The sequence below is a fragment of the Pholis gunnellus genome, assembly GCF_910591455.1.
Source record: "Pholis gunnellus genome assembly, chromosome: 22".
Classification (NCBI taxonomy): Eukaryota; Metazoa; Chordata; class Actinopteri; order Perciformes; family Pholidae; genus Pholis; species Pholis gunnellus.
Window position 1 is genome coordinate 1,714,798 of NC_136549.1, and position 70,337 is coordinate 1,785,134.

The following is a 70,337-nucleotide window of genomic DNA, read 5'->3' on the forward strand; positions in this document are numbered from 1 at the left end:
TACACCCTAAACAGAGGCACAGTGTCCAGTGGGCCAAACTCTCTCCTTTTCTCCTCCAGAGTCAGGAGGGAAACTCTACCGAACTCTCACCGGGAAAAGGTCCAGACAGGAACAGTTAAACCGTGGACACGGCAGGCAACCGGCGCCAGAAGACCTCCAACAAGCAGGACAGCGCGACTGTGTGGAAAACCGAGGACCTACACAGGATTGTATGAAGGCAAATCACTGTCAAAATCCGAGAGCGCAAATGAGATCCATGCGCGCGCGTATTTTACTTTGACGAGCACTTTTATATCACTCCGCGAGCAAAATTCACTGAAAAAGTCGCTCGAGAAGCTTAAACCTGTTCGCTCGCGAAACTTTATTCTGCTCACTCTCGAGTCTTTTTTCTGCTCGCTCGCGAGTTTTTTTTCTTTTTGACAGTAAGTGGGCGGACCCAGTCTCCATTGTATCTCTACATCTAATTGGTTACAATGCTCGTCTTTGGATAAACCGGATATCACTGACACAGACGCCAGGTCAGTTAGAGGTGGTTATCAATCCACCACTAAACACTACTCCACTACATTTGCTTTGAATTCACTCCATCATTCTATTACAGACAATGTGTGTTTGATAGTCAAACTGTGACAAACAGCTCAAGACACTCGTTGGTCTTAATTGATTAAAACATGATGCGATCATATTTAATCATACTGTTGTGTTTACAGAAGAGATATAATGTAGTTGTATATAATATGAGCAACAATCTGGACCTGCTCAAAGATCTGGAGCCAAGATTAGGGACCACTGTTTGTATATTAACTGTTAAATCACTGACAAGTAGTTAGTGGATGAAAAAGTATTCAGATCCTCACTGCAGTAAACGTACTAATACCATACTGATGAAACAATAATCCACTACGAGTAAAATACCTGCATTCAAAACCTTAGTCAAGTATGTTATTATCAGCAAAATGTACTTTATGTGCAGAAAGTAAAAGTACCCGTGCAGTAAAATGTACATTATTTGCCCCTGACCTGTAGTGCAATCTGAAAATCTCCCCCTGACGTCTGTGTCAGAGTGATATCCGGTTTATCCAAAGACGAGCATTGTAACCAATTAGATGTAGAGATACAATGGAGACTGGGTCCGCCCACTTATTGTCAAAAAGAAAAACTACTCGCGAGCGAGAAGAAAAAAGACTCGAGAGCGAGCAGAATAAAGTTTCGCGAGCGAACAGGTTTAAGCTTCTCCAGCGACTTTTGCTCGCGCGAGAGTGACTTTTGCTCGCGGAGTGATATAAAAGCGCTAGTCAAAGTAAAATACGCGCGCGCATGGATCTCATTTGCGCTCTCGGATTTTGACAGTGATTTGCCTTCATAGGATTGCCAGGACGTCGGCAGGTGTACTCTGTACAAATAAAGTGATTGATTTTCATTACTGTATGGCTTCATATTAACTTCCACTGTTACTGTACAGCTGTTAGGATTGTGGCCAATCTTCTATTTGCAATTAATATGCATTCAATCCAGTTCAATTATTTAAATTAAAATGACAATCTACTCTGGCTAAAGTAGCTGATCAAGAGTAAAATAATAGCTGTGATTTAACTGTACGTGGGACTGTTGGGACTGGAAGTCCACTGGCTGTGGTCATTACAGTGAACAGTGTGATGAGAGGGCACGTGAGCCCTTGTTGCTGTAGTTTATCTCCTTGGAGCAGAGGCTGCATTTAGCATACCCTGCCTTATCAATGTGTTTAAAATACTGTGACAGCGGGAAGCTGTATCCATGTCTGTTTCGACCTCCACCTTTATCCAGACCCAGCTCCACCTTTATCCAGGCCCAGCTCCACTTACATCTCAGCCCTGCGTCAAGCTGCGCTACACAAACAGCGTCCTCTTCCTGAAGCTCTTTGACCTCATCATCTCATCAGTATCTGGGCCTCATGTTTCGTGGTCATACAAGTTATGACCACGAAATCATCCTCATTCTACTTTGAGTTAAAGAAACAACCTGCAACCAGATCCGCCGGTGTTCTGGTTTAACGTTAACTAGTAACCGCGTGAACTGAACCGGAACACGGGGGGCTGCATGTTTCATCACGTTACGTAAATAAAATACATAAATAAATAAAAAACTCTACGGATCTACACGATTCACGTGGATGATATATTTTGATTCAAAACGGCGAATTTTGCCGAAAAGCGACACATTTGCAGGTATGAATAAAGTTCTTGAAATAAAGAAATTCTGCATTTCCCCCTGCGCCCCACCTGCAATACCACTGCGCCCCACTACAGGGGCGCGCCCCACAGTTTGAGAAATACTGGACTATACAGTGATTTTCAACAAAACTACCTGTCAAACCTCTGACCTTTATACCAAAACCATGAGTCCAATCAACAACATGAGGGTAGAGATAAGACTGCCGAACGCTCTGATGTGGTTTTTCATGTTTGTGGTGTTGAAAATGTGAGCTCCATAGCGTTATACAAAACTGGTACCGTCTGCTTTCTTTGAGTAATCAGTGGTCAGATTTAACATGGAGTCTAACGGAGCAGTTGGTTAGAGTTCATGTAGCTCTGCGGCTCTTTGAGCCAAATATGTAAATCCGTTGGATTCCATTGACACTTATTTATAACTGTACATACAATGAAATAGTGAGGGTCAATGGTATTTATCACACCACAGAGGGGATAGTACAAAGTAAAGTAAAAGAATTTATAGTATTTTCATTCTTTATTCTTAATGGATTCTCTCAGCCACCAGGAGGCAACCACATGAATTACATATTATTACCTTATAAACTAGATTAGTCAAGCATATTAGGAAACAGTTGCCTGTGTACTCCAGAAGACACAGAGCAACATTGTCATTCATTTGGAGTCATGTTTTCTGGCAATTGCGTTAATGTCCAATATACACTCTGATTTAGCTCAGTCTTGGTCTCCACCATGTCCTCAGGGAAATGTCTAACTCTTAAACTATTAGATATTCCACCATGTCCACTGTAGTAGTTGATTTTCTTTGAATAGACTGGTCACAGATGAGGTTGGAGTCGAAGATCAATTTTTTCAGAATTCTTTATTGGACATAAATCATGGGAAGAAAAGCAGTTTGCTGGACTAACGAATTTCTTCAACTCTTCTGAAAAAAACGTAAAACCTTTATACCCTCCTGTCAAATAGAAGTGTGGAAGGGGGGGGGGGGCGGGTGGAACATACAGGGGTGTAAGTTTTATGCCCATATATGTATGTTAGCCAGTTTAAACTTAGGTCCAAACCTGGAGGTCAACTATTTATTCTTTCAGGGAGAAATGCTGAGGCAAAGGCATGCCAGACATAAGTCCATACATGGAGATGGTCAGAACACAAACATGTAGGGCATAGGTCCCTATTTAGATACACCTGTTCAACCAACGTGTGTCCAGTTACACAGGGTTCATTTGTGAATACCCGTGTGTAATTTTACAACAAAGAAGAAATATATACCCACTAAATTGCTCTAATATTACATACAATGTTATCAATCCTAACATGTTTATACAGGAGATATACAGTAAAATATCTCCACACCACCGAACACGTTCTCCCTCCCAACTCAAATACCGCCACTTGGTCGGTGGCCGTACGCTTCACTACTTCAACTACGAAACTCCTCTAGCGTCAGTTTTGGGCGCATTAGCGTGTTTTCAAAATAGACCTTCCGTGTTCGCAGAAAACGTGTACCAGGAGACTACTTTGCCTACTTGGCCAGTGCAGAACTATAATTCTGATCATATTTGCTTCCTTTGATCTTCTTATCTTAACTAATGGAAAACGCTGATATTGAGTTGTGCATTAACAGGGTTCCCACAGTCGACCAATTTGTATTCAATGAGTAAGACATGCACTTTAAAGTAAATAAGGCGCAGAGTGCATTTAAAAAAACATTAAAATATATATATTTTTTTTTAAATGACCACGCAAGGATCTCCACCGACCCCCCTACAAAGGTCAGAGCTAAGCCCAGAATGTCTCAATACTAAACACCCCCAAGTCCCGTCACATGGTAGCACATGCATTTAGGGTGACATTACACAACGTTGCTTTCTTCTCAACTCGTTGAATTGTGTTAAATTGGTTAGCATGTTTGGTTCAGTTGCTGAAGTTGATGCGTTTGCTTGCTTGCTTACATCTGCAGGTATGTTTGCATTATTCCATGATCAATTTGTCATAACTTCTCAGCATAAAGAGAGGATTTCATAGATAAGTTATAGCCATAGACTGCATGTTTTTATCAGACTTCCACAGTAAGAAATCCCTGTCTGTCATACCAGCTAGATCATCACTAAAAATGTCCTGGAATAATGATCTCCAGAAAAAGAATGGGAGCCCTGATAAGCCATGTGCAAAATGTTGCTTAATAACAATAGGAGTCTGAGGACTAAAGTGACATCATCCCCAGAGCTGACATATTTTATGAACGTGATCCGTCGTCTCTTTCCTCCTCCCAACTGGGTCACCTTTGTTCAGGTGAAAGTGATGAGTCACTGCCTGTTCTCAGTAGTCCTATGATGATGTTATCTAACTCACCTTTACTGCTGTTCTTCTGGGCCACTTGCAGTAGCTCAGATGAGACATGTTGCCGTGAGAGAAACATTGAAAAGTACATCCTCTCTCAGGCCGGAGCATGGATCTGTTGTCTAATTGCGGTGGTGGTGGCATTTTTGCCTCCCTGTCAACATCTCCGAGATTAGCTCTGATGGGTCAGCAGGAGTGCACCGATAAATATAGATTTCCATTTACTTCTGCTTGTGTGATCGTGAGAGGGAGGGAAGTCTTTGAACAGCGTCCTCTGATTTCCTGATTTGTGACAGAGCCGTTCATCCATGAAACAGCCCGATGATGGTGGACGGATCCCAAAGAGCAGATGCTCAGAAGCGGTGTCTGTCAAAATAATGCTTATCGTAACAACAACAACAACACATTACCATTCTGTTTGTTGACAATCTCTCTGAATGCTGCCATCATGCAGCACCTCCCTCCCCTGTCCAAAGAAACAAGTCTTTCAACCCTGGTCCTGTTTGATCCAATGGAAATAAGAAACAGCGTGTTGTATCCAGGCAACAAGTTTGTTGCCAGGTGACAGATACAGAGGTCCTGAGACCAGAGACTGGGTGCAACAATTCCACATGAACAAGACAAGACAGAGCATCAGTCACCTCCTGCAACTCACACATTTTCTTTACCATTACAGCAAACGTTACGCGTAAACACGTAAAACTTGATTGCAGGAAACTGTTCGCAAACCTTTATCAGCACGCCTAATTGCTGCATAGAATCATGGTGTACACACTGGCGACTTATCAGAGAAGACATAACTGCCAGCATATATTTAAAAAAAACACAAAAAAAACAGCCATAAGAGGTGGGATTATTAAACGTGTTTCTGCCAGAACGCCGGGCCTTTCATGTGGCAGCCATGAGCAGAGATAATGATTTCCAAGGCGCTCCGGCTGACAGATCCACCACCACCATTAAAGGCTTTCATTCTACCCCGGAGCTGTGTGAGGAGACTGTGTACTTTTACTTTGATTTAGATGCAGCTGCTTTAGTGTGTGTGTGTGTGGGGGTGGGGGGGGGGGGGGGGGGGGGGTTGTTTACAGAGGTCTGTTTAGCTCAAGTAAAAACTTAATTTGTAGAGCAAATATTGGGTGTTAGACCGTATACTAGTTTACTATTCCTGGTGTGCATGGAACATGAAAACTGCACTTATCCATATTTTTTTACAAAGGATCACATAACTCCACACATAATTGTGTGTAATGGGAAAGATACCCAGTAGTGACAAAACGCCAGAAAGCTCGTTCTTTGAGATTTCACTCGGCTTTCATTGACCCTGTTTTCAGCAAAAAGCAAGTTCTGACAAGCCCATTGTATGCTGTCTGCCCAGCACCAAAGAAAAGAAAGACAATGTTAGCAACTAGCTGGCGAAGAAAGTCTAATGTTTAGAAGCCTAAGTCCCAGTTCATTTTCTCAGGAGTTGGTTGAGACCAAACAAGAGAGTGAATGTTGGACAATATTTCATCAGGTCTCCAGAAACACGAGTCCAAATACGTAACTGTTTGCTAACACGTCAGCCGCAACAACTGTATAGGGTGTTATGTCACATGTTGTGTTTACATGTTTCTCTGTGCCCAAAAAAATGTATTGATACAGTTTTAACGGTACTTTAAACGACAGAGCATTAATTTAGCCGCAACCAACTATCATCTATGTAAAGATATAGTGGATTAACGTCTCGCCGAGCAGAGAATGAAGTCACTCTTCTCTGTGTGTTGTTATCCGAGCTTCTCCTGGCTTTGTTGACATAGACGAACGTAGTTCTTCGTTGATATGTGCTTTTAGTGCATGTGAGCGTGCCCCACTGGTGCTGGCGGTTACAGCTGATAACAGCGTCGGCGGAAGCATAGTTCTGTCGTATAAACATTGTTAGCTCTGCAAGCACTGTTAGCGCTGTTTGCACTGTTAGCTGCGAGCCACCAGCTCAGCCGTCGCCATGCTGAGACGTTGAGGCACTAGAAAAGCTGCCATTCTCGTATATTTTTATCTTTTTTCCTAGAACGTTTGATGGTAAGAGCCGTGTTGCTAAGCTAACATAACTTAATGTAGTCTTTTTATCTATGCACAGTGAAATTCCACAATTTCTCATGAACTAACTAAAATAACTTGGTTTTAATTATCCTTATAATTAGTAATAAAATGACAGTTCATGCCAGGAAAGTGTTTTGTTGTTTTCAGACCTCTCTAAATGGAACACGGACACGTTTCAGAATACCATCAAGGACAAACACGTTCATCCATATTTGACTCCTTGTTTTATCAAAGAACACCACAGCCACGTACACACACACCATAATCAGACATTTGCTGCCACACATTTGTCAAGTCTGGTAAATGCAAGAATAAATACATTCCAAAAGATGGAGACAAGAAGCAACACTGCAAATCTGCCATGTTCTGTCTCCCCCTAGAAAAGCCCGTTTCTTAAACCAGAACCACTGGTGGAAGTTTAACACATCTGATAAGTGACTGGAATTGCACAAAATACTCTATGAGCAATTGGTAAATTTGATCAATGCAAGTGTTTGAGTAGTGGACGGGGATATACCTACAGTATATGGACACATGACAAACCTCATCACCACCTGCTGGCCTTCTCTTTAGCCATAAGTTTTGCTGCCTCCGGCCCAACAGTCATTGGTTTGAATTGTATTCATGGTGCTCACAGTAACAGAATTAAAAGACTTTATGAAATATCTTCAACTGCACTTTATTTATAGTCACAGTTTCTCTTGATAATCTACCAAACCCAGTAAACAGTGTTTGGTTTGTCCGTTCTGGGCTACCGTAGAAACAAAGCGGTGCAACATGGTGGACTCTGTGAAGACCCGCTCCCTGATATGAGGGGCTCATTCTAAACTCATTAGAACACCATTCTTAATTTAAGGTGAATATCCTCAAAATGAAAACATAGTTATCAATAAAGTATTCCATTTCTGATAAAAGATCCCCCTACATTCTACCCAATGGAACTTTAAGTGATGTTTTTGTAAGTTTACTTTCTTATGTGGCTTAATTTCTGAATTGATTTTGATATCACAGTACATGCATCACACGCTTCTTCTGGTATACAGTGCATTTACTAACAGATTAAACTACTTCTTGTATTGTATCCTTTCGTTTACTTGTATGGGATCAATACTTTATCTAAACATCAGGCATTTGGTCCACGTGATAGTGTGTGTCTGCCATCTAGTGGACAAACCTCCTCAGCACAACCATCCTGAACTGCTGAAACACTGAGCCTTCAGGGACTGATTCTGTATCACAATGCTTCTGGAATTATTCTACAGTGAGCGGCATTGAAAAAACCCAGTGATCAATCATTGGAATTTGAGGTAATTGTAATGGAGTCACCTTTATTTATGTTGCACACACATTATTTTAATACAATTTTTGATTAGTAACAACTTGATTGAATGGCAAACAACATTTGTATCTCAAATCACTGTTTACATGTGCTGAAATCTACAAATCCACGCTGTACCAAACAAAACCAATATTACTTTTAACATAAGCTGTCCTTTTATTGCTGTGGAGAAAAAAAAGAAAAAAGGACACTCCGGTGAGATTCTGTACTCGGTAGAGAATATACTTATGCAGTGTGGTGTTGTACTTTTAATCCTAAATGTCCTTGTTCAAACCTCCCAGAGTTCAGACAGCAGGCATCCCTCAAAAGACCTCCAGGTCTGCAGAGTTGTAGACCACCGCTGCCATCTCCTCAGTGCCCACAGCAGCTTCCTCCTGACCCTCCTCTTCCTCTTCAGCAGCGTCCTCTAATGACTCCAAGGCCTCATTAGTGTCACTGGCAAAAGTCTCCCTGGAGACATCATCGTGCTCCTGCAGGTTCAGTGTGCCGATGGCCTGCTTCATCTTCTTGGTCACCATGTGCCGCCTCCTCTTCTGGGCGGCCTTCTTGCTCTTGTACTCTTTCTGGTACTCCTCCGAAAATATCTTCCTGACCTGGGACTTGCTGATGCTGGGTGTGTTCTTCAGCAGATTGAGATACACTCCACCAGGCGTCCTTCGCCTGCTGCCGTCCATGGTGTATACACCGCCGCTTTCCTCCAGTGTGGCCGTCTCTCCGAGCAGCTCTATGGCTTTTTTCTTTCCGATGATTTTGACAATGCGCTCTATCAGGTCTTTCTTTGGCTCTTGCAGCCTGTGTGCTATCTCGTCCGTCACCTTATCTTCGGGGTCGTCCTCTGTGATCTCATACCAGCCCTTGATGTCCATCTCCGCCCTGGGGCCCAGTCTCTCTTTAGCTGGCCTCTTCCTCTTGGCATCAGCTCCTGCCCTCTCCTCCGAGTCCCGGTCCTTCATGTACTCCTCCAGCTGAGCGTCCAGCATGCTCACTTCTCCATCATTATTCGCCTGTCTCTCCTGCTCCCTCTCCTTCTCCATTATCTTACGGGCCAGAACAAAGTTATACGTCTCCACGTTTCTGCTGGACATGCTCACTTCACCTTCCATGCCAAATATGCCCAGCTCTGCAGCGACGGCATCCTGGCACTGCTCCTGGACCACAGAGCCCCAAATGTTGTTCACCTTGCGGCCTCCAGGCGCGCCGGGGACGGGCATGCGGGTCGGCTCCGACCGAGTGGTGCAGGCAGGCCGCTGGGGGACATTGGATACTTTGTGCCGCTTCCGGCGCCAAACAGTCGCCTCCTCGTCCGACGAGTCTGGGTCACTGTCGCTGGACTCCACCGTCCTACCAGTGCTGCGGTAGGCAGCGGCAGAATGCTGGGCAGCGGCTCTGTCGTGGAAGGACTGGCCGCTGAAAGCTGGAGGAACCTGGGGTCGAGCTTGCGCTGCAGCGGCGGTTCCCATCTCAGTTTCCGAGCTGGACTCGGAAATCTCCCCATCTTCCAGATCACCTTCCATTAGATCTCCGCCACCAGCCATTTCTTTTCTGGAAGCAACACCAAAGATAATTGCTTTGACTGCTGGTTTAATGCATCAGCTAAAGTTTAGGCTACGAATTAGCAACAATAGCTAACACAACCATTAGTTGGAGGCTAGCGATGCTACGGAACTTAATATTAAACCCGACAAATAATCAAACTGCTCTCGGTTAAAACAGAAATGCATTCACATATGTGACACGTTAGGTGGTAACGTTAACTGACTCTGTGCTTTGCATGAAATTGTACTTCAGCCTCGCTTGGCTCTTCCACTCACTGTGAACAGCTATGATGAGGTTGACAATCTTGAGACCGGCTGGAGAGAATTCGCGCTGGGCTAAAGCTACACTTCCGCCTTCCTACTGTCCGACCCTTTCAAAATAAACCTGACCACCGAGTCACTTTCTTCAAACAACACCAACAAAGTCAAGTACATTTTGTGAATATAGAAGTAAAAATAGAGAATAGAAGTCAAAGAGCATCTATTTATTGGTAGAATGTAAATGTGCCCTCTTAGATCTTTGTCATGCACCGTAATTACATGTTGTTACTCCGCAATTCAAATTGTTATTATAACTTTTGTAGGATTACTTTTATCTATGGTATTTTGAATAGCCTTCTGGCTTTTATTTTCTTTATAAAACTATATCGCTATCTCCGGCAGATCTTGCGTATGATTGCGTCATTGAAGACGGCGCTTGCGCAGTGTGACAAATAAACAATATGGCGGCGTCCTTACAGCGCCTCACGTCTGCTGGGAAATATCTACTTCAAAGACATTTACTGAAGACAAATTATTTAAGCAGGGTAAGAAGTATGTGTTAACGGGCTTGTTTGTGCTACAGCACTTTCTCGACAGTTATCACTGCACAGTTAAACGGAGGAAACCCCCTCGGCATGGCCGGTCAGGCTCAGTGTTTGCTAACAAGTTAGCTAACAGCTGCTACATCCTGGGCTATTGCGGGATGAATTCTTAAAAGTAATATCCGAAGTTTGACCAGTGTAGCACAGTAAAACTACGACATAGGTTTTGAATAGGTTAGTTGAATTCATGCTCGCGGTATTTGGCCCGTGATAGCTGACGTCACTGTCCTACATTTGCAATATCATCATGACTGTTAATTTCCGTGTGTCCTGCAGCTCACAGCTGGACCGCACCGACTATTGGCTACTCAGGCCGCTCAGCATGTGGCTCTCAATGTTCCTGAAACCAAAGTGACCACTTTAGATAACGGACTCCGAGTGTCTTCTGAGGACGCTGGGCTTACCACCTGCACGGTAAGACACAAGTTACCTTGATAAACACACACACCGAGGATTGCTGTTTACGTGCTACCTTTATGTATTTATAATAATAATATCGAAAAATGCATAAATCATATTAAATGCTTTTATTTACCCTCTCATGCCCAAACAATAATAACAAAATTCAAGACACAATTATTTGTTTTTGTTTTTAGAGGAACAAATCAAAAGACTAAACCTGGTCTTGCTTCCATACTGTAATGTAAAGGACAACATTGTTTGCACCTTTTAGCTGGTGATTCCTCTTACATTTGTAATTAGTCACCAATGATGAGTTGCAAATTTTGGCAATATTGTTACTCAACCAGAAATATAAAAGAGCTCAGTGGTTTTTTTTCAAAATATTGTAGCTAAGCATCTCAAGGCCACAAGTCGGCTAATTTTAAGGGTTTATCCCAAAGCTAATAAAGAGTTGAGCTCCGTCATTACAGAAGACGGCCTCATCTCAGTCTGAAGTTGTGGTACAGCAGCCGAAGAGAGTGTGTAGATATTAATCTGTGGATATTCATGACTGACTCTGTCCAGGTGGGCCTCTGGATAGACGCCGGCAGTCGCTACGAGAATGAGAGAAATAATGGCACCGCACACTTCCTGGAACATATGGCATTTAAGGTGAGATGGTAACAGTGCAGCGCAGCGTTTAACTGGACCTACTGGTTTGTCTTCTATTGTTTCTTATTTGCAACAATTATAAAGAAGAAATGAAAAAAAAGACACAGTGGAATTGTTTAAGTTGACATAACGCAAACATAATTGCATAAATGTAATGGTCATGATAAATGATATGTCTTGTTTTCCACTCCCTCTGCTTGTGTGTGACAGGGCACCAGGAAGCGCTCCCAGCTGGATCTGGAGTTGGAGATTGAGAACATGGGGGCTCACCTGAACGCCTACACGTCCCGAGAGCAAACTGTGTATTACGCCAAAGCTTTCTCTAAAGATCTTCCACGAGGTACAGAGCAGTGAGATTAAGGCCCCACTGACATGTAGCGATGACCATAAGGATAGGTCACGTCCTGAAGAAATCACTAAATAACTTCAACTATGTCATCAAAGTCGATTCAGTTATTTATTGATGGAGTTGGTTATTTTTTATAACTTAAAGCTACTTCAAGGAACTATAAACTAGTTATGAAACAATCTCTGATGCCTCTATTTGACCTACAGAAGCATACGAGACCACCGGCTATTTTGATAGTGATTGTTAGATCTGATTCCCCGCAAACAATTTCTGGCGTACAAGGTCACCAGAAATGACTTCAGACCAGGACTGAGCGAGGCGGCCTGTCAGGCCATGCTGCAGTAATATGGGAGGTTTTCTAAAGGGAGTCTGGCAGCTGCAGATCTTTACGACACAAGGGTGCTCATGGAAACACTACCGCTGTTGTCCACCAGAATCGACACAAAATGAAAGTTCCATGTATTTAAAGGTTCTTAAAAAGTCTAACAATTAAAATTGATTGCATTCTGCCAATATAGCAAAACACGAAATTACAGTGCGCCGAGCACAGACCGATTTATTGGAGTAATGGAAAAAACGACAGCTCCATTTGTCCAAATAAAAAGCTCCTGTTTTCTTTTCTCCCAAGCTGTGGAGATCCTGGCAGACATCATCCAGAACAGCACACTGGGTGAAGCAGAGATCGAGAGGGAGCGAGGGGTGATCCTCAGAGAGATGCAGGAAGTAGAGACCAATCTGCAGGAAGTGGTGTTTGACTACCTGCACGCTACTGCGTACCAGTCCACAGCTCTGGGCAGGACCATCCTGGGCCCCAGCGAGAACATCAAGTAAGAGCAAACGTTCATTTCAAATGCCTTGCTCTCCAGAACACGTGATCTCTCAATGTAACATGGTTTTTCCTGCTGTATTTGATTGCAGAACGATCAACAGAGGTGACCTGGTGGAGTACATCACTACTCACTACAAAGGCCCCAGAATCGTGCTGGCTGCTGCTGGAGGTCAGAGCTGTTTCTCTCCTCACGTGTTTGGTTATAAGTTCACATTTTAGTTCAATATAAAACCACAAATCCCCATTGTTTCTGGGATATTATTAACAGAATCTGTCACTTTATGTATTTCACACTACTGGGGAGTATTAGGCTCATGTTGAATCAGAACCGTTTATTTTACCAGAGTATGTTGCACAACATTAAACAGACAACAGTGCAAAAAGTAGAAAACATCAAACAAAGTGCACAGACAGTGTGTGTAATGTAGTCATTGAGTCTTGTTCTTTGGGGTGTTTTCTTTATTTGTGATATTACTGCTGATTGTTCATAACTCACACCCGACTGAAGTCATGTATTCATACCAGGGTAAAATACACCTCGAGGTCGTTGTGATCTTAAAGACCTTGTGATGTGTTTTTCATCAGGGGTTTCACACAATGAGCTCAATGATTTGGCCAAGTATCATTTTGGAAAACTTCCTGGCAGATATAAAGGTGAAGCCCCGGCACTTCCTCCATGCAACTTCACAGGAAGTGAGGTAAGGTTGAAGTCTTCATTTGTTTTTTGAGTTTTCTCTTTTTCTTAAAAATGTATTTCATTTTGTCATTGTTTTATTATTACATTTTATTGGGGGGTATTTTCTGCCTTTATTAGATAGAGATAGTAGAGAGATGACAGGGCCAAGGAGGTCATGCAAAAAGGTCCCAAACAGAGCTTGAACCAGGGGTGTTGAGGTTCATGGTCAGTGCCTTAACCCCCATCTTTGAGTATCTTGAAAGTGCTTTATTATTAACACTTAATATTTCCCATATAAATAAAAACCAAGAACACTGACAACTGTTTATTTCTAAGAAATGTTAGAATCGAACCGTGTTACTGACGGCGTTTGTGAGTGAATGTGTTCTGTCTCTTCAGATCCGTGTGCGTGACGACAAGATGCCTCTGGCTCATATCGCCATTGCAGTGGAGGCGGTTGGATGGTCACACCCCGACACCATCCCCCTCATGGTGGCCAATACACTGATAGGAAACTGGGACCGCTCGTTTGGTGGCGGTGTGGTGAGTACTGATGAAACCTCAGTGAAGATGACCCAACTCCAATTTACTTTAGTTTGTATTAATTACACCAAGCTGCACAAGACTTCAATACAGCTTGCTAAATGTCGTCGTGATAAACGAGATTTAGTGACGTGTGCAAATGTTTTAGGGTTTGATCCTTTTGTGGTTAGAATTGTCAGCCATAAAACAGGCACAGCCTGATTCACCAGAACCAACTTCTCTCCACTGTTCCAACAATTTGGTTGAAAGAACATGAAGTTCTTCATCATTGCCTTCGTTGTAGGAGTTTGAAATCGCTGCCGTCGTGTGACTGTAGCCGTACTCTGATTGTGGCAAAGATGTGTTGATCACCAGAATGTGAATGTTTTTTTCTTAAGGCGATAAAATGATTTAGCAATTTCTAAAAGCAAAATGGTTAACACATGATCACAATTAAAAATGTTATCATTTTGACCCATATCCTTTCTGGCCCAATCTCCAGACTTTGAGGTGTGCGCCCATAAAGTCCGTGAGGGTTTAGTTCCGCTGTCAAACAGTCGTGTTTGAGGCTCTCTGGCAGACCTTTTGAGCCCTTTATGAACACTGTAGGTAAACATTAGATGCAGACTTTGCCCAAGGGAATTACCCACAATTCAATGTGACGCATAGACATAAACAAAGACGGCTCACGTGTGTTCAGCCTGTCATATTACATTTACTCAGAAACATGAAATGACCTCATCTTGTGAGGAAAGAGCCTGGAAGACTTTCAAATCAGGGAGTATTTTTTGCTGTTGTCAGGGTAACGTGATATGTTGCAACAAAGTGCTGTCCCATCATATTTATAGTCTGTCACACTCACCCGTATGGTTGGGCTTCCCACCTTGTAACCAGGCCTGTCTGCTTGTGTCCTTTGTGAACCCAGAATCTGTCCAGTAAACTGGCTCAGATGGCCTGTCAGGGGAATCTGTGCCACAGCTTCCAGTCCTTCAACACCTGCTACACAGACACAGGCCTGTGGGGGCTCTACATGGTGTGTGAGCCCGGCACCATCGATGACATGATGCATTACACTCAGATGGAATGGTGAGTACACACACAGATGTAATGGTACCTTTTTAAACAATGAACACTTAGTTTGTTTACTCGCAGGTCTAAATATAAAACGGGATGAATCTTGTTGCTCCGTTAGGATGTCTCTTTGCACGAGTGTGACGGAGAGCGAGGTGGCACGGGCCAAAAACCTGCTCAAGACAAACATGCTCCTGCATCTGGATGGTAAACAAACATCCACTTGGACTCAATGATGAACCGGTTTGATTATGGTGGTCAAAGGTCACTGTGCCAACACACCATTTTGTCCATAACTCAAGAATGAATATCCTAATTATGACAATGCCACACAAATATGATAGAAATGACATGGATGCAACTGCAAGGTGGTAATTCTAGTTTGAGATCTGTCATATGCCATAAACGCATTTATTGACTCCAGGATCCACTCCGATCTGTGAGGACATCGGCAGACAGATACTGTGCTACAGTCGTAGGATCCCTCTGCATGAGCTGGAGGCCAGAATTGATGTGAGTGGATACACTTGGAACATACAGAGGCTCTAATTTAAGGGCTTTCAAGGAGACTACCTGTAATGTTTCCAAATGGTATTAGGCTTCTCAAATCAGGCTGTAATTATGTCAGATTAAGAGGCTGAGGGATATTGATGGGACGAAAATAGACTAATTTATGATAAATCACTTTGTTTCTTCACTGTTGATGTTATGGCCTACGACATATGTTGATACATGGGAAATTGTGAAAGAAAAGCACAATCTAGCGCTGTTTTTTTCTTCCTGCCTCAGGCTATTGATGCTACGACCATTAAGGACGTGTGTACCAAATACATCTACAACAAGGCTCCTGCCATCGCAGCAGTTGGTATGTCTGTTGCCATTTGTCCTAATTGGATTTTCTGTAATATTGCAGCACTCACTTTGAATGAGAACAGTTACATAAATGTAATAAACTGTAAATTCCTCAACTTTTCTTCTCAGGTCCAATTGAACAGCTGCCAGACTACAACCAGATCCGCAGCGGAATGTTCTGGATGAGAACATGAACAAACCAGCACTGACGATAAATGACTCAAACTGTACAGAAATAAACAAATTGAATTATCAATCATAGTATTTTTCCTCCTTTAATTTTTATTATAAAATAAAGAACACAATAATGTTAAAATAACACGAATACTATTCTTTGTGGTTCTTGTCATTTTTTACTCTTTCCTGCAACTCCCTGTGCCGCTTTCTTGGCTTTAACCATCTCCACCAGTTCCTGTCAGGGAAACAGGGAAAGGTGTTACATTTAGCCTAAAGGAACAAAATATCAGCAACATCCCAATAACATCCCTCCGGTTTAGAGTTGGCTGGAAACTTACCTTGTACCTCTTCATACAGTCTTTCTTACTCCGTCCTGGGACTGCAGCAGCAATCTTCTCCCACCTCTCCGGTGTGCTGACTGGGTACGTTTTCAGGGCTTGTTCCAGAAGCTTCTGTTGCTCAGTGGTCCAGGAGGCAGCGTTCCCATCACTACCAGAGCCTGAGACACACACAGCGGGTTAATGCGGCACATTGTTACAGTAGACCTGTGAGTCTATATCAGAGCTCCACTTACCATCAAATCTCTCTGAGGGAACAGCATTGTCTATGGTGGGTGCAACACAAGAATGTTCCTTCTTGAACTTCTCGAAGGCTTTTCGGTTTATCTCATCTTTCTGCCCTGGATCTGTGGAGGTGACATGAACAGAACTATTGTAACCCAAAAATACAACACGTTTTAAGATCCATTAAAAATCCACAATTTCATATTGATTTGTGAATGGCCATGAATGCGGCCTGCATTCCATACATCCCCATCTACAGGTGCATTAGCATTAATAACTCGACTGAATGGTAGAACCCTGAAGCTAGTTTACTGTGTTCTTCATATCTGAGCTCACCGAGCCGCTGTAGATTCTTGGCTTTGTTGATGACATCTTTGGCTGTCCTCTTCATGCCACTGGTGGAGTGGAGGTTCATATAGTTGGCAATAACTTCCCATCTGAAAGGAAATAAATCAATTTGAATTAGCAAGGACATCCATTGCACCAAACATTTGTAAATTCTCCTTAACACAATTTATTTGAACTGGTTTTGAAATGGACACAATTTGATACAGACGCCACTATATGACAGACTCAACGATAACATTGACTATATCCTCGTGTCAGATCAGGTACATTATATTTAGTGGTTTTATGGCTGATGAGACAGAATCAGCAAAGAGAAGAAGAAGCTTAGTCGGTCATTAAACAGATGGTTTTGACCTCTTCCTAATCCTGCAATACGTCTATTTTATTTATGATAAGTATTTACATCACTATGAAAGTCATAAAAAGGCCATATTATAGTATGTTGTAAAAACAATAAATGCAATTGTTTAAGTCATGTAAGTTATAGTATGGTAGTCAGTAGGGCTGCACAAATAATCTAATTTTAATCGCGATCACAGCTGCCACAATTAAATGAGCGTGATCGTCTGCGATATTGACGTTTAAAATGCTCTGCTACATATCAAATCAAGCGCTTCCTCAAACAGTCAGCCAACCACCAGGGGGCGAACGAGATGGGAGGTGTAATATGCGCGCACCCTGCAGGGGCAGCCTCAAGTAGAAGTAGAAGAGCAGAGAGACAGGAGTTTGAAGGACGAGTACTTGTGCTTAATTTATTTACACGCTGGCATGTCACGTCTGACACTACATGGTCGCGCGTTTACAATTCCCCTGCTCTCTGTATCGCGCACGGCGGTGTTCCGGCCCGATCCGCGCGCACGATGCAACAGTCGCTCTCCTGGAGTAGCCCCCCCCCCCCCAAACCTGTAAACACTGAAAAGAATTAATGAATAATCGTGACAAATAATCGTGATCTCAATATTGATCAAAATAATCGTGATTATGATTTTGGCCATAATCGTGAAGCCCTAGTAGTCAGCACAGTGCCATAAAAACGTTTTAAGTATAGTTTGCCACAAAGAAAAGAGTAAATTGTTAAAGAAAACACCAATACATGTGTGTTTGTATAGCAACATAGCCTACAGAGGCTAACGGAGGGAGTGAGAGGATAATGGTTCAGGTTGGTGTCTTGTTGCTGATTTGGATGACGTGAGAGCAGATTCACACCACTACTGTGTCTACCTGGCATTGGTCCCAGCAGGGAACAGGTTGACCGCTTTGATGAGCAGCTGAAGGTCCTCCTCGTTCCAGCCCTTCCCCCCCGCTCCTCCTGCCCCACTGGCCTGCTCAGCACCGCGAGCCGCCTGCCTCATCTGGACCTCGGCCTCCTTCTCCCTCTGCAGCTGGGCGTTCACCTCCTGCACCTGAGGGGAGGAGTGTCAACATGTTTGCATACATCAGCTGACACTTATCTCCTGGTGGTCTTCGCTGCGTATCTTATCAAATAAAAGATCTTTAAAAACAGAAGTGCATTTTTACCTGCTTATCCACGGCTACCTTGCTGTCCTCTCTTGAGCCTGAGGCCAGGATGTCATTCAGGGACTGCAGGCTGGAAACAAGTGCCATAAAATACGGTTACACGTCTCCTACATCACATCCATTAATGGAATATAGTATATTAAGAAGAAGATTTGACAAATCAAAAATGTTTTTAATTAAAAACATTGTACAGCAAAAACTGTCCAATGAAACAGAAACTAAATCATACAGATACAACAAATACCTGCAAAAAGAAAATTACTATTTTATATCAAGTAAAATACAATACATACAATACAGAGCTACACAGGCAGAAGAAATATATATATAGTACATTTCCAAGAAAAAAAGATTGCAAACGGTATCCTTTAATATAAATCAGTAATAACTTTTCAAATGACAGGCCTTTACTTTGTCTTTACTGAAAGGTTAGACGATTTCACTGACTGTCGAGATGAATTTAGAACAGACAGATTAATATCTTTGGAGCTTTACAGATTGATCACAATCCATTACATGACTTATTGGAAAGCTACGCTTCTTTTCGGACAGGTAATATATATTTACGTTGTTAGTTTATATTGTTGGAGAATTTGTAAATTAAGTGTTCAAAATAATCAAAAATAAATATATGTAATAAATGTCAGTGGCCTTCATGACTCATTGGTACCGTGTCGTGCTGTATTCACCTCAACATATGTGAATGAAACGGGATTCTACGGGTCCCAATGAGTCTCCCTTTACAGAAATCCAACTTGATAATCACGTGAAGTTTTCTGGCTATTCTAAAACAGTGTTTGAATATTTCTGCATACCTAAGCAGTCTTTGAATTGGGTATGACTGGATTCTGTTAGTCCACAGCCATGTCACTGTATACAATCAGCTGTTGATGCTGGTGTATCAGAAATGTGTCAAAACAAGTTTGCAAGCATTAAACTTCATCCGAGTGGTGATCTTGTAGTTGACTGTACCTTGTCAGCTCCAGACGATCGCAGAGCTTCTCCACTTCCTCCATCATTTTCACATTCTCAGCCTCATTGTCAGCAAAGTAGTTCCAGTTCTGTGGAGGGAGAAAAACAACTTTAACTTCAGCACTAAGACTAATGCAGGTCTCAACTGTCAGACAGCACTCTTCCTATTAGAATCCACCTTGCAGGTGGTCCTGAGTTTCTGCCTCTCCTTCTTGATAGCCTTCTTCTGGATCTCCTTCTCTTTCTTGGCCTGCTGAGCCACCTGCTTGGCCTCCTCTTCCTCCTTCTCCTTTGCAAAACGAGCAGCATCCAGCTCTGCCTGCCGGGCCTGTAAAACACACAGGAAACTGACTGATGAGCTTCTGCAAAAAGGGACAAAATCATTTCAAAAGCAAACCTGAACAGAAGAGTGATGTCTACTGGTGAGAAGCTGATGGTGGTTAAGCAGTCTGTCTAGGACATTACCTGATTCTCCCTGCACACATTCTAATATTAATGACCACTTTGTTCCATTTAGGTGTCACAGTAATTCTATTGGAACATTTTTACTTCCAATTCACAGCAGACCTAATCTCTAAATCATAAGAGGGAATTTGTTCATAAATGAACATTCCTGATCATTTCCTCATCCCCTGATAACATCTTCAATAGGTGAACCAGCCCTTTGAAGAGATTTATGTTTGATAAAAACATACATGTTAAATACTTCATATATGAAACAAAATAAATGCATTAAAGTGGAGTCAACACCCTCATCGGTAAAACAAGCAGAATGTACTCTAACTTTTCATATTAGATTCAGTTCTAAGCATCCTGCAATCATCAGAACAAGAGCAACATTCAGGCTCCCCCGTGTGGCTGAAAGATGTACTGCAGATAGTTTAGATAAAAGACTATGGAAGAAATTAAACTAATTAATTAGACGATCATAGTCAAATCTGTCATAGAGCACCAAACTGGATCGATCCACCGCTGAAAATAGTGCACTCTGACCAGCTGTTTTAGAAAATGACTACTTTTCTTTTTTAATGAGTATATATTACTGAGCTGATTTATGTCTTCAGTAGGACCGATGGAGTTGGGATTGAGGTTAATGATGGGGAAATCAAAGTGTTGAGAAGCGGACTAACACATTTATTTACCTCCTACAGACGGTGTTTAGGATGACTGAATGAGACTTACTCGCTCCTTCTCCTCCTGCTCCCTCTTCTTGGCTTCCACTTTCGCCTTCTTCTCAGACTCCTTCCTGGCCTTTTCTTCTTCTTTGAATTTCTTTATTCTAGGGTCACCATTGTAGGCGGTATCTGCAGTGAGGCAATACAACTCATCAGTCTCAGTGATATTTTTTGATGCCGGTTATTTTACAGAACATTGAATAGCCCGATATAGCGTTAGGATATTTTGAATGCGTTTCATTCATCTTGCAGTGTGCTGGCCGAGGGAACTGTACCAACTAGTGTTCGCATTCTGTTCATCTCCTCCTTCTTCCTCTGAGCTCTGGAGGCTCGATTCTGCTTTTCGATCCATCTCCTCTCATCTCGACTGAATGACAAAGTGAAAACATGTCAGCCAGAGACTAAAGCTATGAACACAGTGCAGCAGATGGAAGAAACACACTAACCATTCAGCCTTTTCCTTCTCCTCTTCGTCCAGGTATGAGAACTCCCTCCATGAATCAAAGTTGTACCTTTAACAAAAAATAACCAACAAGTTAAAAAACTTTTCTGACACCAGCCAATCACTAAGATCCCTCTAATCAAATCAACTATTCTTGCTTTTTACCAAAAAGAGTAAAAATTGTCGACGTCTTCGAAGGAGGACTCCATAGTTCCGAGTTTGGGCACGTGCTTTTTGGAAGACCACCTGGCATTCCTCTCAAACACGGGAGAAAACACCTCCCAAAAGTTATCTTTGCCTTCGTTCTTTGATGGCACGGCGTTGTCAAAGGTGGGGTCGACACTGTCGAAGGCTCTCCTCTTCACAGGGTCCGACAGGGTTTCTACAGCTGAGGTTCACACAACGACAGAAAGCTGGACAGTGAGTTCAGGGCCCTCCAGTAATAACATTAGCGCTGATAACGAGAGGCTGTGCTTTACCTTTAGTTATGCAGGTGAAGTAGTCGTTGTCTCCCTCTACGATCTGCTCTCCTGCAGCTTTTCTCTTGTCAGGATGGTGCTTCAACACGATCCCTTTGTCTGTTGGGAAACAGCAGCGAACCAGACCAGGATTAGTCATTTCCACCATCCTGAGAAATAAACCACACAAGCAGGAGGAAAGAAATGTACTCACGGGCAGCTTTGATCTGCTTCTGTGTGGCTTTGTACCTCAAGTGTGGGAGCCCGAGGACAGAGTAGTGATCTTGATTCTGACAAACAAGTCAAGAGAGGAAATAGTTCAAATGACAAGCAGTCTATAAAGGAACTCTAAAGCATATGAAAGGTTTCTCACATACTATCAGAAAGAGTGTCCAGCTCAGGAATACAAATATTGATCAAATATCACAGAAAGTGCTTCATGAGCGCAGGGCTGCAGCTAGCAACTATGGTCATCATCCGTTACTTGGATTGTTTGGTCTTTAGAATGTCATGTATTTCTCGGAGCACACTGATGCCTTCAGTCCAAAAGCCAAAGATATTCAGTTTACTCTCATAAAGACTAAAAGAATCCTCACATTTAAAAAGCTGGAATCACAGAATTACTGCCATTTATAATTTTTTTTAAATTACAATTTTGAGGTCAGAATGATGAAATTTTATCATCTATGGCTGAAATATAAACTACCTCAAACACGTTTCTATATGCAACAGAGCAAAGGGACTACAATTCAGGTTGCTGCATCGCCTCAACTCAGAAATGAGATGGACCCAAAGAGGCTGGCTCTGTGTTTTAACTTTAGGAAGGAAGGAAGGAAGGAAGGAAGGAAGGAAGGAGTAAACCATCTCAGGCTGACTCCGTAATACAAAGAGTAGTCACAGTTTCATTCAGATGTCAAGGATTCCATCTTATAACTCAAATGGATCAGAACTTTATCTTTGATTCAACAGATGTACGACCACGAGTAGCTCTTCTTTTCACCCACCACTTGGCCGCATCATATCTCGGCTAAAGTCATGAACACCGTTGTTACGGATTAATTAAACCGACTTACTTTTTGCTAGTGCCGAAACAAACAGTTAAAGAATCCTTTGGTCAAATTAACAACCATTTTGATAAATGAATAATTTCCCATTTTGATGCTTTAAAATGACATTTACTCACAGATGTGAGGGTTTATTCCTCTTTGCGGTTTTATATTATTGTTGATTGCATATGTTTGGGTTTGCTATTGTGCAGACAGAATAAGCAGTTTGAAGATGCCACTTTGTGACCTGTGATGGACAACTTTCACTATTTTCTGATTTTACACAGCATTTGTTGAAGCTCCCCAATCAAACAATAGAGGGATTAGCAGTCACACATTTCTCTTTGCTCCATTTTATTCAAGAGGACAGGAAGATTAAGTCAGAGAAAAGCTGACGTAAACCTGTGATTACCAGAGAATAAATAATTAACATTAAGACATTTCCCCAACAAATTAAAACTGCAGGCTGACATTGAAAATCGGATGTTTGATGAGTGTCTCCTACGGTGATACATCAGCTCTAAAAAGAAAGCTGAGACTTCCATTCCTGTGACGTAATATTCTTATTTCGACCGATACCTTCCAGTCTTTGGGGTCAAGTGTTCGGAGCATCGGGTACTCCTGCAGCTGGAACTCCTCATCATCTGACTCCTCGGAGGACTCCTGTTCCTCCACCAGCTCCTGGAAGGAGGCAGATGCATTCCTGCTCCTCCTCTTCAGGTAGGCCTCGAACCATCGGCCCACAGGTTCCACCTGGATCTGCACAGAGGCTGAGAGGGGGGACAGAGAGGTGAGAAGCCCCACTGGATATTAGATTTTATTTTTGGCCAATACCAATATTTGACGTTTTTTGTTATATAAACTCATAAAGATCCCTTACATTTTTATTTTAAAGATTTGAAATTGAAATATGTAAAATGAGTAGGACATTTTACAGTTGAAAAATAAGACTTAACACTCTTTGGTACACAAACTAGTAGCTAAACTATTCTTAAATTACCTCAAACAACTCCTACGCATTTCCCTACTACAATATAATACTTTAGTGGCCATCATATATGCTGATAATACATCCCTGATAAACCATCAGTCACCCAAAATATAAAGAAATTAAGGGGAAACCACCGTTGACCCAAATGAGCTTATTTTATTTATATTCTTTTACAAGGAATATGTTTGTATTTCCGGTTTCCTGCTAAACAGCCTCTGCTGAGCACAAACTGTTTTACTGTGGTTTGGGGTGGACGCTTAATCCATCCCTTTAAAAAAAAAAAGAAACTACATCTATTTTAGTCATTATTAACAATGGTCACCTGTCACACTATCTGAAGGTACAACAGGTGTTCAGACATTATACAACAGTCCGGTAATTAATGGCTGGCATGCGGACACATACAAGCCCAGTGAAATATCAACCAAGTGAAAGTGTATTAAATATCAAGAGCTGCCAGCTAGCAAGTGTTCAGCTAATTAAAGAGCTCTTAAAAAAAAATCACTGCAGCAAGTGCAACCATGAGTGGGCAGCAGCTCGGTAACATTATGAAACACAGGAAAAACACAGTTGGAATAAACCGAGAACATACATTATTAACAATAAAGGGACTCTTCCGAGCTCTGAATGGACCTAGCTGATAATATTAGCTTAGTCCTTACTGTATGCTTTCTAGCTGCGTGCTAACGAGTATAGCAATAGTCTTCGTATATAACATTGGTAGCTTAGCTAGCTACTTCCCCCTGGCCTCTTTTAGTGCTTACCGGTAGTGGTTGTAAAGACAACCGTTTCATCATCGTCCACCGCTTTTAACAACATCTTAGAAAAATGGACTACAAGAACATTCACGTGCGAAAATTATCAAGCGAAAGGTTTCTGAAAGTGCTTAAGTTTGTGGCCCGCTCATTAACACACCACATGGGCCTCTCTCTCCAAGTGCCGCAAACGCGCTGCGTTGTTACACCGTTAACGACTCCGTGTTGTGACTGTGCCTCTTGGCTTTTGCAGTTCCGCATACGCGTTTTACGAAACAGCGCGTCTTCTATGGAAACACACTCATTGCGATATTTATTTGCAGCAATGAGTTAATAGTTACAATATAGAATTCTAATTGTATGACTATTGCTTATTACACACAAAAATATTTTTTGTAATTTGTGGTACATCCTCAAAAGAATTCCGACATGTATTTCCGGTGACTAGCGGAAAACCAAAGCTGCTGTGTAATTGTACAGTTTAGCTGCCGAAGCAGCTCGGTGTTTTTGTGATAAACAGTTTATCTCCAGATTTAAAATGCCGGACTATTTGGGAGACGACCAAAGGAAGACTAAGGAAAAGGAGAAGGACGATGGACCGATCAGATGTATATCTAAACATTATAGGAAATCAATGTTCTTTACTGAAAAGAAACGTCGACATTAGCTAGCTACTTAGCTAACGTTAGCGCTGTTTGTTAGCTCTACTTTTTTACCAATGGCCATGATAACCGTTGTGGTGTGGCAAATGTAACACTTGAGATATTTGCAGTTAAAGCAGTTAACGTTACTATACAATGTGTTAAATATTAAAACGTTATGGAGGTTAATAAACTGCGTTCGACAACAGTGCTAGGGGTCCAATGACAATGTTAGAATGCAAACTCATTCATGTTGTTTCCTTCTTCACAGCTTTGGATGAAGGGGACATTGCCCTGTTGAAAACCTATGTAAGTACGGCCTGAGCCGCCAGTAACCTGTGGAATCTGTCACATTTGGGTTATTATTAATTCTTACGTCTTAATATGGTGCTTGCTGTTTATCTTCAGGGTCAAAGCACCTACTCCAGACAGATCAAACAAGTGGAAGATGACATCCAGCAGCTGCTCAAAAAGATCAACGAGCTGACAGGTGGGTGATAAAACCATATATACGCTTTAATGACCACAAGGCCGTGTGCTTTATGTGAGTTGAAAATGTGTTGCCATTAATCACGTTTTCTCAGTAAATCCCTGACTTCAGATGTTGTGAGCGGATGGCTGCTAGGTTGTGTTTGAAGTTCCTGTTGTATTTCTTGGCTTTGACAGGCATTAAGGAGTCAGACACAGGCCTGGCCCCACCAGCTCTCTGGGATCTGGCTGCCGACAAACAGACTCTGCAGAGTGAACAGCCGTTGCAGGTTGCAAGGTAAAGCAAACTTAGCAGACAGTATAAATAATACAAAAAACAACCACAGTGGGTTTGAATAGATAATGCCATTGTGGCAAAAAACAGTGATTTTCTTAGCTTTTCTACTGCATTACACTGAAAAAAACATGTCTTATTCTTCCCGTCAAAATATTAGAATGAGATTTATTCTCCAATGATAGTCCGTAAACTATGTTTTACAAAGTTCCCCTCTGGTGCAAAATGCCTCTTTGTTTTCATGTTTGGATTTGTATAGCATATCCAATTTGTAGTCCTAAATGTGTCTGTATTATTCAAACAGATGCACAAAGATCATCAACGCAGACTCCGAGGACCCCAAATACATTATCAACGTCAAACAGTTTGCCAAGTTTGTGGTGGACCTGAGCGACCAGGTGGCCCCGACGGACATTGAGGAGGGCATGAGAGTCGGGTGAGGCAGAAGTGTTATTTTAATCTCTCGAAGATGATTTAAAAGACACATTATTGAAACAATCTGCTAAATTTAGTGTCTCTTTTTCCCCCAGCGTTGACAGAAACAAGTATCAGATCCATATTCCTCTGCCTCCTAAGATTGACCCAACTGTCACCATGATGCAGGTATGAATCTGCTCGAGGGCCCTTTTTAGAGAAATCTGTGAAACGCTTAAGCCATGCATTTATCTATGACTTTTTTATACATAGTCACAATTTATTCTTTAAAAAAACTCCATCTTTACTCAAATAACATGAACAATCGCAATATAGGCTTCTGCAATTTCCAGAATAAGCTGCAGTAAAGAGGTTTTGTGTTGTAGGTGGAGGAGAAGCCTGATGTGACCTACAGTGATGTTGGTGGGTGTAAGGAGCAAATTGAGAAGCTGAGAGAAGTGGTCGAGACCCCCCTGCTCCACGTGAGTGTTCACAAATGAAGACAATCCCACAACGGAATCACTGCCAGATCTTTTCCTAGTCACAACAGCCACCCAGACTCAAATGAACCGTCCATTCACCAGTTGTGGAGTGATTTTACAAACTTTTCCATCATCCTGTTTGTCCTCTGTCCACCAGCCCGAGAGGTTCGTCAATCTGGGTATCGAGCCACCAAAAGGCGTGCTGCTGTTCGGGCCGCCTGGCACAGGAAAGACTCTGTGCGCCCGCGCGGTGGCCAACCGGACGGACGCCTGCTTCATCAGAGTCATCGGCTCCGAGCTGGTGCAGAAGTACGTGGGAGAGGTGAGTGTGAGGAGAGTCGGGAGAGACGTCACCAGGAGGAGAACAGCAGCTGTTAGATCTATCAATCCTGATGGATGTAAACATTCACTTTTGGATTTGTCTTTTTTGTTTGTAGGGAGCCAGGATGGTGCGTGAACTGTTTGAGATGGCCAGGACCAAGAAGGCTTGTCTGATCTTCTTTGATGAAATTGATGCCATTGGAGGTAATGCTCGCCTCACTGTCTGTACTTTTTACAATAGTTTTTTTTGTAGTGTACATTTTCACTTATGTCTGTAGTGATCCTTACAAAATGGCTTAAACCATGCTCACATCAGGGTAACATCTGTAGACATTTTAATCTTTAATTGAAGTTGAAAATTCTGTCTTAAAATAATTCATAACAAATCTTCAAAAAATAATTTTAGCCAGTTTTGGTGCAACATTTATTCTCTATGTACAATATTGTTTCCTTTTATGAAATACTGAATGTTCTTTTTTATAAGTGGTAAAGAAACTAAAATGAACATTCCTACACAACATTTAAGCAGATCAATCGTCCACATTAACACAAACGGATGCTTTTGTTTGAACCTGCCAGGCGCTCGTTTTGATGACGGCGCCGGCGGAGACAACGAGGTCCAGAGGACTATGCTGGAGCTCATCAACCAGCTGGACGGCTTCGACCCCCGAGGCAACATCAAAGTGCTGATGGCCACCAACCGACCGGACACCCTGGACCCGGCCCTGATGAGACCCGGACGTCTGGACAGGAAGATCGAGTTCAGCCTGCCTGACCTGGAGGTGAGTTCAGCGTTCACAAAACACGCAGCTATATTCTCATTAATCAGCCATAAAAACATGCCATTGGATTGTGTCTGCTCATCTCTACTTTGTGGAGCTGTTTTTTTTCTGTAATGAACCCCTGGCCTCACACCGGTTTGCATTGTGTTTCAGGGTCGCACGCACATCTTCAAGATCCACGCCCGCTCTATGAGTGTGGAGCGAGACATTCGCTTTGAGCTGCTGGCTCGCCTCTGTCCCAACAGCACCGGTAAGACTGACACTGCAGAGTTCAATCCCTGTTCAGTCTTTTGTTTTTAAATACTCACATTCCTTCTAGACTTCCCCCGCATCTTCCTGTAGCTCTAGCGTTCCCTCGCTTCCTGTTCTGAAAGCATCATCCCAGGGTCACTGTAACACTGAACTTTGTTCATCTTCTCAGGTGTTTGTTGACCGTTTTGAATTTTGACTCCTAGTTACTATGGGTCACAAATTTGCCCTCAAATATTTGTCCACTAGTGCAGCACTTGCTCGTGACCACAAGGGTGCACCAGAACATTGTGTCGCTGTCAAAGAAAAACCACATGCCTTCAAATTTAGTGATCAGCCAAAGGATTACATGTTTCTTTGAATATTCAATATTTGCTCTTTTGCTATTTTTACCAATTCCGTTTTTATTAAGACATGAAAAGTTGATGTTTTGAAGGTACTACATGGTTTTCACCACACATACAATGATGAGGAAGGAGATGAACCCAACAGATTGTATCTCACATAAGTATTGGTTGTAATGAAGTCGAGGTCTGAAGACTTATTTTTTTAGCTGTACTATATCACAGAAACAGAAACATCTCATCCAAAACCTTAACATCCAGAGGGTGTTTGCGACACGAATGACTGAACATGACATTTGGTGTGTTTCCTGCCAGGTGCCGAGATCCGCAGTGTGTGTACAGAGGCCGGCATGTTCGCCATCAGAGCTCGCAGAAAGATCGCTACAGAGAAAGACTTCCTGGAAGCCGTCAACAAGGTCATCAAGTCCTACGCCAAGTTCAGCGCCACTCCCAGATACATGACCTACAATTAAGTGTGTTTGTGTGTGAGGAGTTCCACCGACAAAAGAAGCAGTCGAGTCAAAAAATAGTCCTTTTTGTTGTCATTCTTGTTCACTTAAAAATAAAGTTTATTCCAAATGCGAGTCTCAGTGATTTGCTAAACGTTGTAAAATTGTTACTATAACAAACATGACACTGCAAATTGACCGATAATGACGCTTTTGCTGGTTTAATTCCATAATTACAGCTGAAAATATATTCTCATGAATCCATCAAGACAACTTCTCAGTAACATTTGATACCAGCATTATAAAGAGCTTCAAGTCTCTACCATGAACTGTAAATTGTTCTAACACGTCATTTGGACAACAGCAGCTTATTTATTAAATACACCAATCCCAACATAGCAGTGGTCATTTAAACACAACTACATAAACACTAGAGTTCTGAATCTCTGATCAGATACAAGCCTCTTAAAACCACCTTGTATTTCAGGTTGTCAGGCTCCTCTGTGCTTCATGAGAGGGAACAGCTACCAGTAGGGCTGGGTGTATCGACCCAAATGAGCCAGTACCAAGTATGGACACTCCTCCAGTCAAACCATCCCAGCATTTAATCCTTTTAGACACAGAACTAGAATAAAAAACTATTGGTATGGTTTTAAACGCAGTCAATTCGCCACAAGCGTTCTTCAATTTAATGTAACTTGTGATTGGCCCTCTAAGATACAACCCATACAGTCGGCCATTGAGCTCATACTCTATTGGTGTCGGTGTTACTCTCAGTGTACTGGTACTGGCATAATCTTTGTAATGCTATGAACCCTGTATTCAATATGAATGATTGTTCAGGTCATCACACCTACAGTCCCAGATCTGCTGTCCTCGGTTAGAGGTGTCGTCTGTCAGATTGTTCCATCGGTCGGAGTGGCTGATGGGCGGGGATATGAGCGCTGACAGTGCAGCACGGCATCGTGGACGGTGGGGAACACCATCGTCAGGGTCACGACCCCGTTGAAAAACTGTAAGGTGTCCAGCTCAGACAGCAGGCTTCCTTGTGGATCAAAGCAGAGATACAGGATCAGTCAGATGCAGCTGCAAACTGTGTTCTGGTACCATGAAGGAACCTGATCAAAGGATATATTCTAATGAATAGATGACCATTACAAAATGATTCATCTTTGAAGGCTGTAGTAGTGATGTAGACCTATTGCTACATTGGGGGGTGTTACTTAGGATGGGATGGAGAAAATGTTGCCCGACAGTAAATCCTCATTAATGCTTTTTCTTCTGTATTAGTTTTAGCCATGTGTATTAAAACTGTCTACTGAGTGTATTTGGACAATATTAGAGATTAAGAGACGATGAAAGAATTAGGGATCATGGGAGTTGTTGTCTTTTCGGTCAGCTTCTCCTGAGTAGGATTCCTTTAGTGTTCATAGTTACCGGGAGCCGAATTCTCCTTCTCTCCAAAACAAACAGATATGGTTGCTCAGCTTGTTTCTCCGATCACCTTAGAGCCAGATGTCAAATGACCTCATCCGGTTAAAATATATGGTTCAAAACGACCAAAATCTAAAAAGCGTATCGTAAAAAAGTGGCTTAAAACTGGATAAGAAGTCAATTAATGGCAACCACAGCGCATGTGCTAAGAGGATTTGACTTCATTGACAGGCGACCAAATGAAACGCACCGTTACCTTTGATTAAAACTACACATTTTTCTGGATTTGAAAATTGCTCAAAAACTCAACAGGATATATAAAAAAGGGCTAGTTGTTTTTAGACATGTTAATGTGAAAAAGTTATACATTATACGTTTAGACAGACAGAAATGTCCTCATGATTACTTACTGCTGCAGCCGGCTATGACCACTTGAATGTCCACAGCTGCGTATTCCTTGATAACCTGCAGAGACAAATACGGACTTACTTCCTGAGGTTGAATCCTTCTGCAACACACATTTTCCCACAAGCAATCCTGAAGCGACGCTGCAGCAGCACAGGAGAGGAACTCCAGAGCATTAACGTCGACACTTTCCTCCCCCTAACTCGTACAAGTCGTCCTGATACCACACTGTTAGAGGCCCTGCTGTTGGAGTGAACCTGGTATTGAAAATACCCTCAACTGGAAAAAAAAAAATGGAAGAACCTGTTTGATGGCTTTGGCTCCCACGGAGTCGATGAAGGAGGCAGGCGTCCAGTCCAGGATGATGGAGTGGACGGCAGTCAGAGGAGGTTCAAGGAAGACGGCCTCTTCTGAGTGGGACTCCAACTGGCCGTTCCTCTCCTCCTGAACGACGAGCTCATAGGACAAAACCTCATGGGTCATTTCCTGCTGCTTGTTCTGGAACCAATCAAATACAGTGATTTCATGACAGGAATTCAACAAGCTACATGGTATTTCAGATAGGGATGCACCGATTTATCGGCCTATCCGCAAACAAGATGACATTCACCGATGGCAGTGGTGTTAGTTATTTGCTGTTGGACTCGAACAATAGCAGCTAGCATAATGCAGCTACTGCAGAAGTCTGATTGTATAGAAGTCTATGAGAAAATGACTCTACTTCTCTCTTGATTTATTACCTCAGTAAACATTGTAAACATGAGTTTATGGTCTCAATCTCTAGTTTCAAGTCTTCTTCAATACAGCATGATGTTCATTTAGTAAATTATGGTCCATTTAGAGTCAAACAGACCATAAAGCAGGGGATGCTTTAGGGCGGGGCTTACTGTGATTGACAGGTTGCTACCACGGTGTCTCCCGTCTGGGAGTTGTCAGTGTTTTCGTCTAACAGCTTCAACCCTTTCACAGTGAGTTTTCAGTTCATTCAAGATAATAGAAACATTTTGGTCTCCTGTAAATGTCTTATACAGCGTTCAGATGTACTTACCTCCACCCTCTCTGTCACTTCTGGTTCTACAAAAACGTTGCGGTGACGACATCGACTTTTTATACACTCTATGCTTTGAAACAGTTATTTCTTTATGATGAAGTTGTTTTTTCCTGGCACTAAAGGTGAATAAATAAAGATCAACATCGTTATCGACCGAACTGTTATTTTAAACATGGGAATCAGCCCACCATTACACGATCGGTGCATCCCTAGTTTCAGGTTGTCATGTGTGTATTTTTCTGATACTACCACTGTGGGGAGCTAAAGTCAAAAATGTCCAAATTCTACACTTTATCTTTAAATTGACTGTTACTACAAGTAAACAATGGTATTCATGGTTTGATCAAATCCAAGTGACCGTTCTCTAGCGTCTCTGTCCAGAATCACAAAGGCCTGACACTAGCTGCTATCACGCAGCAGCCTGCCAAACCGCTTTTTCAGTCCCTCCAAGATCTCACAAACCACCAACAGGACAGACAAACAGATGCAGTATGCATCATGCTGACTCAACAAATCTGACTGTGTACAACAGCAACAAGCAACCAGGGGGAGAAGGAGGACTCACCCTGCCACAGGTCTTCAGTGAAGGGGTGTGGGTGCCGTCTGCCTTCTCCATCCGTTTCTTTTGGGTTTTCCGGGCAGCTTGCAAGGCCTCAGGGTCCACACCCGTCTGTACGGACATCATCAACAGCAGCACGTCAGTAAAACTGTTTGGCTATTCAAATAGAGCTGCCAAAAAGGGACATTTCTTCCTGCTTATATGGTTCAAAGTGTTAACTCACTCAGGAATATGTATACATTTATGTACCGTTGTTCTGTTTGCAGCACTTTTACGAAGGTGCATTTTCTTAAAAAAAGAGACTAAATCCAGACAACTTTATTTCCTTTTCATAATTTGCTGTAAACCTCAGCTGAGCACTCGGCACAATGACCGACGGCCTCGAAGTAAATCTAATAACTCGTACATTTAGGAACACATCCGCCCTAACAGAAAGGGAGTAATGTAATCATGCTTCAATCTAACTCATTCTAATGTCCTCCGTGACAATAAACTGCTGCTTTTCCTGTCCAGGCCAACAGCTGTTAGACCTCATTGACCTGTTGGAAACCCGTCACCACAGCCACAGCCACTACATCAAGCTTTTGAGGGTTTTTATTCTCTTTTGGCGTTCAGATAATAACTATATAGCAATTGACAATCTTCTCGTTGATGGTTTACTTATGTCGGTCATTTAGGGGCATCGGTATCACATTGGGACCGTTTCATAACCAGCTAAAAGTCCCTCACAGAAACTTTGAATTGGACAGCATGTTTCTGGACTTACTCTCTAACCCTGGGCCCATTCTTCAGACGGGGCCCTACCTATTGAGGCTAACATGCTGATATCAGCAGAAAATAATCCTCTTAGTTTGAATCCTGATAATTTGGTTTGAGGAGTGATTTGTTGAACCTGGATGAAGTTATCGTGACTAACTCTTCATTATGAAAATGTAATAGTGATACTTACACAACACGGTTTCTAAATAACCTGCGTTTGCTCTCATAATTAAATCGACAGTCTTTTATAATAAGTCTAAGAGAGCAGGCTATTTGAATAACAAATGAGGACATGTATGGGTTTCACCCTAAAACGTCTTGGTCTTGATCCAATTAAATGTCAACAAAGTGAACTTTAACAGGTTTGGATTCAGGGGATAGTTTGTCTGTTCACAAAGGTGTTTGTATGACGTTCTTCTCCATAGTCAGTGTTTTACTACAGTAGATGGAGTTTGGAGAAACAGACAGGAGCAAAGCCTAAAAACAATCCTTTAGAATATGTTCACTGTCCTACCTTACCGTCTGAAAGCCTTTTCTGTTTGGGAACTCCAGCAACTCCATTGCCAAAAACATGTTGTCATTTTACCGCGCACAACACGGAAGTTGCTGGTCCACCGCTGCCTTGACAGGTTATTTTGTGTTATTACGTGACTTTGGGGAATCCGAACAAACCCTTTAAAACACCAAAGTCTCGCAATAGCACTAACAAAGTAACCAATGGAGGCAGCCGTAGACCTGCAACTCCTGTGTTCTGTGAGGTAAAATTACTGTTTTTGCCAAAGGAGTCTTGTGTCATTGAAGCGGTGAAAATATTCTAAATCTAGACCTATACTTAAACTGATATATGTTTAGGTGTCTAAAATACAGCAGTACATTGCTTTGCTCTTGTGCTGGTACTCCTGCCTACTTTTCTAATCTCCATCTACTGCAGGTGATACTCTGAGTACGGAGAAGCAGCTCATACAACCACACTTCAAAACATCCAGACGATCCCTTTAAGGACTTGTTGCTCTGACAACAGTCCCGGATACTTTTTAAATAGTTTCAAAAAAACCTAATATCCACACTCATGTCCAATCGTCGGTATTCTTATGTGGATAACTTCATTGGTCATCCACATACTAAGAACAGCCCCCTGATGTCAGAGGATATTGTCTTCCTCCTTTCACCTCTCTTTGTGTTGTCATGTTACAACTGTTTGCTCACATCTTTAAACAGGCAAGCTGCCAGCCACGGAATAGTTTTCACTCGATCACATCTCTCTGGGTATTAGCAGTAGTGATGACCTACATAGTTATGGTGTTTGTCAGTTCCAGACTTCATTGCACCTTAAACAGCCTGATAGAAGTGTTTCCAGTATTCCTCTGTTCAATAGAAGTAGATGGGAAAGGGTTTCTTTTACCTTCTCCTCGGTACTTAATAAACATACAGCTTGGATTACCTTCTCCTTGAGGGCGTTCACATAAAGGTCACTGTTGGCGAAGTAGATTGAGGAGTTGGAGTGGAAAATCTTAATCCCCTCATACTCAGCCGCCTGGGAACCAAACGCAGATCACAGGCGTTTAGAGTTCTGACCAACAGACTCGATGTGAAATGTTTAGCCTGGGTTCAGACTTTGGTGTTTTCTCTTGTGACAGACTCACCTCTTCATACTCATCCACATCACAGTACAGCCCCGTTCCGGGAACATGGCCCAGAATGGCACTTTTAGGGCTGGAAGACACGGAGAAAGGTGAAAAACACAACTTTTGCATTAAAGTCTTCTGTTGTAACCCTTGGAGCACCACCCAAAGCAGTTTACACACATGCACTGACACGCTGTGATGTGTGGCATTAAGTGTATTCAGTGAATGTAGGTAATAATGAAGTTATGGCAACTGTGAGGAATTAAAATTAGAAATGTTTGTTAGTATAATTTATAGCACCAACTAGTGGTGGATAGTAAAATGTTAGAAGCAATGTTACAACATGTACTAGTAGAAGCGCGTGGGAATGCCACTTTGTGCTTACCAAATGTTAGAAGTATTTACAGTGTGTTTACTATAGAAGTGTTGAACCATAAAAGACAATCATTGAGTATATTAAATATGTATTAAACTGTAAAGGATTGTCAATAGGGAAAGATAGGGATTTTGAGACAGGCATTACAGGGACCACTATGACCATGAGGAGACGAGCCAGCAGTGAGACATCACAGGAAGTGACCAGCAGGAACGCAGAAGGATCATCTGATCACACGCCGGGTGGTCACGTGAGGACGGTCAGCTGAAGGGACCCAGGAGGAGGGGCCAGCTGGATTTGAGCCAATTGTAACACTTTGAGAAACTTTATGACTCTTTGAAGTATAAAGAAAGATGCAGAGGAGGAAATCGACCAGTTCGTCACATCTTTACCTGGAGGTCATGAGCTTGCTGGTGGAGACGTCGTGAACTCTTTTCCGCAGATCATATTTCTATTAATAGTGTAATTCACTCTGCAAATTGTTTAGCCTCAGTAAGATTAAATACCTTTTGATTGAAACCCAGTATTTGTAGATTTCTGAGCGTCTCCGCTGTGAACAGATTCAGTGGAGCGCTCCGAGCAGCCTAGTCTCCTCGTGTGTAAACATTCAGGCTCCACACAACAGAAATAAACACACGTTTGGACTAAAGACAAGCAGTACCTCTGTGTTCTGTAGATGACTGTAAGTATGGCGAATGCGATGGCCACCAGCAGGCCGTAGTCCAGACCCAACAGCACAGACGCCACGAAGGCCACCAGCCAGATGGCCTGAGAGACAAAAAGAAAGACAGAATTAAACCGTAGTCCTACAGCTACAACCTTTTTCCTCATCTACAAGGGAACAAAAAGACAAACTCAAAGTGAGAAGGAAAGATTACAAATCTACAATCACATTATGGTTGACTCTACGTGGCTCTCTTTCACAGGTTGACCATGACAGTAAAAGAAAACAGGTTATCCTGTTTGTGCTGTAGTATTCAAAAGAACATTTAGTCCCAACACAAAAAAAAACCAGCACCAGCAAATCATTACAAAAAACAGCTGGAGATCAGCAAAAAGAAGGTTTACAGTTCATTCAGCACTCACATTCCTCTCTTGGACCAGTATCCTTGGCTTATTTTGCTATGGCAGCAATGAACCAAAAAATACTATCTTTATAACATATCTGAGGAAGAACAGACAACTAAAGGGATGCATCAATGGGAGTGTACCAGTTCACACAATTGGAGGGAGTTTAGTTGAAGAAGCCTGCTAAGGTGTTTCATTACACCCTGTGAAATCCCTCTATGATGGTAACTCCCCAGTTTACTGGAAATCTTTCTGGACTGCCATGATAATAAAGATTTTTGGAGAGGGACACATAATGTCTTACAAGATATTTTCAGATGCCACGTGCCACTGGAGAGCAAGACTATATTTTTTGGACTCATACCTCAAGAATGGCAGAAAAGAGACAAATATGTTTTTGGTGAAGAACTCTACTGCACAGTAAAATTTTCATTGTGTTGAGCTCGATTTGGCAGACTGACCAGTTCGATCTTGCTGGTCCTCCACAGCGCAGGAATGTCTCTGAACTGTTTGAACATGCCCAGCAGGTTCACCATGATGATGGCAGCTAGTGCAGTCTGGGAAACCGAACCGAAAGGAGAAGAAAACAATACAGGAAGACATTAGAAAAGACTTTACGAGGTGAAACGTGACCCATTAACTAGTGTTTGTGACTTGAATTCTGTATCAGTGGAGCCATCAGCCACTGTTTCTTTAACAGACTGGGAAGAAAATAAAAGTGTCTGCAGCTCCACTTGCGATGCTGAGCTGCCAGACAGGAAGCTGGAAGCTGTGTGTCATCAGCGGCAGCGTCACCCACCTGAGGGAGCGGCTGGAAGACGAAACCAATGGCCACCACCACCAGCAGCACCATGAGAGAGGCCAGCAGCCCCGCGATCTGAACACACAAAGACTGTGTCAACATTGTCTCACTCCAATCGTTGTTTTACAACACCAGTCAGGCGAGATAGCGTAACCACTACTGTAAGTGCTACCTGTGTTTTTCCACCAGTGCTCTCCTGCACCAGGCTCCTCGACATGGAGCAAGTGATGGCGAAGGTTTGAAAGAAAGAGCTGATGAAGTTACACAGGCCAAGGGCAATCAGCTCCTGAAAGCAGAACACAAAGGTTTTATCCCAGAACATTCAAATAAATGCAACGGAATAAAATGTGAAAGTGTTCTGCAGCTCCTTAGACACATAAAATCAGATGACGGATCCTATTCATCTTCTATGGAGAGCAAGAGAGACGAGCATGCGTTGCATGGTGGATACAATTTGCATAATCAAACTCAACTTTAGGCAAATGAAGTCCATCCATCGAAACTCGGATCACATGTTGTCAGAAACATACTTTAGTGTAATGTTTAGCTGTAACGTCAGAAAGTTTGTCACCATGTTGAAAACAATTGAGCCAAAAACAAGCCTCGTCCACTTGCCAGAGCAAACCGCACCGTTTTGGGTTCCACCACGTGTTTCCGTTTGTTGGCCGAATTTGGTGAATGTCCACCATACGTGCGTGTAAGCGCACAGATTGTCAGGTAAGCGTCCGTGGCCCAAGATGTCCCGACTCACCTGGTTGCCATCCACGCTGTAGCCATGCTTCAGGGCGAAGGTCTTGGCAAGTGAGATGCCCATTGAGAATCCCACAATTGCTACGGCAAAGGAGTCTGTGACCAAACTGGGGAGCAGAGAGAACTCCGGGGCGGCAGGAGGGAGAAGCCTGAGAACACACAAGATAACACTCGTCTTATCCCGGTGTGTAAATGTTTTTTTGGGCTGCGACTGAAATACACTCTCTAAATTCCAGAAATGAGAATGCATCAACCTACCCGGTTGGTATCTTCCCAACCACATCCACTTTGTAGTCGCCCGATAAGGACAGTCCATACGAGACGCCGGTTGACACGATGACCACAATGATCTCTCCAGGGATGGGGATGGGCAGCTTCTTCTTGAAGCGCTCGTTGAGGTCTTTGACCGTGTACAGGAAGACGATGCACGCCAGGCCCAGGATGACGGTGGAGACGTTAGTGCTGGTGATGTCACTGAGTACGGCCTTGACGCTCTGGGGCAAGAGTGTAACCATTTATGATGCATACAATCATCGCAAAAGCACAACAAAACTACACCTAGAAAAAAAGGCAGTAAAAAAACGAAATCTCCCAAATCCCCAATTGAGGAGTCGCCCTTTCCACTTACAAACAGCTATTCAAACGTACATAAATGACAGAGAGGGGCCCACTGAAGCGCTGTGTTTTCACCCCCAGCAGGTACTTCAGCTGAGAGACCACGACGTGCACTGCAGCAGCTGTAGTGAAGCCTCGCACCAGGGGCTCTGTAAGGTAGATCGCCACAAAGCCAAACCTGAGAAGACCTAAAGCAAACTAAAAGAAAGAAAGAGGTAAGGGGATCAGAACAAGCCACATAGTTTTGTTTCAAATAAAAACATGAAATCACGGTGTTGATTCGCCAACAGTGATTCACACAGGCTGCCGCTTTGGGTAAACAGAAGATTTCAGCAAGCTGTATCACTTTACTGGGATGTTTTAACCGAATAAGAGACGCCATGTGGGGGGTTGAAGGCCAAATCAACAGCAGCTTTCAGTTGCCGGCTGAGTGCGGCGGATTGTTTTTGAGGCTCACCTGGATGATTCCCACCAGCGTCGTGAGCACGACGGCCACCTGCACCCTCCTGGCATCACGAGCCTCCACGTCCAGGACAGCGGACGCGTTGGATCCGTTGGTGGGCAGGACGTAAAACATGGAGTCTGGGGCCTCCCTCACTGCAACGGCCCCAATCATGAGACTTATCACTGCAAAGGTGCCTGCAGATCACACAAAGAGCAGTCATCTGTCAAAAGGCATTGTGGCTGAATCGTGGAAGTACTTAAAGCAGGCTTGGTTCTGAACAGTATCACACTGTCCACTGTAACTGTGGATTCGGGAAGTATCCCTTTGATTGAAAAGGCCATCTTGCCCAGTGCTTGAACAGCAGCCCAGTTATTCAGTCTCGCTCTCTGCCAGAAGTTAAGGGGTCATCATTTTCACAGCCAGCTGCTTTCTGTTGTTCACTTCAAATCATGTCTTTTGTTTAAAGGTTGAGGTTCGGTTTATCGTCAGATTGACTTAAAGGTTAGAGCTGACATTTGAGATTGCTTGGAGCCCTTTCTTGGAAACAAAGAAGTCAAGCAGGTGAATTTCTCAATCCTGCTGCTCACGTCAATTGCGGCCGCAACAAGCAGATCGAACACCTCCTAAAGCCTCGATAATACTTTCCGCAACGAAGGACACATGGACGTGAGCTGACATGGAATCGTGACGAGGAATGTGTGGGGAAACAGACGGTTGGCAGCTTGAGCTCAACACACTGTTGTCACCGACTGCGACCTGGCAGTGTGAAAAGGCCACAGACTGCACTAAAGACCACCGTTCATTTAGACCAGGATAAATATGAACAAAGTTAACAGAGTGCGAGGTGAGATTAGAACACCTCAAGACGTTGGCGACAGTTTTTTCCCCACCACTAGCACTTGATGTACAGTGCAGAGAGAGTAATCAGCAGGAGGGAACAAACAGTAATAAGAGCTTTTACTCAAACAAGCACAGTCACATCTGTGTTTCAGCAACAGATTTACTTCCAAACTGTGACGGCTGAATAAAACGTGTAAATATACCTGTTACCTCCTATATTCTCACCTTATAATAAAAGCACAGCTAGAGTGAGTGGATTCACGCTTATAGGATATACATAAATGCAGATAAAGCTTGGCTTTGCATTCACTGTAACTGGGTCATGACTTGGCCAGTCGCCCAGGTACACGGTCTCTTATCAGTGTTGGCCCTCACTGCAGGAAAAAGTGGGAAGAGCAGCACCCAACCAAACCGGTTAAATTAGGTTGCATAAGCCGGCGGAGAATAGAGGCAACGGTAACGGTACACGACGCGGCTTTCTGTCGTCCCTCACAACAGAGAAGGTTGTACAAGTTTGCAATGGAACATTAAGAAAAAGCATTTTATAGCTACATGCAATACTACAATAACTGCAAAAAATAGTAGACACTAAATCATTATATTTAATATATTCTATTCCATCACCATAGCAACATATCGTGGCGCGTGTTCGGTTTTCTCGTCCTGCCGTTCAGTAAGATAATCCAGTCCAGTCCAGTGTGACTGTGGGGTCATGCACTTTAAGTGTGTGTGTGTGTGCTGTGAGTGTAAAGGCCATCTTGCCCAGCACTTGAACAGCAGCCCAGTTATTCCCTCTCACTCTCTGCCAGACGTTAAGGGCTCATCATTTCCACAGCAACTTGCTATCAGCCTCATTTTTGGGCAGAGACAGCGTTTTACAGTGCACCCACCTGCTTCCTGTTGTTCACTTCACATCAGACCTTTTGTTTCAGAAAGGTGGAGCAGGTTGAGCTTATTGTGCCCATTAGTCAGATGGACTCATAGCAATGAGCTTGACATTCGAGATGACTTTCTTTTCCAAGTAGCCCGACGGGTGGTATGTCAGGAGTGCCGTCACTGAAATGTCACAATCCTGCTGCTCGTGTCAGCTGAGGACACGGTTATCACAACTTAGTGAAAACATTTCCTCCACGTGCCATCTTCAGATCGTTCATTGAGCCGATACCCAGAGCAGTGCTGGAGCCCGTTGGTGTGTGGGACAGAGCAACGGGCAGTTGTAGCTGATCATAGTGGTTTTTCTGGCACTGACTGTGTAGAGCAACCTGGCCTGGTGAAAAGCCCACTGACTGACTACAACTTAACATCCAGCATTCGTTTAGAACACCAAACAGCAACAAACACAGGATTAGCATTGTTATGTTGATCATTTTCTAAAGTAGTGGCAGATTTATTATTTAAAAAACTAAATACATGAGGTAAGAGAATTACAGGAACGTTCCAAGGAGAGTCTGTTTGTATAACCCTTTCCAAAAACAAGTGGAAGGAATGAATGAAACGGTTTGTTTATCTGCTCTAACATGAGCAACATTGGTTAGCATGCCCAGCTAACTAGCACACCACCTATAGTACTATACGGGCACTTTTTCCAAGGCCAAGGACCACGTTGTTATTTTGTTGAGTGACAGGTTACGTTAGGCTGATGTTAGCAGCTAAATAATGACATCTGCCTGCAACAGCTGTCATTTCAGCCAGAAGAATACTGTCCCGGCTAGAAATGAGAAGTCGACCTCTTGTTTAAAAACAAATGTCATGAGGCTGAAATGAAAAACTGTAGTTTGCTCAATGTTTCGCTGTTATTACTGTAAACTGTTTGTGCCGCGTGAGAACAGAAAGCTTGAGGGATAACGACAGTAACTAAGGGGGCGGGCTCAGGGAACCATCAGTTGTAAAGTGCATTAACAAAACCTTTTGACACACATTTGTTATATAATGTAGAACAACGCACACAGAGACAAAAGATAGAAAGGGATCTGTCATGTGTCTCTTTTGTTTTTTTGCTGCCTCCTTGAAGCTCCATAGTAGCACCAACCACAGCAGGTGGCACCAGACACCGGCTACGAGGAGATTCATGACCCAAAAGAGGCTTTCAGTTGATTTCTCACCTACGGATATGTGCCTGGACGTGCCAAAGAAGGTGTAGAGCAGGACGGGGTAGAATGACGAGTACAGACCATAAACTGGAGGCACAGCAGCCAGCATAGCGTAGGCTAGGCCTGTGGAGCAGAGGAGAGGGAGAGATAAATAAAGTGAAGCCAAGTGTTTGCACCACAACCTCAGAGCTACAGAGATACCAAAACAAAGACAGTGGGGCGCTGAAGGCAGCCGGCCCCTCACATTAACCCTCACGTCATGGCTACTGTACAAAACCTTGGAATACATAACACTTCTGGCTTCATTAATCAGTAAAGGTAGTGTCTTTTTAGGGCTTTCTCTTCCAAATGGTTTTCCCTCATCCGATGTTTTAAATGATTTGCATGTCTGAAAAGGACTGCCGGTCACTGACCTTGAGGCAGCTGCACGACTCCCGTGCTGAGACCCGAGACCACGTCTGAAAACAGGTACTGCTTGACCGGATAGGATGGCAGCCATGTTAGAATAGGCAGAAAGCTCAAAGCTGCCGCCTTGACCTTCTGTGATGAACACCTATAAAAACAGAGACAAGCGGATTCATTCTGTAATTAAAAAGGAATAATAAAACAGACTTCTCAAGGCCCATTCCAGAAAAGGCATATTTTTAACTACAGAAAGTCTTCCTGGAATCCATGATGGCTTTATTTGACTTTAGTTTATAATGGGTGTTGTACATAAACATAGAATTGAATTGATTAGTTCGCCCCCGTTGTCACAGATATTGAAACCCCCAATATACTTGCTCAGTCATAGTCACTGTGGTAGAGAGCGATAGCTGAATACAGCATAGCATTTATAGAGATATTGCTGTTTTATAATTAACGACCTGCTTTTTATTCCTCACTGCAGCTATTGGAAAACATGTAGTGCATCTGTGTTCACATGTCCACGGAAATGTTTCTGTAATATCTCTAATCAGACACCAAATGTTACGAGGTCTGAACTGTTGGTAGCTTAGATGGAGAAGTCACATAACAGCACGGAGTTCAGAGGTCGTGTGTTTGTACACCGAAGGGCAGTAATGTAAATGATTTGAAAAGCATTCTGAATGCAGGCCTTGCGTCATTTCTCAAAAAGACAACGTATTAACAGTGTTTCACACATAACAACCACCAGCCAGAGGACAGGGACTCACAGGCACACCCACATATCTAGGGGGGAGAAAACTGTTAAATAACATCAAATGTCCGTCTGTGAACCACACTGGACTGCCTTTTATATGACTTTATGTTAAAGAAATGTCTTAAAAATAAAATAAATTTATCAATGGGCTGACCCCTCATCAACAAGTAATCAACTACTTTGACACCTGATTCATCATTTAGATCAATCATCAAGTAAACTCTTCCTGCTTTGTATCATTGTTCATCAAATATCAAATCACATTTTGTGACATTTAAAAGACTAAACCATAATTCAATTAAACAAAAAGAATGACTAGGGAGCTTCAATGAAAAAGAATCATTAATGGCATCTTTTATTTCTCTTCCTTTCTCTCCAGCTCTTTTTTATTTGACATTATTTTGGGAAATAGTGTAAAAAAAATGCAGCAGTTTCCTAGTCAGCATAAATGTCAAGATCTTTGAGCAAATGAAATCAATAAACATATTTGAACAACAAAGTAACCATGTGTGAATGTGAGCATTACATGATGGTACCAGTCCTTTGGGCTTTTGGGTTCACGGCTGTGAGCCTGTATGCTGAATATTCTCTTTGTACAAATAAATACATTTAAAATCTTGAATGCCCCAAAAAAAAGACTGGCATTCAAGTGGATACCAGACATTTAGGTTACATTTCATAAAGCTGTGCAGACTTCTTTGCTGCACCCACACTTTGCTCTATGGCTCCATGTTTTCATTACCAATTATAATCTCTTCTTTTTTTATTGCATCAACATTGCTTATCAGATGCAATACCTTTTACCGTCTTTAGCACCCAATTTGACGAGTTACATATACAGAAATACATAGACTTGATTGAGCCCTGTAGGAGTATGTGGATATACCTCCACTGAATCAAAGATTTGCTTAAGAGCACTTCAGCAGGACAAACCCAGAGGCAGGTGCTCAGTATAAACTCACTGGAACTGGAGTGCCAGCCTCTGTCGGAGGGTGGTGGAGCTTTCTTTGTGGGTGAGAAGCTGCGCCCTGATGAAGGCTTCATCGTAGACCGGGCGCTCTATCCTGTACGTCGTCTGTGAGTCGGCCTCTTCTCCAGCTGCAGCTTCTTCCTGCTCCATTACTGAGGCGGCCAGAGTCTCCGTCTCTCCGGTGGCGTTTATCTCTCCCATTGTGTCCTCTCCCTCATTGTTCTGTCCAGTACACCCGTCTGTCTGCTAAGAGGCAAAAGAAAAGATGCGATCATTGTTCCAACACAAACCGGTTTGCCTTTTAGTTCACTACTTTTAGATATATATACGTGATAACAAGAGTGGGGGGGATGATAACCACCCAGGCATGAGCGTTTGTGCATTGTTGTGCTGATAAGAGAGGCTTCGGTTGGATCTGCAAGGCTACCACCTTTGACTAAATGGTTTAACAGATTACTAGCAAAAATATTTGTTTTGCAATGCCAGTTCACGGTAAGACCCGGCAGGTGGAGAACATTTCTCTCCAAAGTCCCGGTGTGCGAGTTGAACTGGTTTTGAATGAACTGTTTTACTTTCGAGTGCGTGAGGCAGATGTGTCATCGGAGTGGCCTTTCAGGACCCACGTCGAATAAACAAGAAATAAACATGTCGATCGCCTCTCCTCTCTCTTTCACATAGTTTCTGCAGTATCTTTTGAAAGAATATAAACGGAACAGTTTGCTGGAAACTCTACTACTCGTTCGTGAGGCTGTGGTTGAGATTCAGAGGACACATAACGAGGACCAGAGTGAATAACACAGTTGGTGGTGTCTGTTCAAAATACTTACGTCAATAAATCCTTTAAGAAGCGCTCTGTTGTCCGTCTTATATTTGTATCATATATCGTTATTAATCTGATGTGGAGTCGATGTGAGACCTGTCTGTGCATCCATACAGCCTGTGAGTTAAAGACATGAGCTCAAACACAGCGTAAAGATGACTGTCAGCTGTGGGAAGCTGTGATCCACACAGATTCAATTGTGATTCAACTTCTGTAGGCTATCTCACATCGCTTATGTTTTATATTAAAGACTACGGACATGCATCTTATGTTAACGATACTCTACACTGTGCAGCACATTCATCCAGATCACACATGACTGTAACTCTCGTTTTGTTACTGGAGGGACCGAAAGTGAATAACTACACATTACGATGCAGATGCTTGTTGGAGCATTCATTTAGGATTTCGACAGCATTACCACGACCAATTATCCATCTTCATTACGAAAATAATATTTGTTGTCTGGTGACATAAGAATAGTAGAAATATGAAACTTACTGGAGTCGAACCGCTGATCATGACCAACGCATGAACTTAAAATGACCAGTCAAACTCGCACACCGGCCACACGTCCTCATCCTGTATAGTTGTAATGTGGGCCCTGCTTCAGTGAGCAGGTTTAGTGAGTTACTTATTATCATATACATATACACATACACGAAATGTGCCCTGTGCATTTAACCCATCCCTAGCTTATAGGGAGCAGTGGGCTGCTGGGAAGCCCTGAGATGAGTGAAACTCTGGGTTTTCAGTTACGCAAAGAGGAGGTCATTTAAACTCTTTTTTAAGTGTTTCCCGATTCAGTCTCTGACTCACAAACGTTGAGAGCCTCGAGCTTCTTCCCGTTTCCGTCACGTTAGCTAGCTAATACGATGATGATGAACGACAAACGGTGACTTCATATTTTTGAAATGTGAGAAAACAAGAAAAGTGTTCGGGTTACAGGTATTAGCCAGTGTCCAACTGTACTATCCTTGCAGTGACAGGAGAGTTTTTTGATTGTTGGGGTTCTCCACATTTCAGCATTTAAGCTAACATAAAGATGCTAGTAAAGACGGGACTCGTACCTCCGTACTCCAGCTCCTGTGGGGATGCTGCTGGCTGAAGGAGAATATGAAGTTACAGTTTAACTGGCTTCTGGAGTTGGTTGAAGTTTAACAAGAGCAATGTCCTTCGCTGAGGACAGCAGTCGGAGGCAACCTGTTATGATACACAGATAGGCTGTGCTGAAAAGATGACTTACTCTGCACTGAATTTTCTTTTCGTCTTCCGGTCTCCAAATGTGAGCGTTGATCCTAACGCATGCGCTCTTCTCTTGCACTCAGGACAGTTTGTAGTCCTAAAAGCCGTGGCCCGTAGTTTTGCTTCCCAGATTACCAATGCTGTGATGTCACATGAGTTTCAGTTTAACATATGTTTGTTATTTAGCTGGGAATTTGGCAGATATTAGCTTTCGGGTAGTAATCATATGGAAGTGGTGTAGATGTATGTTAAAGTTAAGTCAAAATGTATGGTTGTTGAGCAAGTGTCCGCATATCATAAGTTAATTTTCTTTATTCATCAAAAAATCTACTTTCAAAATGTTCCCCTGATAACCCCCTTATTTTCAAAAGGACATGAACTTTCATATCAAATTAATTTTAGGCGTCTGTTCAATTACAATTTCTTTCTAGGCAAATCCTTTTTAAGGCTGATGGATTGAGCAGAAGAAAATGGCACAAATGTTGACACCCAGCCCATGTCCTTGATTTATTTGACTCAGTTATGTAGGAGCATAATGAAAGGCGATGTAACACACTCTATTCCATTCCATTAAACCGCTTATCCTATTCAGGGTCGCGGGGCGCTGGAGCCGATCCCAGCTGACATTGGGCGAAGGCAGGGTACACCCTGGACAGGTCGCCAGTTTATCGCAGGGCACATATAGAGACATTTAACTTAATAATAATAATAAGGACTTGTGGACTAGGATCGGGAACAGAAAAACATGGTTAGGTCATAACTACCTTTTACTAAGCCACTTGACTGTCAAAACAGTGACCATTTGGGGTTCTCTGGCTCTCGTACATAATAGGGCCGATAATGAAAGCTAAGTCTGATTACATTGAACTCAAAAATAGTCAGAGTGAGAGGTCTTCATCTTTTGTGGATCTCTGGCTGTTTGGGGGCAGGGAGCCCCATCAGCCCACATTTATTCATTTATATTTATTTATTTTTCTCCTAATGTTACCCTGGTATGTGCTTGCATCATAGACGAACCATTTTATTGTATATGGTCATTCTATTACCTTCACTTTTATTTTGACATATTCTTACTTCTGAACTACCTGTCTTACTTTGCGTCGCTCTTGAAAAGAAAAACAAATAAACCATAAAACAGACTATCAAAACATACACAGACCAGGGGGGCACACCCCTCTGCCCTCCAACACCCTCTGACTGCTCGCGGCACTCTCTGGCACCCTTTGACTGCTCGCGGCACTCTCTGGCACCCTCCGGTGTGCGAGTTTAACTGGTTTTGGATTAACTGGTTTATGGTCGAGTGCGTAAAGCAGATGTGTGGTAGGAGTGGCCTCTCAGGACCCATGTAGAATAAACAGGAAATAAACATTTCTGTCGTTTCTCCTCTCTTTCACGTAGTTTCTACGGTTTCTTTTGAAAGAATATAAACGGAACACTTTGTTGGAATATGTACTACTCGTTAACGAGGCTGTGGTTGAGATTCCGAGGACGCATGACGAGGACCAGAGTGAATGACAGAGTTAGTGGTAGGTGTCGATGCCTGTTCAAAATACTCACGTCAATAAATCCTTTAAGAAACGCTCTGTTGTCCGTCTTATATTTGTATCATATATCGTTACTAATCTGATGTCAAGTCGATGTGAGACCTGTCTGTGCATTCATGCAGCCTGTGAGTTAAACATACTGAGCTCAAACACCGCGTACAGATGACTGTCAGCTGTGGGGAACTGTGATCCACCCAGATTAAGTTGTGATTCAACTTCTGTAGGCTATCTCACAACGCGTATGTTTTATGTTAAAGACTACGGACATTCATGTTATGTTAACGATACTCTACACTGTGCAGCATACATTAATCTAGATTAGACATGACTGGTAACTGTCGTTTTGTTACTAGAGGGACCGAACGTGAATAACTACACGCAGGGGTTAGTGTGTCTGTTGAAACATTACGATGGAGGCTTGTTGCAGCATTAATTTAGGATTTCGACAGCATTACCACGACCAATTATCCATCTTCATTACGAAAATAAGATTTGTTGTCTGGTGACATAAAATTCATAGAAATATGGACTCTACAGGAGTCGATCCTTTGACTCTGACTGACCCTTAATGAGAAATTGACATCTGACCTACCACTGAGCCACGGAGCGAAGATAACACGTCACAGCACTCATCATGTAACATTCACATTAAGTGTCGCCACTCATCATGAACTGTGTATCCTTCTGTCACATTAACGTTAGTGCACGTAGCTCACCATAGGGACATCTTACCTATGCAATTACGTATTTGATTTCGGTGGGTCTCGTCTAAATGATGCAAGGCGAAAAGACAGCTAGCCACTAGACTATATTGTAGATATATTAATATTTATCAAGGTTACTATATACGTAATCTGCTCAAATTACGATTTTATTATTGTGAAGCATTTACTAATGTTGCACGATGAGTGCTGTGACGTGTTATCTTCGCTCCGTGGCTCAGTGGTAGGTCAGATGTCAATTTCTCATTAAGGGTCAGTCAGAGTCAAAGGATCGACTCCTGTAGAGTCCATATTTCTATGAATTTTATGTCACCAGACAACAAATCTTATTTTCGTACAACACATCTTATTTTCGTAATGAAGATGGATAATTGGTCGTGGTAATGCTGTCGAAATCCTAAATTAATGCTGCAACAAGCCTCCATCGTAATGTTTCAACAGACACACTAACCCCTGCGTGTAGTTATTCACGTTCGGTCCCTCTAGTAACAAAACGACAGTTACCAGTCATGTCTAATCTAGATTAATGTATGCTGCACAGTGTAGAGTATCGTTAACATAACATGAATGTCCGTAGTCTTTAACATAAAACATACGCGTTGTGAGATAGCCTACAGAAGTTGAATCACAACTTAATCTGGGTGGATCACAGTTCCCCACAGCTGACAGTCATCTGTACGCGGTGTTTGAGCTCAGTATGTTTAACTCACAGGCTGCATGAATGCACAGACAGGTCTCACATCGACTTGACATCAGATTAGTAACGATATATGATACAAATATAAGACGGACAACAGAGCGTTTCTTAAAGGATTTATTGACGTGAGTATTTTGAACAGGCATCGACACCTACCACCAACTCTGTCATTCACTCTGGTCCTCGTCATGCGTCCTCGGAATCTCAACCACAGCCTCGTTAACGAGTAGTACATATTCCAACAAAGTGTTCCGTTTATATTCTTTCAAAAGAAACCGTAGAAACTACGTGAAAGAGAGGAGAAACGACAGAAATGTTTATTTCCTGTTTATTCTACGTGGGTCCTGAGAGGCCACTCCTACCACACATCTGCTTTACGCACTCGACCATAAACCAGTTAATCCAAAACCAGTTAAACTCGCACACCGGCACTCTCCGACACCCCTCTGACTGCTGGCGGCACTCCTGTGACAACTATTGTCACTGGCAGCTTGTGGCTACTACTGACACTTACATATAAGCAGAGGAAGAGTGAAGATATTTTCAGACATGTATTTTTGGATTGGAGATTTTATGGGTTTTAATTTCAAAACGTTTTTATATATATATATATACTTTTAAATGATAATAAAACGGATGATTTAGTTTCATTATTTTAGCCGATTGTTGTAAATGACTATAAAAGTAATAATTTGGAAAGAGTGTATTATGTTTCCTTTTGTTGCAAAACCAGCAAAATCATACTTAAATAAAATGAATAAGAAACAAAAAAGTACAACATGGTTACTCTCAGGATGTATACAGAGAACGGATGGCTCCGGTGACTCAACTAAAATCATAATGATTTATGGCAGCTGACCTGTCGTAACAACAATGGGTGTTCTCTAGAAATGTGGCTCCGCCCACTCAGCTCGGCAGCTGCCGAACGAGTGTCGCTCAGGTGCCGAACGAGTGTCGCTCAGGTGCCGAACAGTGCCGCTCGATTGCCACAGTTGTGGCACCTGACTGACACAGTTCCGACACCTGCCACTGGGGTGCCAGTGCCACAAAAAGGATCTCGCTGTCTCTCGAGAAAGTGAGGCTTCATGTCAACACAGCAGCCCTCCATGTCGTTCTTTAAAAAAGAGACTCCACGACACTAACAACATGAGAACATACTGCTACATTTAAAATCATTTTGACAAAACAGAGCAATATAATGTCAACTTAACTCCATGTCGCTCATCACAGTAACCTTCCGTCAGTGTTTACAGTGGAAGCAGATACCAGGATCAAAGTGAACCCACCAATAGAAACTCCTGGCTCATTCAGCAGCATATGCCCCGCCCACTACATCCAAACTCAACTCGTAGGTTTTTGATTTGAGAGCAAAGGTTTTTGATTTGCAGCCAAACATTATAGTTTCATCAGGAAAACTAACACATAATTTATTCTCAGTTAATATATTTTTACTTACAAACTTGATTTTTGATTGCAGTGCGAGAAATATGCTCTCAAAACATTTTTGTTTGTTTGCATAATAGAGACACAAAAATACCTTCATACTCCCTCCTCTGTTTTTTTTTCTCACGCAGTCTAAAATGGAAGAAAAAAAAGTTAGCTGCTTCCGTAATCCACATCCCTCTGACAAAGACTTGGTTTCCCAAAACTTGATGATAATAAGAGAACATTTCGCACTACTTGTACCTCATTTATTATTGTACGGTTTTATGTTAGACATCCGCTTGGACAGTTCGGTGATAAAACATAGTAGCTAATTATTCACAAGTGTTCACATAAAACACCTATTTAGAAAAATCCTTGATCATACTGATAGATAGATAGATAGATAGATAGATAGATAGATAGATAGATAGATAGATAGATAGATAGATAGATAGAAACGTTATTCATCCCCAGGGGGGAATTAGTTTGTAGCAGCAGCAAGTTACAGAGTAAAATGAAATACAATGGTCCTTCTGTGATGTTCCATTAAAGAGAAAGCTCACCCCAAAAAATAAATACAAAGTTACATATATTTTATTGAAGATAATCCACAGAACTTGTGAGCATAGTCCCATTTTATTCAGGACAAGGCAGACATCTCTACAGCACATGTATCCAACACGAGGCAACTCACACCAAAAGGAAAAATATGTCTTTTTGATTTTGGGGTGAACTGTCCCTTTAAAGAAATGTTTAGCCACGCAATATTACTGCCAGCCAGCAAAATATCATATTCACAATTAAAAAGTATAAAAAACTACAGATAACGTGGTGTAATATGCTGTTCATATACTTTATAGCAGAGGTCTTCAACAGGGGGTCCGCGGAGGTACTGCACCATGTCCACGAAATATTTGGTTGATTAGACAATTTTTATTTATTTTTTTATTTCCAAACATGAATCTGTCCATTATTTTAATAGTTCAGTTTTGTATGCAAGATAACATGTTTATGCATGGCAGTGGCACTAATAGGCCATCACTCATTTTCATTTCCACATTTATGTTTAAAATGAAAACGTCCATTTGAATAGCTTGTATGCATGATTATCATGCAATTGTTGATATTGGCATTGGTATCAGTTGACGAGGTATGTTTATAAATTGCAGTGGCACGGCCATCCTACTCACTGTACCTTCACATGTTTAAAATAAAATATGATATGAATCAGTTTGGGGGTTCTTGGCCTGAAAAACATTGAAGACTTGAATGAATTTTCTTCATGAATTGAGGTAATACACTGAGAATCTGTCTTTCTGTATTAGCACTTTGTGTCCACAAGGGAGCAATAACAGTCAAAGAGTTGACAAACTTTAGCTTGCTTGAAGAGATAATAGAGGTTTTAATCATAATACAACTATTGCATGCTTTTAGCTTGTAGAAATATGCTAAAAATATATAGAGGCATTGAACTTATAAGAATTATGTATGTGCTCAATTGCAATAGTGTTGCGTGGTCATTGAGCAAAGGTTTCAAGCGCTCCGGGCGAGGCACTTTTGCGCTCCCCGTACAAAGAAGAAGCTCTGACTCACAGGTGGTTTAGCTTAAACTTGTATCTAGTTGTGTTATGAAACAGAGAAGTCCGTTGAATATTGTGTAGCAACAAATGGATGCAGGACCGACACCTTGAGAATTCCCTCAGCAGGCAGAACTCCCACAGCAGAAAGACTCCCACACACACAGGGGCCTCTACCCTGGCGTGTGTGTGTGTGCGAAGATGATGCGTCCCTGTGCAGGACAAGGTCAAATCCTCATCGGAGAGGATAAAGAAACAGGGAAATGTTAGAACAGGGCTCACAACCACCGAGACGAGAGATACGTATTCTGAGCCCTGACTTTGTGTCTGATGCCAGGGATACTTAATCTTTGATGGTGTTCTGTGAAACCATAGATCGATGCATTATATGATCTGATGCTTGACTTAATAAATTGTTAATACTTTTAGACCGTCTGTCATCTGTTGTTCATCAAAGTAATTCCAATTCAAACGATCTGCGCGGGGTCCTTCTGGAGGTGTAATCTTTTGGAGTCAGATTATACAGTGGGCTCTTTGCCTGAGGTGGAATCCCCAACAAGCTATAGAAACACAAACAATATATGAGGAAATACGAGATTACTGCATCAGTTTGATATATATAATGTGAAAATATTCTTAAAGTATAAGTTGATACTCATAATGTAGAAAAATGGGCCTATTTATCATGTATGACATTGTTTAAACGGATACAATGTCTAAGTAGAGTTTATATGAAGCAGCTCAAGCAGCCGCCTGTTTTAAATACTTTATTTAACGTAACAGTTAGTTAGCTAACTGATTACATTGAACTAGTCCAGTAGTTCTCAGCCTATCACCGGGTCACAACATGAATCTGAGAGATTGTGAGATGATTAATGGGAGAAGAAAGATGAAAAAGTTCTGACGGACACATTTGTATTTTTCTTTAGCTTTCGTTTTTGTGAAATGTTGTTTATTTGAATAAATGCTCTTAGTTACTTTCCACCTATGCTGAAGAGTGCTGGAGTAAAAAATAAACTGCTACTTCAACTGCTTTCATCTTGGTCAATAGGTCAAAAGGGAATGAGAGCAGTCAGTTTGCTAGATGGTGCCAATGACCTCGGTGATAAACCTACAGTACAGCTTTGCTTCCATCACTAATAAAGAAGGTTCTGCTGTGTATTTCACATCGCTGTCTGTATTTCAGCTCATGAATTAAAACGTCAGCCAGCACAAGTTATAGTTTTTAGTAATTGTATTCTAAAAAGGTCCTTATTCAGTGGTGTATATAGCATTTTGTAATAATGTTGCTGACAACACTGATACACCTTTCTGTATTCTGTTGTTGCGTTTTAGTACTATTCACGTTTCTATTGCGAGCTGAGGCAGGTACACACCGGAGGTCTGGAGGATTACGAGTGTTTGGAAAGTCCAAAACAGCGTACAGGGAAATGTGTTCCGACCATGAGTCAATGAGTCAACTGTTGATTTCAAAGCTTTTTTTACAGTGTTGTTTTGTTCTGTGAGGCAATAAAACAATCTGGATTAATGGCTCCTTGAATAAGAAGTGGAGGAACATTGTTATCGTGACGGGTTTTCCATGCGTCTTTTGGCCTTCAGCCTGATGACCACTTCCTGCTCCCTCCAGATGGAAGGTGTTAATGAGTAGCTGATGATGGACTTGACGAGGCAGGTGAACGAATTGCAATCACAATGGTGCTATTCAAAAATGTCTACGCTCACTGTGTCTCAGTCTTAATCGATTACTGCCCAGGCTACATGTTGTATATCGTGTTTTAATGTGTATTCATCTCTCCATGTTTCTGCAGCACACCTAAAGCTTCAGCATTTTCCAGGTCAGAGAACTTCCTGTTCCTTGTCCTTAGTTAGATTTTTTTTTTTTATTGAGCTAATTGGATTGTCATCCCTGCTAAGTAAAACAGCAGACATGGTCAAACATGTGCTGCCAGAAATAACAACGGTCAATGAGTCCAGTACTTTGAATTTAACCAACATCAAATGTAAATGTTACAGCCTCTGGACACACATTTGGTGTCGGCATAAAAGTCATGAAGCTTTTGAAAGAAAGCGTCTCATTTTACTCCAGCCGGGTCTGACTGATTTCAGCACCACTGCAGATTTCCCAGTTGTACACACTCCACACGTGTTATGTCCCTGTGGAGGAAAGAAACCCTCAAGGGGGAGATAGAGGACAGATCAGTGTAGGCACGTCCAACCAAAGAGGACTTCAAGGCTCCTCACTGCAACGCTGAATCCTGCAGCTGGTGCTTGTGTGTCAGTAAAAATCTACAGGTGACACAGCCACAATTATGTCAACAACATTTACAAAACTACTGTAGGCGCCTTTATGCTTCTTTAAAATGTGATTTATTGAAAGTCATTGGTAATGTGGAACTGTGACCAACTGTGTTTGCAACCGCTCTGTAGCAGCTAAAGGCTTTATTTATACTTTATGTTAAGATATTAGACTTGCTTTATAAACAATATTGTAAACTGGAGTAATGTTTATTTTTTGTGCTATTGGGGGAAAAGTTAAAAAACTAAAATAAAGGACAAGTAAAAGCCTCAAATCAGCATACAGAATGAGTACAAAGCCATGTCTCCAATATAATAAATTCCAACAATCCAACAGTCAGAGTGAGTTTCTAATTGCAGACATTTTCCTCCTAATATTGGCTTACACGTACTGATTTAATACCGTCTCAAGGTAGGCAATATCTGTTTCATGATATGATTTTATGGTTTGGCACCCTTGACTAAGATAATAGCCCTGAGCCTATAAAATGAATCACGTTTCAAAACTCATTGCAAAACAAAGAGAGCCTTCATTTCCTTGTCTTGAAAACAGAAGCCAATCAACCAATGGAATATTAGCTGCATCGCTTTAATGTCCCATGCCGGTCTTGGGTCCGGTGAGTTAAAGTGTAATTCCTGGCCTCATGTTTCAAACAAATAGTGGACAGCATTTCACCTCTACTGCTTGGTACATAAAATTTAAATTTACAGTCCTCAGTTATTTAAAAAAAAGAAAAGCCAAATACTAACTAACAGCAAGGCGAAAATATGCAAATGTCAACCAAACTGCTGAAACTCGGAGAGCCTGTCAAAATAACCCTACTATTTTATAGTTCATGTGTGGCGTCGGCCTTTAGCTTACATTAGCTATCTGTGTGTTTACTGTGACACTATCCGAGGCTGTCTGGTCTTTGTGTGTTCTGATAGTTGCTTTATTTGATTAAATCCAAAATGGCCGAAACTAAAGGCTCGTATTTTCCTTTCTTTCTCCCATCGAAGGGCAGTTGGTGGCTCCAGGAGACGAAGATGGCTGTAGCAACTAATTTCAGCTAATGCAAACCTCAGCTTCAACGTGATTGACAAGTCCTCGGGGCAGTTCTACTTCTTGGTCCTCTCATGTTGGACTGAGGACAGGCTGGACGCTACAGCGACTCACTATCGCCTCTCGAGGTTCAAGTGGTATTACAAGACAGGAGGCTAGCTGGTTAGCATGCTCATTTCACGTTAGCAAGAAATATAGAGCAGAGCAACACAGGCTTTTAGCTCTCCAAAAACAAGCTAAACAAGAATGACTAAAATTAAGAGGAACAAGTGATGAAAATGAGTGTGAGGAACACATAAGGAGCGTTTCCCAGAAGACCCAGAAGAATGCTTTGTAATCAAAGCATCTTTTGTCACACGTGACACCTATTTTATTTCAGACCATATTTCCCTCTTTCTTGTTTTGTTCCATAAACCTAGTAGAGCAGCATTTCCCCAAATCCAACCTATAGTGGTTACAAAGTATAAAGGTCATGCTTTCACATCATGAATATTGTAACGATGTATTGATGCTTGAAAGGTAAATGTAGCACCTTCGATCAGCCTTCGATCAGCCTTTCGGACAAACGTCCTCCAACACTTGTTTGAATGGGAGTCAAAGGCTTGGAGAGGAACAAAAGAATAAACATGGCACACCACTCATCTCATGTTGAGGACTGCTCACCATGCGGCTGTGGTTGGAGGCATAAACACTTTGTTTCCTCCTTCTGATGGGCCACCGGCAGAGATGGGCAGTATTTCTATTACTTGTATTTGAAATACGTATTTCAATTACTTTTGAGTATTTTGTAAATTGTATTTGATAGGGCCGATTCAAAATCTAACGTAATTTGTAACAAAATACTTTAGAGTGGAGTAATTTAGTATTTAAAATACTCAAAATACTTTCTCCACGAATCAAAAAACAGTTCACGAGTTCAGTCTTCAGATCTTCAAGTTCAGCTGATTGTCTGTCAAGTTAAATATTGTATCTGAGTGTGACAGATGTCAACTAGCTTGATGTATAACTTATGTCTGGGTCTGGCTACATAGTCTATTGTATATATATGGTGATGGTTATAATATCAAACTAGCGATCGATGCTAACATGCTAATGACGCTAGCATGCTGTCTAGGCTAGTGCATAGCCAGTGTTTAGCAAGTTAACTTATCAGTCGAGTAGCTATAGGAAGAGGGAGATTGGGAGCTTGTATGTCATATGTGATGAATATTTTCTTGTTGATACAAAGCCAAAGTTTATGGGCTGTTAAGTCCCATTAATAAAAATATATATATACATAATCAAGTTGTTGTCTTTCAATAGCTTTGCTTAGTTACACTGACATTCTGTGACTGTTCTTCCTTTTTGTGGGGTTCATCAGAGCTTTGTGTACATTATATAAACCTGAATGCTCTGCTATACCACATTGTGAGAAAACAGAAAATCCAGAAAAAGTATTTCCTATATTTTAAATACAAAATACATGTATTTTGTTACATTTTCTGGCACCAGTATTTTGTATTTTGTATTTTGTTGTAATACATTTATTTGGGGGTATTTTGTATCAAAATACATTTTTTGATGTATTTTTGCCCATCTCTGGCCACCGGGCGTCTGAAAACACCGCTGACCCTGAGGAGGGAGACAGAAACACACTCCTGCTGTCTTTTGGTTTGGGTTTAGAGTTATCTTCATCTTTTAGCAGTGAATAATTCTGACATAGCTAGAAGAAATGTGTCCGATTGTCTTGTTGGTGCCATGATACAAACCGTAAAGGACTTTTGCCTTTTGCCTTCCAAACAACATATTTCCAAACATTTTTAAACACAAGAGCTCCTCATAAGATTAAAGGAATAAGTCAGCATTTGGGGAAATACACTTCTTGCCAGGAAGATTGACACCACTCTATAAGTTTGTTCAATATGAAGCTAGAGGCAGGAGACAATTAGTTTTACTTAGCCTAGCTTAGCATAAAGACTAGCCTGGCTCTGTCCAAAGTAGGTAGATTACTTGTTAAGGGAAAGCCGGTAAAGAAGTAACACTTTTCATATAAACGTAATTTTAAATGGTAATGTTACAGACAGAAACAAATTGTCGTTGTGTTCTCTCAATACATTTGTTTATTTGCACAAATAAGGAACGACTTTGGTAAAATTTGATTTTAAATGGACGTTGCACATTGTTATTATTGACCTAGTCCAGGGGTCGGCAACCCGTGGCTCCGGAGCCGCATGCGGGTCCCTGAGTCCTCCGTCCACACGGCGTTTAAGCATCATTTTCGAGATGATCTCCGTCTAGACTTAAACGCCTGAAAACGAATATCACGTAACTATTCACGTACACTTTCCCTGCCGGTGGCTGATTATGATCTGCAGAGCCCCGCCCTCAGTAAACTATCAATGGATAAATCCAAAAACAGAAAAGTCACGGAGGAAAATAGAGAGTTTAATTCTGCGTGGACATATTCATTTGCTTTCACTGCCAACGATGCTGGCTTACCTGTATGCTTGATATGTGGCGAGAAATTTGCAAACAACAAAAAATGTAATGTTGAAAGACGCTTCCAGAACAAGCACACAACATTAGCTGAAGTGTCAAGCTGGAGATGAGCGAAAAACAGCGATTTCTTAACTGCTGCAGCAAACTCTCCTCTTCATAAGAGTTTGATGTTGTTATAACACGTAAAATAGCAATAAAATGTCAACAAGTGTCTTTATTCTTGTTCTATAATTTCATAAATACAACAAACTATAGTTTTTGTATATATAATATAACTATATATAAAACTTTATAAGCTGTGACATCAAATAGCTTTTGCGGCTCCAGACACATTTTATTTGGTGGAAAATAGATCAAAATGTCTCTTTGGATAGTAAAGGTTGCTGACCCCTGACCTAGTCAGTCGCTACAAAAGCAACACACATTTGGCTCAGAAGTAAAACAATGGTAAACTTGACTTGTTTATATGAAAGATTTCTGACTATGTACGTGTTAATATGTAATTGTGAACATTTTATGTGATGTATCTTTATAAAACAATTACAAATTTCATGAGCTATTTAAATGTTTACATTTTAAAAGTTTAATATTGTTGTGAGAACAGTAGACCTGTTCAAGAACATTACGATTTCAGATTCAGACAACTTTTATTAAAAACAACACGTTTAATTTCGTTGACCCAAAAGATGCATCCGTTATCATCCTGACAATCGCTGACATTAAACCTGACTTATCTCTATACTGAAAAACTCTGACATGGCAAACTTCAGGATGTGTGACGGTAGCCTACTATTCTGTCAAATGATCATGACTATGACACATGAAACAATAAACAAAACTTGTCAAAAAAAATAATCTTGTGTGAATTTGCTTACCGTGATCCAAAACAGCTTTCTGTGTAAAGCACTTTGACAGTATGATGCACCCTGGGAATTCTGGTGTTGTATGCTGTACGTGCTGACGTAGCATATCAGACTCGTATTGGCTTGGAGAAAATGGCTACTTTTGTACTTTGTGTTACTTTTTGTATGAAAAAATAACACACCATTCCTCTTACAAATGAAAAGTTGAATTCATAAGCAACAAAAGGGTTCGCTCTTACGCAAATAAATACACTCATAAATCACAGGGGTTTTGCTGCTATAGCCATTTGTGGCCTATATTACCGTTAGTAACGTTTGCTAATGTTAGAAAACTTTGATGTAATCTATTTAACATTAAAGAGTTAGTTAGCTGACTGTATGAGCCCTTTTCAACTTGTGCAACAATAACAATACATTTCACCATGTATTGTATAGATTCCAAGGTGACAATGTATTTTATGGCTACCTAATTTTTAATAAGTTTACTGGAAAATAAATTTTGTTCAGCAACTGACTCAATGACTACGCTTTCAACATACCGGAATGAATTACTTGGAAGTGTACCAATTGAGCCCTGTCTCTATCGCTCTTGCTTTTTTTAACATATTTCTTTGTAATCCTCTCTGACATTTGAATACATTTAAAATGTAATGTTAAGTATATTTCTATCTAAATTCAGTGGGTTTGAGGTTACATTGTAGGATGACAACTTTACTTTGCGACTCTTTGAATCTATTCTTCTTTTTTTTGTTTCTTAGTTTGTTCTTTACTGTTATTATCGATTTCTTTCTCGGCCCACGTGAACCTGTAAACTTTGTACCCCTTGTTGCCATTCATTCCTGGGTGGAAAGCTTTGTAGGTCCAGGCATCAACATTGTTCCACTAATGGTTGAACAATGTTTACTCTGTCCTCAAACATGATTGCTAAAGCCACTGTGCAAGGACACTGCATGGTTAGTAACATTAGTCACAGAAGCAAACATGCTCACATACACTTTCTCTCCCATACACACACACACACACACACACACACACCCCAAGAAAACACACTAAATGTACACCTCAGCAGTATGTTGTGCCTTGGTGAATGCTCATTTTGGTGTGAACACTTTTGCTTCTAGTATGTCGGCAAAGATATAAAGACTTTATACTTTAAAGACACTTGGAGGCCTGATAATGAGATGACCTGTCTGCATCAGTAAGTCACATTTTAACTGCTCAATACTTACATTTTCTTTGCATCTTCATGTAACACTAAACTAAATTGAATCGGGCGCTAATAATTCTTAACTTAATAATTATTTACTCCAGAGCTGGAGGTTTGGAGCCAAAATCTGCTGTTGTTCTTCGTTATCGGTCCATTGTCATTAATTTTTGACTGCATCTGTAATCTTTGCACACAATCTCCAACATCGGTTGTCATTATTTATTGCCTGTGATGGGTTTAAAGTCTGTGCAATAAAAAAAGCCTCAGTTGCTGAAAGTGTTTAGTGTAGACGGACATTTTATTGGACAATGACTTAAAGGAACAATTATCATTGATGAATTTACTGACTGTATTTTTTTTGTCAAATATGTATCGTGGGTCATTATTTGCGGTTCCCCTAAACTTCTCTGTTGGGAATCTTAACTGTATATTTCTCTCAACTTTTCTATCTGTCTAATCAAAACTGTGTGTGAGTGAACTTCCTACCCTCCTGTCAGTAGAAAACAGTGTACAATGGAGCGATAAGTGTTGTTAATACTCAGATAGCTGATGTTTTACAGCATCCTGTATTTCCATGTGATCTTTTCCTTAACACTCTTTTTAACACATTACGCGCCACTAGCATGTAATACACTGTTAAGAAGTCGAGGTCATTTCACGTATTTCTGTGAGATCACTTTGCAAAGTGTGGTCGCAGGAAGAGAGCGGACGCAGCTCCGGACTAGGATACACAGAGACTTTGGGGTGTGAGGCAGAGGGACTGTTGGACCCAGCTCTGCCACTGGCCACCAGCCAGCTAATTAGCTAGCTTGCTAATTCCACCATGCTTTAATGCTACCCTGGTTACAGGAAAATGAGCCTAACAAAGTCTTCTGGCAATAGCAATGTGCTTTCCATTGCTGTGACAAGACTGTTTTGATGAAGCATTTATTCATTTGCTCAGGCTCTCTGCGCTTCGTAACGTTACTACTCAACCGCTCATTGTAGTCGTTACTACAAAACCTGACCTCAGTGAGTCTGTGACTGCAGTAAGATGGTTTAGTTTATGCGGTTAAGTATAAGTTAGCCCGCTACAACGGTTGCAACGGCAACGATGCACATAAAAATGGCCGACGCTCTGACCATCCTCTTACGTTGATTTGAACGTGAATTTCCGTTTTACTCCTCTCTATTTTTATGACCCAAACTAACACTGTTGTAAAATGAAGCTGTATTTCTACTACTTTGTTAAGGGGTTAGAATACAATATAATATTACACTCGTATATTTATTACTAGCTAATGATAATGCCATGATCAAATGACGATGCTTGTTCACGGCAAGTGGTATTCCATTTAAATCAGGAATGACGAGGTAAAAGGTGCACTCCCTTTACTGCTTCATAATATAAAAAACGTACTTTATGAAGAGCTTTTATGCTTTACAGCTTTCATTTCACTTCCATTGGTGGTACATGAAATGTGCACTTTGGTTCTCAGTATAGAGCATAAAGGTTATGTAGCCAATGTTAATGTTTTGACGAGTCTACTCTTTATACAACAATATAATAAAGAGGCACTCCAGTAATTTAGTTTCAAACTTGCAAAATGTTATGAGACTTGCAAAAAAAAGAAAAAAGAGATCTCTATAAGGTCCCTATAAGCTCCAAAAACATTGGATCCTTCATTTCCCACAATGCAACTCAAAAGTGTATCCATTGAGAATTCCCCTGCTTGGTAAAAGCCCACATCTTTCAAACTCCGCGCCTCAGTTTGTGAAAAGGGTTTTTCTATAAAAGATGTGTCATCTCCAAGCCCAAGCAGAGAACACTCTGATGACATCAGATTTTTGATTCCAAATTTTGATTCCAAATTATCATTCAAATCTCAAGTGAAAAAGGTCTGTAACCGGGTCAAATTGAATCTATCAAATTTCAGGTTCACACAAAACTACATGTCAACAGAGGCAGCTAAGACATACATGCTTTCGATGGTTGTTTCCCATATCACTTACTGTCACTTACTGTGTTGAACTTCCCTCCATCTGTCTGTTGTCACCTGTCTGTCTGTCTTAAAATTGCCGGTCGACCCTCATCTACCTGCATGAATGTCTTTTATTGTTGTTTAGCTGTGTCTGACTGATTTATGTATTTCATATATACTCTGCATGCTTTTATGTTTTGTGCCTGTGTGTCTAACAACTGCAGCATAATTACATTACATTACATTAGAGTCATTTAGCAGACGCTTTGATCCAAAGCGACTTAGAATAAGTGTATTCAACATCGGTATTCAAGAGAACTACTCGTCACCAGAAGTCATAAGTGCATCTCCTTTTTAAACAAGCATCTAAGAGCATAAACCAGAGCAAACGTACAGTGCAGAAACAAACGAATACAATAAGTGCAACAAACTAATACGATATATTGTCTTTAGTCCATGTTTCTATTTTAACATAGTCATCCCTCATTTTATTTGCGTTGTGTGTGTTGACTTTGAGAGCCTCTGTGTTGCATGTCTTGTTAGTTCTTGACAATGTATAAGAGTTTTATTTTCACTTTTTTCATTGTTTGTGCACGCAATGTAAAGCGTCATTAATTAACTTTAATTCACTAATTCACTTAATTCAAAGAGTAATTCACTCGAGCCGTGATAACAATCATTAAACAGGACATTTATTCTTTGCAAAGGAGACAGAGTTGATTCACATACAGTATACATGGATCAAGGCCTCGGATATTTATACTAAGTAAACATCAGTGTCACAGGCAATCTACGTCACCAAATCACAACACACACGAATTGCCTTCATACAGCATATTCTAAGTATCTGGACACTTTAACAATTCGTTCTAGTACAAAGGTCACTTCTATAATAGGAAGACGCCATGAAGTATTGATGCCTTCTACAACTTTATTTACCATTACAAGCAGTGCTGAGTGTTCCTTAGGGTAGACTAAACAGCTGTGGCGTTTAATGTCAGAGGAAGTTCACACAAGGACAGGGTCCAATAAAAATGATCTCATAAGGACACCAGACCTTGTAAGCCCACATTATAATTAGTCATTTAGATTTTGACTCTAACATATAACCTTTTAAATTTAATCTTATCTTCTGTTTTTAGGTTTATTTTGTAACATCTGCCTCTTGGGACTACAGATGAAAAATAGCCTTTTGGCTAACTCTGGTGCATTTACTGAAATGTTTTTATTAATGTGCACTGTCCCGTATCAAATAAACCAATAAATAAATGACATCATCAGGGTTATTTCCTCAGACTTAAGAAAACTCCTCCAGAGCTACAGACGATACTGAACAACTGTTTTCACAGATTGTGTAGTACTCTCCATGACAAACTGAACTCCACATCTAAAAACTAGAGCCACTTTAAGCTTTGGACTTGTCAAGACCTCACGCCACATGAACAGCTTCTTCCCATCCGCAGGTGGGCTCACTAACAGAGCCCGGGACCCCCACTGACTCTGTCATCCCCTGCATCCCTTCCATCCCTTCTATTACACTCGACACTTTTACACTACACTTACACCTCACTTGTTTATAGTCCTGTTATCTGTTCGTTTGTGCACTTTATTTTATATTTCCCTTTATTTTATATCTTACTTTATTTTATATCTCTCTGTAAATTTGAATGTTTCTACTTGCACTGATTGTTGTTGATTGTTAAATGTTAAGCACCTCCCGTCATGTCAAATTCCTTGTATGTTCAACATACCACGGCCATAAACGGTTCTGATTCTGATTCTGATTCTGAAATGTTTCTGTCTCTTTCGTTTTCTCTGTCTTTCCCTGTTGGACAACAAGTCCCAAATGCCTCGCTTTCATTCTCAAATAGTAGCAATAGACAATTAGACGGTGTATGTTGTTCTCAGTCTGCCACATCCTGCTCACGCCAGCAGGACAGTCCAGGACACTCTGTGTGCTGAAGTTGCAAGTTGTTCTTGTCCTCTGAAATTTTCTTTTTGGCAGTTGTTTGTAGTGAGAGTACATTCTGTCCTGTCTGATAAGAAAGGAATATGGCTCACATGCACAGGGTAAATCATATTTGATGATCTACAAATGCACAAATTGAATTGTTCCATCAGGCCTGCAAACTCCAGTGTGATTTCAGGCGCATCGCTTTCACTGCTGCTGCTGGGTCAAACAAAGCTCAAGTAGCTCAAGTCTGAATTTTAAAGATAAATATATGTGTTGTTAACATTTTAAGTTTACTAATTTGGCACACAGTGAATGCAAATGCCCACACGGTCCACCACGCACACATTTTTTCCTTTAATCAATGGAAATAATAAATTCATGTCAAGTGGAAAGTGGCTGACCTTGATGTAATCTACAGCAGATCATTGAGCAGCGTTCCATCAGATATCAATCGTTGCGCTGTCATCCGTCACTGAGCGTGGTGCGATAGAACAAAGGCTGGCTGAAACCACCTGATCAAAGCCTGCATTCAGATCACACCGGTTTATTATAGTCATTTGTATGTGCTGTGGGTTTTACCCAGGGGTTACTGTTTCAATGAGTTAGAAAACAAAGCTCCCATCCACAGTCAAAAATACACACACGGGCACAAATATACACATGTGTTCGCACATGAACTGTGCTTGATCCTGGACAAACGTGCAGGCATTACTTCCACTTTATTCTGGGTAGACACTTTGATAAGACTGCACTGAACCCCCCCCCCCCCCCCACACACACACACACAGTTTCTGCACTCCCTTATTAGTTGGGTCAGTTTTGCCTTGAACTTGAAGGAAGACTTTCCCTTTTGTCCACTTTTTTTCTTTCATGTTTTTCCAAAAAAATAAGCAAAAACCTAAAAGTTCGGTCCGGTTTTAAGAGGACTCACGGATTGACCTGTGATGCATTTAACGTTCATGGGGAGAACCTGATCATCAGGGTGTCAGTGTGTCACACCCTGGATTTATGAATCTTGGAATACAACTCTTGGATTTTTTTTTTCCTCTAACAACCTCGGCTGCTGCGGACTATTTTTACCCTTGAGGTGCAAGAGCGCCACAGCCGACCTTTAGCCGTGTTTCCATCCTGAAAAGCTACTTGATTTCCACTTCATAACAATGACCTGCCCTGTCCTGATCCTGTCCCCGTCCACATCCTCCCTATCCTGCCCATTGGTACAATATCTTGCTAATGCTCTTCGGGGGCGGAAAGTCTCCACTGAAAGTTGCAGGTTACAGATATCAGTAAGAACAATGGTCAAGGATAAGCCAGGCATCCAGTCACTGCGTGAAACGGGGACTTCATCATAATTGCTGTTAATAATTACAGTCGTGATAAGCGGCAGAGGTGGCATTTATTGATGGCTAAGCCGTCAGAGGTCCCAGTTTATCTCCAGGAGCGGCAGGAGGACGAAGAGAGGAGTGGAGAGTCTGCATTGGAGACAGTTTAGAACACCGTCAGGTATGTGGGACATACTGCTGTACTTGTACATGGTATGAAAGTTACTGGGAAAAAAAGAAATGCTACAAAATCCTTGAAATCAGAGGATCTTTAAAAGGAGCCGGAATTCCATAGGTGCTGGTGTACTTCGGGCTCCGGTTGATCTCGGGGGATCCGGTGCTCTTGTTTCTAGAGCTCAAACAGAGCCTGACACCCACCCCCCCTTCTCCACAGGACGGTGCAGGTCCCGACCTGGCTCATGTGCCCTGCCTCCATTTGAGGAGCCTGGACCTTTGTTGTTTTCTGTTAACGTCGTTAAGTAAGTGATGTTCAAAGGCAACACAGGACGGTCTTCCTAACCCTAATGTGATTATTGGATCTCAGAGCCACATAGAGGGGAAGCAGCGGTGCTCAGAGGGCAGCAGAGGCGAGATGATGCGACGGGGAGCTCAGCAGTACGTGGTGGCCAGGCCGCTGTACTCGGAGGAGTCCTTCGCAGAGGACCACGAGATGGTCTACAGGCACCGCAAGACCATGATGGACCACTTCAAGCAGTGCTTCACGTAAGGGGCACGCAATGCTTTTGCTCCACTTACTTTAATAGAAAAATGACTAGCACAGCACAATGCATAAGTATGTGTATAACACATAAGAGATGTTATTTATTTTTGTGAAGAACCAAACGGATCCAGCACATTGTTGATCACCTGTACTCACTTTTGGTCCTCATTCTGGTTAAACTCCTAGAGACAAGGACGAGCAGCGTGAAACCTTGCTAGAAATTGTTTGGGAAAATGTTTAATTACTTGTGAGATTCTTGAGAGAAGTTGTCCAGCAAGGTAAGAATGCTAACAATGTATTTCTTTAGTTTATCATAGTGGCAGAAAAAGTTTGAAAAGTGGCCCATCTGACCCCGTTCTCTTTATTGAAGATCTTCAGTCTGTTTTTTTCAAAGATTTCAGCAGGTGGACAAACCTGGAGCTGTAGAGGCGGTGAGTGTTCAACCCACTATCTATTTAACATGGATTTTCTATATCTTTCTGCTATTGTGCCATTGCACAGATGTGACGCCAAACGAGCCAAGAACGCGGCTCTGTCTCTCCTGCCGGTGATTGGCTGGATAAAGATCTACCGGATCAAAGAGTGGCTGCTCAGTGACATCGTGTCCGGCGTCAGCACCGGACTGGTGGCTGTCCTGCAAGGTAAGCGTTCGCTGCCGGCAAAGTGTTTCACTTCAAAGCGTCTGAGTGCAAAGTGGAGATTTAAGTCCTTCAAACATATCTTAACAGCTCAAATACAATTCTCCATTCTCACATCACTGGCATATATGAAGAACAACAGATAGAAAGTCACACTGGACAATACCTGAGTCTATATCTAATATATATAAATCTGATACCAGTAATCACAATTTGACACAACCTGGATGGGTGATGCATCTCAGCACAGTGTCTAAAAATCCCAAATTATTGGCACATCATATGTCTGCAGCCGTCCACAGACCAGCAGTTAACAGTGACAAGGACTGTGATGTCAGCGGTCCCTCCACACTGGAAGGAGAGCAGAGAAATGATGCATGTTATGCTGGAAACACACGCCGACCGGCCTGATAGCGAAATGAAGACGAAACGTTGTTTTATGAGAGGGCCTCATTCTCACTGCATGACCTAACCAAAGGGAGGAGATAAATGCATCTTCAATCGCACAGCGTTGGTATCGGTAGAAGAAAAAAGCCAAAACTCTGTGTGTGAACATTCCAAGGGAGGGGAGATCTGTAGAATCGTGTTACTGATTTGCTGGAGGGTTCCCACATTATTCATGGGGGTCAACTTGTTTTAATAGAAGAGGACAATTCTTTGTTTCTTTTTTTTTTTTTACTTCTGCACAGAATCAGCAGCTGTAAAAGTCACCTTATAAAAATGAGAGGTAATTAAAAGAATATATGGCAACATTTTTATATTGTATATATGTCTTTGAAATTGTTTAATTGTAACATTATTTTGATTTCCCTCCTTATCGAAACTATTTTATTTACTCTTGTGTCTAATCTTATAATATATGATAACCAGCTTATAGCTTATGACACAAACAAAGCTTTTATTTGTTTTTATATATATATATATATATATATATATATATATATATATATATAGTAAGTCAGTAGTAGATATATAGCTGTAGCCAATTACCTTTAGTTCTGGTTAAGGTTATTTAGCATTTATCTAGGCAATGGTCATTTTAATCGTAATTCATTTTACAATAGGTGCATTATTAATATTCATAAAATGTGATAATACTAATAAAAAACCAACAAGTCACGACTTCTTCTATAAATGTACTGTGTATACATGATTTTTTTCTTTCACATCTTCCAACATACATTTTTTAATTATATCTTCTTCACTACACACATAACCAAAAGCAAAAATCTGAAACATTCTATTTTTACAGGGGTGATATATTTGAAAGAGATCAACCTTTTTTTGTTTTCATTTTCACGTCAGTTTTGTAGGTACTGAAACTATAAGTGCGGGTGATGTGGAAACCGTAGCTGGCAACGGTCAGCAACAACAAGTGAACGTGTGTTCTATGTGCATGTCTTTGTGTTTCAGGTCTGGCCTACTGCCTGCTGGCCTCTCTGCCTCCCTGGTACGGACTCTTCTCCGCCTTCTTCCCTGTCATCGTTTACTTTTTCCTGGGCACCTCCCGACACATCTCAGTGGGTAAGGCCACTATGTGTGTGTGTGTGTATTCCCAGCCATAGCTGCTCTCTAAAGACTACAACTCTGCTAATCTCTCTCTCTCTCTCTCTCTCTCTCTCTCTCTCTCTCTCTCTCTCCCCTCTCCCCACAGGTCCGTTCCCAGTCTTGTGTCTGATGATCGGCTCGGTGGTCACCAGGATGGTCCCGGACGAGGGTCCGCCCCTCAACATCACAGGCTTTGAAGGCCTCACCAGAGATGAACAGAGAGTCTTGGTGGCTTCTTCTGTGAGCTTCCTCGCCGGTATCATGCAGGTGAAATACACTTTATCTGGGTCAAAGTTTCCTCCCAGATCTGTTGCAAACCCTCTGACATCTGAAGTCATAATGTTTTTTTCACATACCACCACATCATCACCCCCACCTCTCTGTCTCCTCCAGCTGGGGATGGGCGTTCTGCAGGTAGGCTTCGTTGTCATGTACCTGTCCGACACTCTGGTGTCCGGCTTCACCACGGCAGCTGCGGTCCACATCCTGGTGTCCCAGCTGAAGTTTGTGTTAGGGCTGACCGTCCCAGGCATCAGTGGTCCACTCTCGCTCGTATATGTGAGTATGGAGCAGCCTCCTCGCTGTTCATCGCTGTCTGCATTCATCTGTTAGACTTTTAGTTTTTTTGGGTGTCTTTCAGACCCTGGAGATCATCTTCAATACGATCACCTCCACCAACGTGTGTGACGTGGTGATCTCCCTGGTGATCATGGTGGTGGTGTTCGTCGTGAAGGAGCTGAACGACCGATTCAAATCCAAGCTGCCAGTGCCCATCCCCATAGAGGTTATCATGGTGAGCTACACTGAGCTACACTGGGCAACATGATCCTTTTATATATATTTCTCAATAGCCTGAAGAGTGCCGTCTGTAACAATCATTAATCGGATGAGATAATTGATGACACTTAAAAGAAAAAGCGTTCATGTCAGTTCAAGGAAACAGCTCACATCAGCGGGAGTTAATGGAGATCTCTCATTTTGCCATGAATCCAATGGGTCAGGCCCTGACGACTCGTGTCTTCTCTCCTCCAGACTGTCATTGCATGTGGAGTTTCATACGCATTTGACTTCAAGACAAGATACGGCATTGATGTTGTCGGCCATATTCCAAAAGGGTGAGACATTTCAGCTAAAAGCGAGGGATTTTGTTTGTTATGTGCACAACAATGCCATCATGGATAATTAAGCTTGAAGGCCTAGCACCCTCTAGACAATAGGACTAGACCCAGACCGAAATGTTGAACTTGCCATCGGTGCTCCTGCTGTTATCCATCATGCCAAATGATATCAAACTTTTTTCACTTTTTATATTTTTGGTGCCGCAGCTGCAGCCATGTCAATGACACAGTCAACATAGAAGAATTACATTTCAGGTTTTAAAACGTAATTTTTTCGAACACCAAAACTGATGCTCACAGTCAACATTTACCTCCAATTCTGTTGATTTGCAGGGATACATTTCAGACTTTTGTACTGCAATTTCAAAATCTAGACAAATAATAAGAAAACTAACTACTAGAAGTTAGTTACTGTGTTTTTAAGCGTCTCAGTTCCCTATTAATTTTATTTGAGAGATACATGAAAAATTCTCTCTCAAACAGCCGTTCGGGCTCAATGCAACTGCTTCAGGAAAACATTTAGAAACACATTTGTTTCTGGGTCTCTCACTATCTGTCAGAGTCGACTTATTCATGGCCCATGACAGCCACAGTGCAAAGATAATGAGGGCGTAAAAAACAGCAATAGACATGTTTCTGTAAGGCCCATCAGTATTAGTGTGAGACATGTGTGAACTATGTTATCTGAGGTGGAATTGAAATTGAAGTTTTTTCGTTGACTATACTACAGAAACATTTTAGCACAACAGACTTACATCTGTTCTCAGGTACGAGCCTCCGATGGCACCAAACCTGCACATCTTCCAGGAGACAGCAGCGGAGGCGTTTCCCATGGCCATAGTGGGATTCGCTGTTGCCTTCTCCGTGGCAAAAGTCTATTCTGTGAAACACGATTACACCATAGACGGAAACCAGGTATGCGATAACGCTCAAATCTGCAACACAAAAGTAAGAGTGTAAAGTAAAAATGTTGAATCAGGATTCAAATGAAAAGACTGGTTTTCTGTAGGAGCTGATAGCTTTTGGAGCCAGCAACATCTTTGGAGCTTCCTTCAAGTCTTTTGCTGCGAGTACAGCCCTCTCCAGGAGCGCAGTGCAGGAGAGCACAGGTGGTAAGACTCAGGTAAACTACCTCCAAATGCTTATTTACCTTAATCTAAACTTTAATTTATCCTGACCCCAACCTCACTGTTGACCCTTGAGCCTAATCACAACTTTTACCCTTTGGCTGGCGATAACGTAGGCCTGTGCACAAACGATGTTACCCCGAACACAAACCAAAAACATCTTCCCCCAGACAAGTTTTATTTAGATCTGAGACAAAATCCAGTGAGTTTGAGCCAAGTTGAAGTTTTGTGTATGTATCTATAGTACATTTACTCACGTACAGTACATAGTAGGATAGATAGGCAGTGAGAAGATTAATACCACTCCCATGTTAGATATGTCACGTTAGCTAGAACTAGCAGCTGATTAGCTAGGTTTGGGGGGGGGGGGGGGTCTACTCGACTAATAATCTCATGTGGTTTATAACAGGATGGTGAAATAAAAGAGACTTTTATTTTGAGATATAACAAACTGGGACCAACATGTTGCAGCACAGGGAATCA

At 41.8% G+C, this 70,337-nt stretch overlaps 6 protein-coding genes across 12 annotated transcripts in view; 3 read left to right on the forward strand and 3 right to left on the reverse strand.

Moving 5' to 3' along the window:
* Positions 1–7,928: 7,928 nt before the first annotated feature.
* On the reverse strand, positions 7,929–9,818 carry phax (phosphorylated adaptor for RNA export). 2 transcript variants are annotated; one of them, XM_079183479.1, is made up of 2 exons: positions 9,771–9,818; positions 7,929–9,501 (listed from the first exon to the last, which is right to left on the reverse strand). In XM_079183479.1, exon 2 carries the CDS (start codon positions 9,492–9,494, stop codon positions 8,262–8,264), a length of 1,233 nt encoding a protein of 410 aa, XP_079039605.1. In that variant the 5' UTR covers positions 9,495–9,501; positions 9,771–9,818; the 3' UTR covers positions 7,929–8,261. The 2 variants fall into 2 exon arrangements, with proteins under 2 accessions (XP_079039605.1, XP_079039604.1); XM_079183478.1 differs by having other exon boundaries at positions 9,719–9,796.
* Positions 9,819–10,180: 362 nt separating this feature from the next.
* Positions 10,181–16,033, forward strand: pmpcb (peptidase, mitochondrial processing subunit beta). The gene is made up of 13 exons (XM_079184205.1): positions 10,181–10,300; positions 10,634–10,771; positions 11,324–11,410; positions 11,621–11,750; positions 12,388–12,586; positions 12,678–12,757; positions 13,174–13,286; positions 13,664–13,807; positions 14,712–14,872; positions 14,979–15,064; positions 15,282–15,370; positions 15,647–15,722; positions 15,839–16,033. Exons 1-13 carry the CDS (start codon positions 10,217–10,219, stop codon positions 15,901–15,903), a joined length of 1,452 nt encoding a protein of 483 aa, XP_079040331.1. The 5' UTR covers positions 10,181–10,216; the 3' UTR covers positions 15,904–16,033.
* dnajc2 (DnaJ (Hsp40) homolog, subfamily C, member 2) lies at positions 15,975–24,333 on the reverse strand. Its single transcript, XM_079184203.1, has 16 exons — positions 24,164–24,333; positions 22,988–23,178; positions 21,577–21,652; positions 21,384–21,482; positions 21,070–21,292; positions 20,909–20,974; positions 20,738–20,829; positions 20,470–20,591; positions 19,466–19,615; positions 19,288–19,376; positions 18,316–18,385; positions 18,019–18,200; positions 16,786–16,886; positions 16,461–16,571; positions 16,225–16,385; positions 15,975–16,121 (listed from the first exon to the last, which is right to left on the reverse strand). Exons 1-16 carry the CDS (start codon positions 24,216–24,218, stop codon positions 16,056–16,058), a joined length of 1,854 nt encoding a protein of 617 aa, XP_079040329.1. The 5' UTR covers positions 24,219–24,333; the 3' UTR covers positions 15,975–16,055.
* Positions 24,334–24,607: 274 nt separating this feature from the next.
* Positions 24,608–28,746, forward strand: psmc2 (proteasome 26S subunit, ATPase 2). Its single transcript, XM_079183499.1, has 12 exons — positions 24,608–24,762; positions 25,067–25,104; positions 25,204–25,285; positions 25,462–25,561; positions 25,863–25,994; positions 26,089–26,161; positions 26,359–26,454; positions 26,612–26,776; positions 26,892–26,979; positions 27,355–27,557; positions 27,711–27,807; positions 28,466–28,746. The coding sequence occupies exons 1-12, from the start codon at positions 24,693–24,695 to the stop codon at positions 28,621–28,623; spliced, it is 1,302 nt and encodes a 433-aa protein (XP_079039625.1). The 5' UTR covers positions 24,608–24,692; the 3' UTR covers positions 28,624–28,746.
* A 738-nt stretch (positions 28,747–29,484) lies between these two features.
* On the reverse strand, positions 29,485–47,392 carry slc26a5 (solute carrier family 26 member 5). 6 transcript variants are annotated; one of them, XM_079183497.1, is made up of 19 exons: positions 45,617–47,392; positions 45,441–45,474; positions 43,543–43,793; positions 41,832–41,971; positions 41,431–41,541; positions 38,501–38,682; positions 38,077–38,241; positions 37,687–37,922; positions 37,430–37,577; positions 36,851–36,964; positions 36,676–36,753; positions 36,338–36,433; positions 35,470–35,576; positions 34,451–34,520; positions 34,249–34,341; positions 32,055–32,159; positions 30,742–30,936; positions 30,444–30,498; positions 29,485–29,644 (listed from the first exon to the last, which is right to left on the reverse strand). In XM_079183497.1, the coding sequence occupies exons 3-19, from the start codon at positions 43,749–43,751 to the stop codon at positions 29,496–29,498; spliced, it is 2,253 nt and encodes a 750-aa protein (XP_079039623.1). In that variant the 5' UTR covers positions 43,752–43,793; positions 45,441–45,474; positions 45,617–47,392; the 3' UTR covers positions 29,485–29,495. The 6 variants fall into 6 exon arrangements, with proteins under 6 accessions (XP_079039623.1, XP_079039621.1, XP_079039624.1 ...); XM_079183495.1 differs by having other exon boundaries at positions 43,543–43,796; XM_079183498.1 differs by lacking the exon at positions 45,441–45,474 and having other exon boundaries at positions 43,543–43,796.
* A 17,420-nt stretch (positions 47,393–64,812) lies between these two features.
* LOC306714264 (chloride anion exchanger-like) overlaps positions 64,813–70,337 on the forward strand; it is an 11,128-nt gene continuing 5,603 nt past the window's right edge. Inside the window, exons 1-10 of the mRNA XM_079184242.1 lie at positions 64,813–64,883; positions 65,247–65,425; positions 65,925–66,064; positions 67,475–67,585; positions 67,716–67,876; positions 68,003–68,167; positions 68,250–68,402; positions 68,642–68,724; positions 69,495–69,642; positions 69,737–69,850. Coding sequence (XP_079040368.1) covers positions 65,295–65,425; positions 65,925–66,064; positions 67,475–67,585; positions 67,716–67,876; positions 68,003–68,167; positions 68,250–68,402; positions 68,642–68,724; positions 69,495–69,642; positions 69,737–69,850 — 1,206 coding nt within the window. The 5' untranslated portion in view covers positions 64,813–64,883; positions 65,247–65,294. The remainder of the gene's footprint in view (positions 64,884–65,246; positions 65,426–65,924; positions 66,065–67,474; positions 67,586–67,715; positions 67,877–68,002; positions 68,168–68,249; positions 68,403–68,641; positions 68,725–69,494; positions 69,643–69,736; positions 69,851–70,337) is intronic.

Bases quoted from the DNA above. Each gene is read 5' to 3' on its own strand.
- slc26a5 (XM_079183493.1), bottom strand. From the start codon at position 44,892: ATGATCAGCGGTTCGACTCCA. The intron at 41,542-41,831 runs GTCAGTGACCGG...TCTGCTCCACAG, and splicing joins AGTCGTGCAGCTGCCTCAAG to GCCTAGCCTACGCTATGCTG. The intron at 34,521-35,469 runs GTACTGCTTGTC...CGTGTCTTCCAG, and splicing joins GTCATCTACAGAACACAGAG to CCCTAAAAGTGCCATTCTGG.
- dnajc2 (XM_079184203.1), bottom strand. From the start codon at position 24,218: ATGTTGTTAAAAGCGGTGGACGATGATGAAACGGTTGTCTTTACAACC. The intron at 18,201-18,315 runs GTAAAAATGCAC...TCCTCCCCTCAG, and splicing joins AGGTAGCCGTGGATAAGCAG to GTGCAGGAGGTGAACGCCCA. The intron at 16,887-18,018 runs GTAGACACAGTA...ATTTCCTTTCAG, and splicing joins CCTGCTGGGACCAATGCCAG to ATGGGAAGTTATTGCCAACT.
- pmpcb (XM_079184205.1), top strand. From the start codon at position 10,217: ATGGCGGCGTCCTTACAGCGCCTCACGTCTGCTGGGAAATATCTACTT. The intron at 10,772-11,323 runs GTAAGACACAAG...GACTCTGTCCAG, and splicing joins CTGGGCTTACCACCTGCACG to GTGGGCCTCTGGATAGACGC. The intron at 12,758-13,173 runs GTCAGAGCTGTT...GTTTTTCATCAG, and splicing joins CGTGCTGGCTGCTGCTGGAG to GGGTTTCACACAATGAGCTC.
- psmc2 (XM_079183499.1), top strand. From the start codon at position 24,693: ATGCCGGACTATTTGGGAGACGACCAAAGGAAGACTAAGGAAAAGGAG. The intron at 26,455-26,611 runs GTGAGTGTTCAC...TCTGTCCACCAG, and splicing joins TCGAGACCCCCCTGCTCCAC to CCCGAGAGGTTCGTCAATCT. The intron at 26,980-27,354 runs GTAATGCTCGCC...TGAACCTGCCAG, and splicing joins TGAAATTGATGCCATTGGAG to GCGCTCGTTTTGATGACGGC.